General features: G+C 35.3%; 1 protein-coding gene across 1 annotated transcript; it reads left to right on the top strand.

Moving 5' to 3' along the window:
• Nucleotides 1–35,323: 35,323 nt before the first annotated feature.
• LOC131065995 (adenosylhomocysteinase) lies at nucleotides 35,324–40,338 on the top strand. The gene is made up of 4 exons (XM_058000653.2): nucleotides 35,324–35,671; nucleotides 38,442–38,876; nucleotides 39,239–39,775; nucleotides 39,887–40,338. The coding sequence occupies exons 1-4, from the start codon at nucleotides 35,360–35,362 to the stop codon at nucleotides 40,094–40,096; spliced, it is 1,494 nt and encodes a 497-aa protein (XP_057856636.2). The 5' UTR covers nucleotides 35,324–35,359; the 3' UTR covers nucleotides 40,097–40,338.
• Nucleotides 40,339–72,089: the final 31,751 nt, after the last annotated feature.

Raw genomic sequence — 72,089 nt, 5'->3', positions numbered from 1 at the left:
ATCTATCTAAGCATTGCATCATCATAGAATAAGCACAAGCATAAATCCATAACACATCACATGATCAAAGAAAATGGTGTCATATATATATCTCAACAAATGATCACTATACAATATCTGTCATGTCTATGCCCAGTACAACAAAAACAATGATAAAAAATACAATGGAGACAATGTCTCTCAAGAGTGACTATCTCCTGAAGGAGACGGTCTCGACGTAGATGTCCTAGCCCCTGGATCTCCAGGTGGATCTTGTCTATGAGGCCCCGTCACGCCTATGCTATTTGACCGCGAACCAGTCTCTCGAGATCGACTCGATCTCAACTGCGTGAAACTCTGTACTCGGCGCTCTCTAGGCACCGCATCCTCATAATGGCGCCGATAGTACTCCGCCTCCTTAGCTCTCAAAGCAAGCTCTCTCAAGGTGTCTCTCATCGGACCACTTGCTGCTGCTCTCTACAAGCTCGTTGCAAGCTCCTCTGCTCGACCCCGCCGCTCTATCTCAGTATTGCGCTCGGTGGTCAGCTGTGTAATCTGATGCTGCTGCGCCAGTAACTGTGCCTGTAGCTGCTGCACTGTCACCTGTAGGGTCCTAATCTGAGCATCCTCTCGATGCGTCGGAAACTAGATCTGAAGGGGTACCTGGGAAGACGCACTCCATGTCTTTCCCCCTGTCCTTGGTGCTGGTGGAGGTAGCACATCAGTCCTCCTCTGAGCTGGTCATCTCAACTCATTAGTCCCTCCCACCGCTGCTATCACCTCTCCTACTCTCCCCTCACCCCCTGCTGCAATCGCCAAACCTCCTCTCCCTCTATCACCACCATCTCTACCTCTGTCTCCTCTCCTCCCCCGATCTCCTCTCCCTCGTCGTCCTCCTCCACCTCCTCCATCATCTCCCTCATCCCCATCTCCACCTCCCTCATCCTCATCATCATCGAAAGTGGGCCGCATCTCCGCTGGATCTGATATCCTCACCACGACACGAGCTCCGAACAATCGGGCAAACTCATTTGTCATACCAGCATCTAGTATCTCAGGGGCATAGTCCCATATCTGGCTCGCTAACTGCACAAACTCCTCTACGGCCACCGCACTGTCAATATTCAGGCCCCAATCTGCTATATCCTGCCTCCGACCCGCATACAAATAGGTCCCCTGTGGTATCCTTTGTTGGTGACCATACTGTCGCAAAAATATAGTAACCAAGAATCTCTCAATCACAAACGGGGTCCGCCCTATCAAAAATCAAGTCATGAAGACGTATGGCATCTCTAGCCCATCCTCAGCCCAAACCGCACAACCTGTATATGGTCGCCAGACGACCGTATCAATATCATCTAAAATCCTCCTCCAATGCTCAAGTTTGCCTAGCTTCCGCTGGACAACTAACCCCTTGTATCCATATGCGTATGCACACCCAACAGGCCTATCTCTATCCACCAGTGGCCTAGCTGCGGGAATGTGCTCCTAACACCATACCTGTAGAAGTGTCACGCCAGCTGACGAACTGCCGTAACCCAGGTATACTACCTCATGCAAGTTCCTGTACAAGTGGGCTAGCATAGCCGATCCCCATGCGAACCTGCGACCCTGTGTCACCATCTCCTCCAACAGCAATCCCCATCCTACAGATAGTCCCTTCGACCTACGATCGGGACATAGGAAACCACCTATAAAGCTTATCAATACCACTAGAAGAGGCGCATAGTCCAAATCCAGAAACTCCTGCCACGGGATCTCATATCTGCAAACTGTGTCATCATGAAATATCCGGCGAAGTGCCTCTGTCCCACCCTCCTCTGCCTGCTCATAAGGTAGTAGTGCACCTACTACAGGTATACGCAGGATCCAGTAATAATCCTCTAGGGTCACTGTTATCTCACCTGTGGTAAAGTGGAAGGTATTCGTGTCACTGTGCCATCTCTCTGCCAGCACTGTAAGTAAACCCCGATTCAGAGTAAACCAAGGCACATCTAGAAGGGAAGACATGCCGCATCTATCAATAATCTCTAGATCAGTCTGTGGCAACCGTGGTATCAATGCCCATGGTCTAGGAAACCGCTCACGTGACTGAACCACTCCCAATCGCTCCTGTCAAAAAGAAAAACAAGTCTAATATCAGTTTCCTCATCAAAATAGAGATATCAAAATCACATCAAAAACTTGAAAAATTTGAAAATCTAATCAAGTTCTACATCATATCCATCCATATCAACTTGTAACACAATTCAAGTTTTCAAAAATCATATCAAACTTGTAACACAACTCAAGTTTCCACATCACATCAACTTGTAATACAACTCAAGTTTCCAACCCCTTTCAACTTCTCAAACAAATCAAGTTCCACAATCACACCAGCTTGTAACACAATTCAAGTTCTACATATATCAACTTGAAACAATGCAAATCAAATCAAGTTCATATCAATTCCACATTAATATCTATAAATAACTTGAAAAATCACAAATTAAACCAAGTTATATCAGCACTCATATTGGACAAACTATCAAAACCATGACAACGGACACAGAAATGAACAATTTACACCTATCCCAACAAAACTAACCATATCCTATAAATTTTCCTCATTCACAAATCATCCTATCTCGCAAAACCTACCACATGCGCTAACTAAATTTGGCTACGCACTGAAATCTTACTCATGCGCTAACCTGTTTTCTCCACACTCTATCCTATCTACCCCACACGCTAGATTGACTCTATGCACTAACCTGTTTTCTCCATGCGCCATCTAATCTACCCTAAGCGCTAAACCTATCCCATGCGCTAACCTATCCCATGTCTGTGCTACCTATCTAACCCTATGCGCTAGGTCAGACCTACACACTACTTACCCCTACCCATGCGACCCTCTGTGCACCCAATGCACTAGGTTTACCCGATGCGCTACCCGTTTAACCCTCTCGCTACCCTGTGTCCCTAATGCACTAATCTACGACTATGCGCTAACCTAGCAAATCTATGTGCTGCCCTAAGCTTTCAGACGCTACCCAAAATCTAAAACCCTATGCGCTACGCAATTTTTCGTATGCGCTAACCGACGACCCCTATGCGCATGCCAAAATTCAAAACATGACCAAAAATGACAAAATAAAAAATCAAAAAGGGGTCAAAAAGGTTGACTTACCGATGGTCCATACGCGGCAGGCCTCCGATACCTCTGAACGTGCTCGAATCGATGCGTAGAATATGGAATAGAGATTTTGTCTTCTCTCCAAAAGTCTCTCTCTCCAAGGTCAACAAGCACAAATGAGACAAAACAATGCACTTTTCCCCTTTTATAGGGTAAAATAAAATTAGGGTTAGGGGATTGAGCATGTAATTCGCTCGTGGTCTTCCTCGTACCCTCGCACACATCAATATCAGGAGATGAATCAATTTTAGCATTCTGCATAGCCAAAATTTTACAATGCAAACACAATTATCAAATCAAATCAAATTTTCCAAATCTAGATTCATCTCCCGAGGGGGCTTTATCAAATATCGTTTATCAAATCTGGGGCATCACACATCAAATCTGGGGCATGACATGAAAATCTAAAAACAACACTAATCGTAATCAAATTTTAGCAACACATCATTTTCTTTGAATTAACATGTGCACACACATCACTTCAAAGAGGGGCAAAATGTAGACGTATAAAAATGACTATATTCCTAAATGAATATTTTATGTTTATTTCTCTATTTAATTAAATCTAATTTAATTAAATTATCCACATTCCTCTATTTAATTAAGTAAATTACTCAATTTATTTAATTAAATTCAATTAACCCCTTTTAGGTCATTTAATTGAATAAATCATTTTATTTAATTAAATCTATTCCTCCAAATCTTTTTAATTAAATTTACATTTAATTAAATAGGGAATCCCAATTAAATAAATCTAATTTATTTAAAAACTTCCACTTGCAACCAAATTAAAATAAAACAATTTATTTTAATTAAACCTATTATCCCTCACCCACTTTCATTTTCCTACATCTCCCATTTGCATCCTAATCGCCTTTCCCTAAATTTAAGGTCACTTCTCAAATTTGGAGGAAAGTCTTCCAAATGCATTAAAGCCTTTATCTATTCAACAACTTGTTGAATGCCCCCAAACTTGGAAGGACTCTTACAAATTTGTCCCCAAAGTCTTCAAACCATTAATGGTTAACTCAACCCTCTTGCATGATTATAGACTTTCTCTAAACTCAACCTCCATGTAACCCAAGGGTCTCATCAAGCATTTATTGCTTTGACCATGGTTAATCCTTAATCCTTTGCACAAGAGTTTATCCTTTGGGTAAAACCTTTATCCATTGGATAACCCTAACCTAACCTTAACCTAACCTTAACCCTTACCCCCTAGGGTAACCATGAGGTCTTCTCAAGCATTTAATGCTTCCTACCTCTCTTCTCAACCCAACCTTATGTTGACAATTGTCACCATTTCATTGGTGAGAATTGCAAACATGGATTCCCAACTTTCAAACTCAACCCTTGATTAACTCTTTCAATCCTGGCCATCCATTGCCTTATTTTTGCTATAAATAGAGCTCTCCATCCTCCATTTTAGAGATCCAAGTCTTGAGCATCATACTTATACTCAAATCCATCCAAGCTTTATATATCATTTGTGCTCATCATTTAGCCTCTCTTTTAAATAGGAATTAATTTAAATATGCATGTTTATAGTATTTTCCTTATCATTTAGCTTAATCATAGACTAGGATAATCTTGCTACTAATCTTGTCATCTTATTATCTAGTTTATTGCATTTGTAGGATTATGCATAGCTTATGATGCATTTCATAATAAAATCAACCAAAGCATCCCTCGTTCTTGCATTTGCCATCCCTAAACCACTTTGCTCAGCGATCTGAGAGTAAAGACATTGGTTTGAGGGACCTTGTGAGATAGAGAACCATGGAACCAACCTTGGGAAGTTGAGTCATTCTTCATGACTCCATAACTTGCACCAAGAAGTCCTGTGGGTGTGTGAGCAAGCCTCTTTGAACTTCATTTTTCACATTTTAAGTTCTATTGACCCGCTTTTCCTACATACAAGAGGTATTTCATGTTACTGATTGATGATTATTCTAGAATGACTTGGGTTGCATTTCTCAAAGAAAAATCTGAAGCATTAGAAAAGTTCAAGATATTCAAGGCAAAAGTTGAGAATATGAAGTTGGTAGGAAAACTAAGTGTTTAAGGTCTGACAGAGGAGGAGAATTCATCTCGGATGAGTTCAATGACTTTTGTGAAAAGCATGACATCAAAAGACAACTATCAGTTCCTTGGACACCTCAGCAAAATAGTGTAGTAGAAAGAATGAACCGGACTATATAAGAAGTGGCTAGAACCATGATAAAAGGTGCAAAGTTACCTAAAGTCTATTGGAAAGAAACAATTCATACAACAACGTACACACTCAACATAATTCTGTATCGGAGGAAGTATGGTAAGACATCTTATGAACTTTGGTATGACATAACTCCCACAATGAAATATTTCAAAGTTTTTGGAAGCAAGTGCTATATGAAGAGAGATGAAGATAATCTTGGAAATTTTGACAGTAGAGCGGATGAAGGAATATTCTTGGGTTACTCAACAAAGAGCAAGGCATATCGATGTTTTAACAAAAGGTTGAATAAGATTGTTGAAAGTGCAAGTGTTAAAGTTGATGAGAATACTTCAAAGGAGTCAAAAATAGCAACAGGATAAGAGTTGGATGAGTTTGGAGAAAAGGAAAGGAATGAAGAAACCAGGATTGAAGAAAAGAACAATCAGGATGCTCCAACATCGTCATCCAAGACTCCAAGGTATGTCAAGAAGAATCACTCAGAAGATTAGATCATCAGAGACAAGAGCAAAGGAGTTATCACAAGAAGCAAAGCAACACAAGAACAAGTCTTGTTGTTTCTGCTATCTAAAACTAAGCCAAAGACAATAGAGGAAGCCTGCAAAGATTAGAACTGGATGAAGGCAATGAAAGAGGAACTAGATCATATTGAGAAAAATTAGACATGGGAATTAGTCAGCAGACCAGAAGATAAGAATGTAATCGGTACTAAATGGGTATTTCAGAACAAGCTGGATGAAGATGGAAAGGTTGTGAGGAATAAGGCAAGCTTGGTTTGCAAAGGATACACTCAGATTGAAGGCATTGACTTTGATGAAACTTATACCCTAGTTGCAAGAATGGAGGTAATCGAGATGTTCTTGACATTCGCAGCATTCAAAGACTTCAAGGTTTATCGAATGGATGTGAAATCAATATTTCTAAATGGATAATTAAAAGAAGAAGTTTACATTGAACAACTAGAAGGATTCAAGTTGAAGGATGATTCAAACATTGTTTGCAGAATAAAAAGGCTTGATATGGATTGAGACAAGCTCCTAGAGCTTGATATGGGAGATTAGACAAGTATCTAATTGATCGAGGATTTTAGAAGGGTTCAACGGACACTAACTTGTACTTCAAGACAAAATTAGGTAAAATTCTGATTGTGGTAGTATATGTTGATGATATAATGTTTGGAGGAAATGAAGGCATGTGCAAAAAAAATATTGTTGAGATGTAGAAAGAATTTGAGATGTCCATGATTGGTGAGTTGAACTTTTTCATTGGATTGCAAATTAATTAGAATGATAAAGGAATTTTCATTTTTCAATCTAAGTATGTCAAAGAATTGTTGAAAAACTTTGGGTTGGAGAGTTCTAAACCAATATGTACACCTATGACTACCAGATGCAAGTTAACTAAGGATGATAAATCACCTAAGGCAAATGCAAGTCAGTACATGTCAATGATTGGAGGTTTGTTATATTTGACTGCTACCAGACCAGATATTATGTATGCAATATGTTTGGTAGCAAGGTTTCAACAAGAACCGAAAGAGTCACATGTTGTGGCAGTAAAAATGAATTTCAGATATCTTAAAGGTACATAAGAGTTTGGATCGTGGTATCCCAAAAATTCAAATTTTAACCTCATAGCTTACATAGATGCAGATTGGGCTGGAAGTGTTGATGATATAAAAAGCACAAGTGGAGGAGCATTCTTTCTTGGCTCCTGGTTAGTCGCTTGGTCAAGCAAAAAGATTCTATATTCTTACCTACACCATAAGCATAATACATTGCAACATCTTCTTATTGGACTCAAATTTTATGGTTGAAGTAGACTTTGAAGGACACTAGTGTGAAGTTTGATGACCCCATTCCAATCATGTGTGATAATACTAGTGTAATAAAAATTTCCAAGAATCCGATACAACATTCCAAAATAAAGCATATATCTATCATGTATCACTTCTTGAGGGAGAAAGTTCTAGATAATGAGGTCATACTTGAGTATGTGCCCACAAAGGAGCAAATTGCAAATATTTTCACAAAGGCGTTATGCAAAGATACTTTTGAGTATCTTCGACATAAGTTAGGTGTATTACCCCTACCAGTTTCAACTAATGTGCATTTCAGGTGTGCATTGGTCCAACAAGCAGCATGTACATTCTTTTCTGGACTAATGTTGATGTGCTTCCTCTCAGGGGGGACACGAGTGAGTTTCTCAGGGGGAGTTTTGACCACTTTTGTCATTGTTGTCAAAGGGGGAGAAAGAGATGAGAGAAAGATGGTTGTACTCTCAATGATGATCTTTCGTTGATTATTGTCGATGGATGTTGCCATCAATGACAAAGGGGGAGATTATTAGCATTGCATTATGTGTTGTCATTGATGTCAACCTTTAGGTCCGGATTAAGTCTAGATGTGGTATGGTGAGGAGTGTTCAATTTAGGCATATTGTGTGTGTGAAGGTTTTCCGGTTTCACCGGATGTGATTTGTATCTCAGAGAATGTTTTTCTGTATTATCTTTGGGTTATGTGTGATCCGGAGCTCGAGGCTTTAGATCGGATATTGAGGATGTATAACATGCAGATGTGGTTTAGGTCCGACCTTGGAGATGCATGTAGCATGTTGATATGTTCGAGGAATAATGATGTGACATGGTTCACTTTTTATTCCTTGCCACCACCAGAATGTTTAGTGGAGACCTATTTTAGATCCCTGTCTCAGTCGACATTGAGAATTATGATTTTAGGAGATAGTATATATATAAGAGTTTGATTTGATGATTCCATATATGGCTTTTTGTGTTGAAGATATGCAAGATTGAAGAAATTCAGTGATTGCATGAGATATTTACTGGAAGGAGTTTTGATAGTATAGATTGTGTTTTTCTTGTGGTGGATTTTCTTGGTCTTTCTTCTTCGATAGTGAGCCTTTTAGGGTAGTGAGCCCATCTGTAATTAGCAGTGAGCCTTTCAAGGCAATGAGCCCATCGACAGCGAGCCAAACTGACAGTGAGCCACCTATTGTAAAAATCACCTTAACCAATGTTTATATATTGAGAATTAACATTTTTCATGGTTTTTCCCTTCTTGGGTTTTCCACGTAAATTCTGGTGTTTCTTGTGTCTAATCTGAATTTTGCATGCGTTTCCTAATTCTTTTATTTCTGCTCAATATTTCGGATTTGTGCATTAAAGTTAAAATAAAAAAAATATTGTCAATGGATTCATCCCCTCCCTCTCAGTTGCCTGGATATTCATATTCAACACATACCACCTAGTTAGTGGATAGTTACTGCTAGTTGCATGCATATGAGGGCTACCCTGCTTAGATCTAGGGTTTTGGACAGATTCCACCAGGAGCATGTAGGCTTGGGGGTTAGTTGCATGTTGGCGATGGATGTCCTTGTTTTTTAGCCGTTTGATGGACTGTAGGGAGGAGAATTCTAATGAAGAATAAGTAGTTAATAATTGGATGAATCTCATTGTATAATTTTGGGCATATCTTGATATTGAAATGGTATACTTGGCTTTGTCAAGACGAGGTTAGACATTCGATGTAGTATGGGATAAATTGAACCTTGTTTCTGCTTGCTCGTTGGTGCAAACGACTGGACAAAAGAATGTGTCCCATGGTGTAGTGCGCAATGCACTAACATTTCTTTTATATGGGATGCACTATGGGCAAGTGGTAGCTAGTTGTTATGGATATGTCAGTTCCTCACTGTGTAAATTCTAGCCACTAGGTATGAGATGCTTACTGAAGCTAGTCATTATCTATGAGAGATGTATTTTGAAGCCAATCCTTATGAATATGGGATGTATGCTAAAGCTAGTCACTTTGTATTTGTGACATTTAAGCTAGAGCTATTAATCATGTCTGTGATGTGTACGAGCTAGTCACCATGTGTTAATGGGAAATGTGCTCGAATCACTCTTTATGGATTTGGAATTGTGAAAGGATAAGACCCTTAAGTAATTGTGTATCTTTATACGCTACTTGATGGCAATTGGTTAGTACTATATTATGATTGGGCTAATATGATAAATAGTCTCGGTTTTAAAGAGAGATCAAATATCCTATACAAAAGGAGAGGATGAACTCCCTCTAACACTCTAGACAAACTGCAAAGCCCCTGACTTTCCTTGAAGGGATACGTGTTGGACATTGTTGCTGCTAGGATATGTTGTTGTCTTTGATGTCAATATATTCTTGCTCCAGTGATTGCAGATTGGTTTATTGTGATTATGGTTTGGTGTATGGAGTATTTATAGCATCTGATGTCTTCTTACAGGGTATGAAATGAGCCATCTTTGAGAATCTATCCACCACCACAAATATAGAATCATTCCCTTTTTGTGTCTTCAACAATCCAAGTATGAAATCCATGCTTGTGTCCTCCCAAGGTCTCTCCAGAACTGTCAAAGGCTTATACAATTCCTCATTCTGACTACTACCTTCTGCAACCTGACAAACTCTATAGCTCTGCACAAATTTCCTGAAATCCTCATGAATCTGAGGCCAAAAGTAATGTTCACTCACCAATGCTACTGTTTTGTCAACACCAAAGTGTCCGACTAACCCTCCACTATGCTTTTCATTTATCAAAATTTCCCTCATGGAACTCTTAGGCACACACAACTAAACTCCTCTAAATAACATCCCATCCTGAATGAAATAATCCAACCACTGGCTTCTATCCATCATAACTAGTTCTCTACATGCTTTCTAGAGTTCTACAAAATCCGGGTCATCATCATACAAGGCTTTCAACTCCTCAAATCCTAACATTGTTACTCTCATCTTTGTCAGCAAATTTCTCCTTCTACTTAATGCATCAACAACTTTGTTTGACTTTCCACTTCTATGCTTCAACACAAAGGTGTAATTGTGCAAGAATTCTACCCATCTCATGTGTCTCTGATTCAACTTACTCTGACTGTTCAAATAATGCAAGGCTTGATGATCAATATATAACACAAACTCTTTAGGCAAAAAGTAATGTCTTCACTTCTTCAAAGCTTGAACTATGACATAAAATTATTGATCATACACTGAGTATCTCCTTCTGGCATCATTCAACTTTTCATTGAAATAAGCTACTACTCTCCCTTCCCGACTTAACACTGCTCCAATTGCATTCCCACTTGCATCACAATCTACCTAAGATACTTTGTTAAAATACGGTAAAGCTAACACAAGTTGCTCAGTCACCTTCTGCTTCAACAATTCATAACTCCTATTTGCATTGGTTTTCCACTTGAATTCTTTCCCATCTCCTCTCATTGTCTCAGTCATAGGGCTACAAACATAACTAAAATTTCTGCTAAACTTTCGGTAGAAACTAGCCAATCCATGAAATGATCTTACCTCTCCAATGCTTTCCGATGTAGGCTATTCAACAATTGCTTTGACCTTCTCCGGGTCCATCTTCAATCCATCCATCCATAGATATTACAAATCCCAAATATACCAACTCTTCCTTCATGAAACTGCACTTCTTAATGTTTATCAACAATTGTTCTTCTCTCAATCTCTGCAAAACTTGTCTCAAATGCAACATATGTTCCTCCAACATATGTTCTTCCTTTGTCTTACTAAAAATCAGAATGTCATCCAAATATACAATAACAAACTTACCTAAGAATTTCTTCAATACCTCGTTCATCAATCTCATGAAAGTTCTTGGTGCATTAGTCAACCCAAAAGGCATCACCAACTATTCATACAATCCTTTATTTGTCTTGAACGTTGTCTTCCACTCATCTCCTTCTCTGATTCTGACCTGATGATATCCACTCTTCAAATCTATCTTTTTGTAGTATTTGGCTCCACTCAAACAATCCATTATGTCATCCATCTTGGGCAAAGGAAACTAGTACTTCAGTGTGATCTTGTTTATTGCTCTGGAATCGGTACACATCCTCCATTCCCCATTCTTCTTATGTGCTAACACGGGTGGTACTGCACAAGGACTCAAACTTTCTCTGATCAAACCTTTCTTCAACAACTCCTGCACTTGTTTGTTTAGCTCCTCATTATTTGCTGGTGTCATCCGGTGTGTTGCTTTATTAGGCAAACTAGCTTCTGGAACCAGGTTCATGCAATGACTGATACTTCTTACAGGTTGTCATCCATCTAGTACATTATCTGAAATGATATCTGCATACTCTGTCAGTAACTCTTTTATCTCCTCCAGTTGTTCTTCTTCAGGCTCCAAATTCTCAATCTTCCTAGGAACTAAGGAAAAACACACATTCTCATGTCTCATTCCATCCAGGAATCTCCTTCCATCAACCACACAAATTATAGCATTCGTATAGACTTCACTCTTCATGGGCTCCTCCAAGGGTAACAAGGTTTGCTTCATCCCATTTGCAACAATAGTGTATATGTTCTTTCTCCCATCATGTATTGCTTGTCTATCATACTTCCAAGGTCTTCTTAACAAAACGTGACAAATATCCATAGGCATAATATCACATAAAACTTCACCATGATAATTTCCAATTTTCAATTTCACCAAACATTGCTCACTTACTAACAACTTATGATAATCTTTAATCCATACTATCTGGTAAGGCTTAGGGTGTTTCAATCTTTCCAACTTCAACTTATTCACCATCTCTTTTGAAACAAGATTATTCGAACTACCACTATCAATAATGACTTTACAACACTTACCGAATACCTTACATCCAGTCTTGAACAAATTTCTCCTCTGCAACGGGTCCTCATCCTCTTTGGTATGACACAAAGCTATCCTCATTACCAATAGTTCTCCATCTTCTGGTTTGTTTTCTGATCCGCTAGGTTCTTCTTCTACCAATGTCATTCTCCCTATGTTCTTTGCCTTCCTACATTTGAATAAACGATGTCCTTCTCCTCCACACTTAAAGGAAGTTCCGTAAAACACTCTGTTTTCTCATCTTTTATCATATTTCCAAAACCCTCATTTTGATAACCATTATGTTCTACCATCCTTGCTTACTTCCTTGTCTTTGTTCTAATATGTACAGGTTCCTCTTCCTCCAGAATATCCTTTTCCTCCTTGAAATCTTCCTCCAGAAAACCTTCGACCTCTACCTCTCTGTGTCTACTCATGCCTTTTGTTCAACTTCTCTTTTGCTTTTAGGGCATACTAGTAAGCTTCTTCAACACTTTGCAACTTGATCAAACTGAGTTCGTCTTGTATAGACATCCGCAACCCATTCAAATATCTTGCAACGTGTTCAACCTCATCATCGACATGTCCAGACTTGATATTCAACTTGTAGAATGCTTCAGTATAGTGCTTCACACTTGATTCCTTCTGCTTCAGGTTCTGTAATTTCTTGAACAGGTTTGCTTGATAATCAGCTGGCATAAACTTCAATTTCAACTTGGCAACCATCCCCTCCCATGATTTGATCTTCTCTTTAAATCTTCTTTGTGTATGAACTTGCAAATGTTACAACCAAAGGGACACATGACCTTTCAACCTAGTAAAGGCATATTTCACCTTCCTTTCTTCCACGGTATTCTCAAAATCAAAATACTTCTCCATCTCCGAAATCCAATCCATCAATTCATCCGAATCCAACTTGTCATCATACTCTGGTGGGGTGAAATGTGGTTTGGTGTTCGCCCGACTCAAAAGCCTTAAAAATATCTCTTCATCTGGATAGATTGCCGATGGATTCACTGCTTGTTCCGCCGGTGCTTCTTCTTCATCTTCACTTACATCTTCAATATGTCGACCTCTTCTCTGGGCCGTTTCAACAACTTCCAACCAGGCTGCAATTCCTCTCAACATTTCCATCACAATAGGGTCTGCATTCCCATGCGCTCCACCATTCCTATTTCCTCTTCGTGCCAGTCCTTTGCAATAGCAGGTCGGATCCACAATCTGCCACCCTACGACAAAATCTTTAGGACAACACAATCTCCAAAACGAAATCTCGCTCTGATACTGTAGAACACAAGATATCACTGAGAGGGGGGGTGGTGAATCAATGATTATAAACAATTTCAAACAATGTGTGCAGCTGGTAGGATAATGAAAGCACTAACAAGAAACCACACACATGAGCACATCACATAACACCAGATATACGAGGAAAACCCAATGTGGTATAAACCTCGGTGAGAAAAGCTGCTGGAGATCTACTGCTCCAATCTAGCCTCACAATGAAATAACAAATTTACAATGTTTAGGGCACCAACCCAAGGAGCACCAACCCCTAGCAATTTATGGGCACCTACCCAAAGCAGCACCAACCCCTATTGTATTTTGAGTACCAACTCAAGCAGCACCAACCCCTGCACTGAGCACCCACTCAGTGAAATACAATGAGATATAAATCAATACAATGATAAACACCTGGTTACAAATGAGCTTTGTAACACCTAGAAACAATTCTCTATGCCGGTTAAACTCCTTTCTGTCACATTGCTTCTTCTCTATACCGATCCTCTATTCTTACTGTCTGAATCCTCTACAAGTTAGTTTTTGCCTTGCCGGATCTGCTCTGAAACTCACTCTACTCTCCTTCACTCTCTGCTGCTCTCTTACTGGTTCAAACACTGCCAATTTAACAGACTGTTAACATCTGTAATAGTTTACCGATTACCTTAACCCTTGCCGATAACACCTATCTTGTCGGTTCTTCTCCAACACTCAGTCGTTTCAATATTCTTCTATCACACTCAGACTGATCAACTCTCGCCTCGCAGAGATTCACTTTACCATAAATCTCTCATTAAGCATCACTTATCAACTTAAGTTTTTGATCTGCATATTTATATACATGCTTTCCCACAAAAACAAAAAATCAAGCTTCATGCGCTTAGGGTTTTCTTCACCGACCTCGATCCGTATCAAATCAGATCTCATCTTCTTGAATTGAAAACCTGCAATTGTTCAACAAAAAGCTTTGTCCTCTTTTTATTCTTCCTTTAAACATTTACTATATTTAGCAAACTGGACTCTGTTCATCAGCCTTGATTTTGTCGATCACAATAAATGATTTGATTGTTCCTTTCTCCAGATCAACAAGACGATCAAATATCCTGCTTCGATCATAATGTCAAAGAATAAAATCTCTGCCCTTCGATCTGCTTTGAGCTGAAATCCTCTGCAACTGATCCATGATTTTCACAGTCGACATTTAATACCAACTTAGTCAGCAACTACCTTGCCGACGCACCATTCACCTACCACTGCACGTTTGCCACTTGGAGTTCACGTACCATCTTTGTCAGCATCCAACTCACTTGATTGTGTCGATTCAAACTCAGTCACCGACCGGACATGCTATCGATATAGACTAATCGGTTAACCTGCATATCGTGCACTTTTCTATTCTACCAGTTAGGTCATGTTATATCGGACCACACTTACTTACCGGGTTTGCTTGCTTACCGGTTGATATACTTACTGATTAACATCCCATATCGATTGACATCAACATGCCAACAATATCCAATGTCGGTAACAACATCTTGCATACCGGTTGACATACTTACCGATTGACATCAATGACAACACACTGCCAACATACACCACTTGGTGTAGTCATGGTTAGGAGGAACCTCAATGAGATCTATCTGGACCGTGCAACAAGAGTAAAACACAATGGAAACAAGACAAGATGATGGAGGCAATGCAAAACTGATTGATTATATCATGAAAATGGTTTACAATATGCTGACAACATGCGGGCTATAAGATTTGACTCACTGGCTTGATACATATAGGCTCTATTACAGTCTTGGTGAACTTTGGACCACTTATTCTCTAGATAGATCTTCCTGGATCTGAAAACTAGTTACTACAAGCTTAATTACATTGATTTATATGATCTAGAGAGATCCACGTCGGCCCAAGAAGAATCAAACACCGATGAACATGATGAAACATGTAAAACCACCAAGTCGGCCTCCGCCAATGAGAATCCTCCAGAAAATCAAAAGGATGAAGTGCAGACCAAAGAAAAAGGTTGACCACACATCAAGGAACGTCGGAACAATGCATTGAGGCTCCGCAAGCAACATAAAGGATTCACAAGATTCACCAATAGCAAGATAGGTCCAAGCGGTTTCAGAGTTTTAAGCCAAAAAATTGTCTCGGACTTTGGAATCGATAATTTGCCAGAAAAAGATTCAAATGTCCTACAGACTGGGGGTAAGGAAGATGATCATGTCCTCAATCAAAATCCAGCTCTGCAAGATCCGGTGAGTAAATGCAAGAAAATACAGAAAGAAATGCTGAAACTGCAAAACAGAAAACAAACTGAAAAGAAATGCTTTTGGTTGATGCAAGATAGCCAAGAACCACATATGCTTTTGCATCAGTAACATAACTTTGTTCTTTTACCTAGCAATGGTAATCAAGCTAGACATGATAAAGCTTATGATATACTAAGTTAGGACTTTTTAATCAAGGTTTTAATTAGATTTGGCTTTAGTCACAAATGGTGTAAATGGATCTCAGTTTTTGTGAATTGTTCTCCATTAGGATTCTTCAATATCTTTCAGGTGGTTTGGCCGTGAGACCCAATTTCCCCCTTTCTTTTTATCCTAATGGTTGAAGATCTAAGAAGAAATATCTTGGTATCACAATTCCTTTAACACTAGAGAGGTATTTCAATCTAAAGCACAAATATATCAATGACTCATTCTTTATTTGTAGATGATACCCTCTTATTTGGCCAGCCAAAAATAAGAGAGGCAAATATCATCAAAAAGGTGCTCAATGACTACTATGAAACTTCATGATAGAAAATATTTATGCGTCAAAATAAAAAAATTCTCCGTCAATGTTTCCCCATCTAGATCTAATAAAATCCTTGATATTCTAAACTTCAAAGTGGTTACTTTACCATTTCAGTATCTCAAAGTGCCTTTCTTTTCAGGATTGCAAAAATATTATTTTTGGACTAAAATTTTATCTTTCATTCAAAATAGAATATCTAAATGGAAAAGTAGGTGGCTCACTCTATTAGGAAAATTAACCATGATTAGATTGGTCTTATTAGCCATTCCAAACTACATTATGTTAGTCTTAAAACCCCCCAAGTTAGCTCGGGCAAACATAGAAAAAAATATCAGAAAGTTTCTCTAGCTAGGAAATATTGATACCTTAAATAGAAAGAAGTTTCATCTCATCTCTTAGAACAAATTGTGTGTGGACAAAGAACAAGGTGGGGTAGGTCTCTATGATCTGGAAGCCAAAAAATTGGCCTTAGGGGCAAAGATATCTTGGCATTTGTTTGAAAAGCCAAACTCAAAATGGGCAAGGATTATTCAAGGGAAATATTTGGACTCAACAACTCTAGAAAGGATTTTCACTATCTCAAACCCTTCCCATGCATCTAAAATGTGGAATTTTGTAACAAATAGTTGGGATGTCATTTCTCATCTCACTTGGATCATAAATAATGGGGAAAAAACATTATTTTGGGATGACTCATGGAATTGTCATGCCCCTCTAGGGAAAACAACACATTTGGCCCAAGGTAAGGTGTACCTCTAGAGATTACTTCCTTATTACAAATGACTCTTTTTCTCTTTGTTCAAATGTGTCATGGAAAGATTTTTCCAATTGCCAATTCCCACAAGAACAAAAGGTCTTCTTTAATAAATTTTGCAAAAAAGAAAGATATTGTGGCTGGCATCAGAAGATTCTCTTATATGGGATCCATCTAAATTTGGTAAGCATACAATTAAATTGGGATACAAATCCTTGATTAATTAAGCAAATGATCAACAAGGGAGATGGCAAATTAAACTATTTGGAACTCCCAAGGTCTTCCCAAAGCAGGAGCATTCACTTGGTTAGCACTTAACAATAAGATCCTAACCAGTGTTAAGTTATAAAAACTTAGCATTTTTGAATCTTTAATTGTGTTTGTGGAGAATTAGAGGAAACTACAAATAATTTATTGTTCAATTGTTCTTTTGCTCAAAATTGTTGGTATTAGTTGCAAAATAAATTGAATTGGTCAAGCCCTTTTGCAATTTATTAACCCAATAGTTTCCTTCATTGCCTATTCTTCACCAACAATCATGTATTTCCTCTCTATGGGTGTTTGCGCCAACTATTCTAATCTGGAATATTTGGTGAGAACAAAATTGAAGGATTTTTTAAAAGAAAAATCGATTTCTAGAACAAGTCTTAAACAAGATAGAAATGACAATCCTAGAAACAATCTACTAACTTTTTTTTTCAAATATGACAAACAATCAAAAGTCTTCTCATTTTGGGGATACCCTATCATGAACCATGCCTAATCTATGCATAATAATAATCAAATATAATAAAAAACCATAAATTATAAATACAATGGTTCGAATTCTAATCTATAACTTTTTTGTACAGGAATGGTTTTGATAGCTTGGGAAAAGATTTGTATACCCAAATCTTTGGGGGGTGTCGGGCTGAGGAATCAATTATGAAAAAATAAAGCTTTAGAAGCAAAATTAGTTTGGTAAATCTACAAGGATTCCAACTGGAAATGGGTTAAAATTCTTAAAGGAAAATATTTGGATGATATGAGTTTGGAATGTATTTTTAGTCCAAAATCCTCCAAAAGGTTCTAGGGTTTGGAATTTTATTCTAAATTATATGAATCTTATAACAGATCAAATTTCATGGAATGTTAAGAATGATGATAAAGCTCTCTTTTGGTTAGATTCATGGGGTGGATACTTGGCTTTGGACAAATCGATGGGGCAAAACAATCTCAAGGACATAATAGAAAGTAGTTGGGTTATATTTGTGAAAGAATACATTAAACTGGAAGATGGGAATTATCTGTTGGGTTGGAAATGGAAAAGATTTGAGGACTTACCAATGGATAGAACATAAATTAAAACTCCGATGGACAAATTGCAACAAATATCTTTAGTATTAAACGTAGGATCAAACACTATCATTTGGATTGGGGCGAATTCAGGATGTTATAATTCAAAAGATGGTTATAAATCTATAGTTAAATTTTTTCTTTTTGAGAGAACTGAAGTTCCCGTTTCTCTTTGTTGGTATAAACGATGCCTCCCTAAAGAAGGTTATTTTGCTTGGGCTTCTTTACGGGGTAGAATATTAATAGCAAAATGGTTTAAGAAGCTAGGCTATGCGGGTCCATCTATTTGTGTTGTATGTGAGAATGATGAAGAATCAAGAAATCATATACTGTTGTCTTGTCCCTTTGCTTCTAAATGTTGGCAATGGCTCTACACTAAATTAGGTTGGATGTTAGCTCAGCCGAATGATATTTTGAGTTTATTTAAAAGTTGGTCTAATCCTTATTCATTTAGTCTTTTCAATTCATTATGGATTTCTTCTCCCTCGGTTTTAATTTGGGAGCTTTGGAAGGAAATGAACATGAGAATTTTCCAAGGGGAAAAATAGTCATGGGAGACTTTCATCAATAAATTTGAAGAGGCCATAGTGGAAGTAGTTAACAATAGACTTTAATCTCAAAAGTAAAAAAAGTGTCAATTCTCTAGTTTGGATAGAAAAATTAAGGGTAATTGGTTTGGTCTAAAAACTCCTTCCTTTGTTGGGAATGAGGGTGAGGAATCATTAAAAGAATGAGCATTGACTGTTTGGACGCTTCCAAAAGAAGGATAGTTTAAATTGAATTTTTATGGGGTCTCTCGTGGAAATCCTAGAGCCTCAGGAGCAGGATGCATTATCCACTTTTTTGAAGGAGTGTTTGAAGCCAAACAAGCCAAATTATTAGCAGAGGATACTAATAATGTTGCAAAAAATCAAGAATCTATTGAAGGAATAGCACTCTATAGGGAGCTTGGTCTTAAGAAAGTGGAAATTGAAGGAGATTTGGTTATAATTATCAATGCTTTAAGGACTGGTAATACCCTAAATTGGAGACTTAACTCTTTTTTAGATAGGACTATTGAATTGCTAAAATATTTTGATGCTTACACCATTAATTGTGTTTTTAGAGAAGCTAATGGTATGGCAAATCAATATATAAACAGTGGAGCAAATGGCTTCAATGATAAATATATCAGAGCTCCGTGACCCTAGGAGATAAGAGACACAGTAGTAGAGTGATCAAATCCCTTTTCTGCCAATTTTTTAAGCAGAAATATTTGGTGGGTTTAGAGTCCTCTCCTAGGAATGCATAATTAAAAATGGGGGAGAAATAATTTTCTTGTCATTTTTCTTGATTTCCTCAATAGTTTCAATTGATCTGAAATATAGCATTAACGCTTTCAATGGAAGGATTTTGTCTGGTGTAAAGGATAGTTGCTTTGATAAGTGGTGGTTTGATTTTCAAAATGAGGTTGCCATCCTTGTGGGATGAACCATTAAATGAAAAATTTGTTAGAGGATGAATTCATAAGATCTAGCATCAAATTTGATAAAGATATTTGACAGTTGCTTGGACAAGTGGAGCATTGTTTTTCAAAATATGGTTGCTGTCTTTTTGGATGGGGCTTTAAATTCAAATTTGTCAAAAAATGGATTCATAAGATCTTTCATCAAACTTGACATAGATAGTATCGAGTGGTTGAGCTAAAAGATAGCATTTCAAGATGGGTCCTGCCACTAAATTTGCCATCAAAGTTGCATTTATTAGTAAAGAGAAGCATTTATTAGAAAGGACTTGACAAATTAATTTGCCTCCAGTTTAGCTTTTCAATGGGTCTTTTTCCAATATCAAATGTCTTTTAACTTCGTCAACAAGCTTTCTATAGTATGCATTCTTCTTCTTCTATCTACCAAAATTAAAGCTTGAATATTTGTCTCTTGAGGTTTGTGTTTTTGCAGGTTTGGGAAAGATTTGCAGAGCTCATAGATTCTCCCATTAGGATTATTTCCTCCAAAAGATAGATGACATTCTTAAGACAAATCAAAGACAGACGATTGAAGGAGGTGATGAATGTGCCTCATTTTGTCATAGTAAGGGCTATTAAACACATCCTAGGAGATGAATTCCTCAAAACCAAACACAAATACAGGGTGAATATGGAGATACTAGCAGTGTTTGTAGCCACCCTTCTTCATTTTGGTCTGTCTAAAAACAAGACCAAAGCATTATGTGGGAAGGTTTTTAAGGAAGGTTTGTTAGAGATTTGAGTATTTTTTTGATAAATATAGATGAAAATCTCACTATTCCACTACCCAAGGATTATATGGTCATGATTAGAAATGGTAAACCTCCCCCAAGATTTCCCATTTTGTATATAGAGGATGAGAAGCCCTTTAAAGTAAGGAAATTTGGTATCAGGGATAATGCAAATTTCCTTTGGTCTCCCTTTCAATTATAAAAAAAAGTAGATATGAATTGGATTAAGAAGTATTTTGACAAGATCTTCCTTTCTTCCATTGCCTTTGAAGAAAGATTGGTGGAATGGGAAACTGATCCGAAAGAACTCATGGCTCATCTTGGTCTAAAGTCCTTGGAAGTGACAAAGTGATTTCCTCCTCCAAAACTAGCATGGGTCGTTCCATAGATACCAATGATTGTTCATCTGGTGGATACTTTGGTTGCTCTGGGCCCTTCTTCTCTTGCTTGATGACCTTCATGACTTTGCATGGAGTCAAATGCGTGCTTCATGGTCTGGTTTGGACAAATTGCTCTCAAAATGCTCTGCTAAGATTATCTTAGTTTTAATCCTCTCTTAGATTTTTTGGTTTTATGAAAAGAATGTAAATTTTGAAGGTTGTCGTTTTATGCCTTAGATGGTTTTGGCAAAATTGGATATGACTTAGGTTTTGGTTTTCTTTTTTAGACCGGATTAAACTTTATTATTATGTATTTTATTAAATATAATCAGCATCGACCCTTGGATGATAGAAAAAAGAATTGTGCTCAGTCGATGATAAACAAACAAAATTGAGTAGATAAAGAGGTTGTGAGAGGCCATGTCTATAAATTTTAATTTGCCAAGTTTGATGTGGATAAGAGTATATTTTATTGTTGCAATCTTAGTGTTGATTTGAAAAATAGAAAATCTGTTTTATGTTTAGTGTTGTGTTTTGGTATTGAAGGTAGAGGGAGTTTCTTTTGTGTCACCTATTATGGTCAATACAATTAATTAATTGAAAATAGTCCAATCAAATCATATTACTTTTATTATTCTTAAATTTCAATAATACAAAAAACATTTTCTAATATTCATATAATAATTTAAATATCATTTGAGATCTTATTATAGCCTACATTATTCTAATATTAGTTCAATTTTCAAATTTAAACTCTAGTAATGATCTATGTCTGGTTTTTCTTTCCTTTACATCAATCATAATCACTTTAAAAATAAAATAGTATCATCAATTTTTGTTTGTATGAATGATTGAAATCACTAATCAATAAATAGTAGTTTCAAAAACAAAAATTCTAATATGGGTTCTTGTTGGTTGTACATGAATACAAGTCATTAAATATATAAGGCAATTTGGAATCTTTTTAACTTCACATAGATTTGTGACCATAACAACGTAATAATTGGTATGGAATCATATAGGTCATGCACCAACCAATTGGTATATAGGCAACTTATTTTTCTAACTTAACATAGATTTGTCACCATGGTGATAAAAAATCTAAAATAGAATAGTGTTTACTAAGCATGAATACAAACTAATCAATATATAGGGACATATGAGGTTTCTTTATTTAATTTATTTACATATATTTATGATCATAACAACATAACAACAAAAGAATCTAGTGTGTGAATACAAGCCAATCAATATATAAGATAGATATTTTTTATATTTTTTTCACATAAATTTATCAATATAAAAAAAAAAAAATTTAATATATAATCATGCAATTAGACATAATACAAGCCAATCAATCTATAAAACAATTTTAGATTTTTTAAATGTAACCTTTTTAACATGATTTTTACCATTTTAAAAAAAATGTTTGATATTTATTACAATGTTCATGAGTCATCCAATGAAAGGAAAAAATGAAAAATAAAAACCATTTTAGCTATTAAAGTAGGCAAACAAAACTTGTTTATCTAGTACTACTCATAGTCCTAGTTCTAGTTCTAGTAGGTATCTATAATGATCAATACAATTAGTTGATTAAAAATAGATCAATCAAATAATTTTTTCATTTTTAAAGTTTAAATAACGTACAAAAATATCTTGTATTATTTATATGATAAAAATAAAATTTCTTTCAAATGTATTAATTAAATCTATTAAGATATTATTACAACTTACATGATTCTATATAAGCATCTTATTCAACTATTATTTCAATGCTCAAATTTCAACTCTATGAATGAGACATTTCTAGATTGTCTTAACATAAATCATATAACCACATTAAAAAAAAATTAGAAAATCATCAAATTTTGTGTGTAAATGATTAAAATCAGTAAATAATAAATAGTAGCTTTGAAATAAAAAATTCTAATATGGAATCATGTTAGATGTATGTGAATACAAGCCATTTAATATATAAGAAAATTTGAAGTTTTTGTAACATCTTCACATAGATTTATCACCATTACAACAAAATAATTATTTTGGAATCTTATGGGTTGTTCATGTATACTAATCAATTGATATATAATGAAATGCATTTTTATATCTAACTTCTTCACATAGATTGATGGCCATGTTCACTAAGATTTAATACAAACCAATCAATACATAAGAAAATTTGTGATTTCTTTATATAATTTCTTTACATAGCTTTATGGTCATAAAAAAAAAAAATCTAATTTGTGTGAATACAAGCCAATCAATATATAAGACAAATTATTTCTCTATCTAATTTTTTGACATAAATTTATCACCATACAAAAAAATTAAATAATCTTTTATGAAATAATATAAATATATATGAATACAAGACAATTTCCATATAATATATTTGATATTTATATGTGAAATCACATGATTTATTACCATGTCTAAAAAAATATCTATTATTCATTAGAACACCATTGACTTGTGCAAGAAAATAAAAAGAAAATATTTAGTCATTAAAGTAGGCAAAGAAAACCTAGTCCTAGTCTTAGTCCTAATAGGATACCTATAGTAATCAATAAAATCAATTAACTTAAGTCAAATAATCAATTAAATCATATATTTTTTGTTTCTAAATTTTTTAATAATTTACAAAAGTTTTTTCTAATATTTATATGATAAAAATATTACTTCTCTCAAATTCTATCGATTTAATCTATTGAGATCTTACTAGTTCTTGCCAATGTAGGAATAGTTATGAATTAATTGCATTCATTTTTTTTAACAATTTAACCAATCATTACATAGAATAAAAACTTTGATCAAAATTCTTATAGTTATATGAAATCCTCTATTTTAAATGATTGTAAAAATGTCATTTATTTGTCTTTCTATTGGTCTATATTAAAAATAGTAAGGGCAAAAAGCAAAATTTTCTCTTTTTTTAAATGATATGTTTGAAGACATTTAATTTAACCAATAAAATGTCAATAGTATCGATGACTTGAATGACATGATCACTATTGTATTAATGACTTGAAATGACATGATCACTATTGTATATGTCATATCTTGACTTTATTGTATATTTTTTATTGATTGATTTTAGTTGCAAAATTAATGTCATTTAGTTTTTTTTTTTATGAAATTGTAATGCCTTAAATTTTGTGGTTAAATTGTGAACCTTGTTGTTTTTTTGAATGATGGTGTATAGTGTTATATATATGACATTGTGGCAAAAATATTTTAATTTGAAAGTTTTTCCACCTACAATTTAACAATTTGCAATTATTTTGTTGCTTTAAATTTGAATCTACATACCTATGAATTTTTCCATTAGATTTTTTAATATATTAAATTATTTTGGTTATATTTGTACTCTATTTTTTCATATTTTTATACTTTTTGTTGATCTATCATCTTTTGAGATTTTGAACTTCAAAAGTTAAATACTTAAAAAAAATCCTAATCTTTAGACTATTTGAAAAAAGTAGTGATTTTTAACAAATTAATAAGAAAATCCTTCTTTGCATTCTTAACCTGTTTCTTTTGAAGATTTATTTAGAAGTCCTTGAGTCTTTGATATCTTGGTCCACTTTACAAAACATTGTAAATTAGGTTTGTTCTTTAGCAACACTAATTAAATCTTTAGACTAACATAAAGAATCACACTATTGGTAGGAACTTAATGCAATGCTTCTCTTGTTACAACCTATGTTATTTTGTGCAAGCATCTTACTCAAATATTAATTTTTGATGCTCAAATTTCAACTACATTACTAATCATGTCTAGTTTTTCTTTACAACAATCATAATCATTTTAAAAAGGAATTGGAATCATCAACTTTTGTGTACAAATGATTGAAACCACTAAACAATAAATAGTAGCTTCAAAATAAAAAAAACCGATATATAATCATGTGGGTGTTAGGAAATAATGCTTTAAACCCACATTCTAATAATTCATTTCCTACATAACCCATGAGAGAAAAGCATGCATACAAGCTTACAAAATCACCATAATGCAAAGATCAAAATAGACAAGCCACAAGATAACACAAGATATATCCTGGGAAAACTCTTATGAGGGAAAAAAACCTAGCCTCCAAAAGCATCCATATTCCATTGTATTAATCTGCCGTAAAACAACATAGAGTTACAATGAATACCTTCGAGCCATCAAACCCTCCAATGCATTCCAATGTGTCCATGCATGAATCCACACATCCCATGTCATGCTTCACAAATGCAACCCTCGAAAGGACTCAATACAATGACAACCCAAAAATACCAACCAACCCTAACCACTAAACATGTGTTTACTTATATAGACAAAAGATCTAACAAAAACAACTAGTGGTAAAGTAAAACCATGTACCACAAAACCATGTGACAAAATCATGTGCTAACCACCCTTGCCCCACATTTAAAATTGGGTACTAAGTTTTTCTCCTTTTTAAATATCTTTCCCCAATATTAAATAAATACAATATAATAATCCCAATGCTATAGTACAACTCATCAAGTGGCCCCAAAAATATTCCCAAGGAATCTTTACATGTTACACGTCCATGTGCAACATCAAATGAATAAATATTATATTACATTTCCATGGGAAACATAATAAATAAATATTACAATCACAACATTATCATGCAAGGTTTACAACACCTATTTTCCCAACAGTGGGTTGTGCATGAACACAAACCATTTAGTGTTAAGATGATTTGATATTTCTTTAACTTCCTCATATAGATCTGTCACCATAACAACAAAATAATAATATATAATTATGTGAATTGAACATAATACAAACTAATCAGTATGTAAGATGATTTAAAAGATTTTATATAATTTCTCTGCATAAATTTGTCACCAGAAATATAAATAAATAATAAAAATCTGATACACATGAATAAGACAATTTTTTTCTCTATCTAACTTCTTCACATAAATTTATGACCATTTAAAAAATCTGATACACATGAATAAGCCAATTTATTTCTCTATCTACACTTTTCACATAAATTTATGACCTAAAAAAAATTGATATCAAATTATGAGGCTACCCATGAATAGAAAGGTCGATATGTTGGGCAAATCATATGTTTATAATGATGAAATTTGCACATCTATGTCAAGTTGATATAGTTATTAATCTAATTCAATAAAGTTAAAAAAAATAAATCCTAATCTTTATACTATTTGAAAAAAGTAGTGGTTTTTAGCTAATTAATAAGCAAATATTTCTTTGTGAATTCTTTTGAAGATTTATTTAGAAGTCCTTGTGTCTTTGATATCTGTTGGTTGGAAATTTTGTACACTTGGGGAAATATACAAAAATTATGGTTTCAACCACAATGTGTGAGTAAAACTCTCCTCATTAAGGGAAGGCTCCCCCTATCTAACTACAACTTTGAAAATAAAATAGGATGGGACAACAATCTTTCTTCTTCTTTCAAGAAAAACAATATCCTTTTCTCTTCATAGAAAAATGATAGCGATTTGATATAAAACAATTGTAACAACTTTCAAAATGAAACGAGAGAAAGGAAATGAAGTTTCTAGAAAGCTCAAAGACTTCCGTCACTTCCTCCGGGATGGGACAACACTATCAAACTCAAAGTCTTGATTATGTGAAGTCCTATCTACCCTTTTCTATACTAATTTTATTAGGAACAAATTATAACAACACAAAGACTGAAATATCTTATTCTTTCTACGCAAGACAACAAGAAGAAGTGTGAGCTCAAAGACTCATAACTATTTATCATAAAATCTACTTACTTCTAAACTCTGATAAGAACAAGTGTAAGCACAAAGTCTTACAACTTTTTCCCAATAGAACTTCTACTTTAACTAAATTAATCTACAATACTTGCAGCTCAAAGACTGCAAATCAGATTCTATTAAGTTCTCAAAGAAACACTTGCACTAAAGGTAATATGAAACACAAACTCAAGAATGTAGCACAAAGAATCAAAGCTTGAGCAATTTTCTTCTATTCCTTTCAATTCTTCAATTTACACATAAAAGTTCAAAGACTTCTTTGCTGCAAATTTGGCAGAGTTTTTGCTTGCTTTCAAAAAGCTAAAGATTACAATAGACCCCTCAAGTATTTATAGAAGAGGAGCCTTGAGAAAAAGGTGGGAGGATCCTAACTAACTTAGAGATTCTCTCAACCACCAAGACTTATTCAATAACTAACTAAGACTTATTCCAACTACAGTCCTAACTGAACTCAAACTGTAGTTGCCTTACATGTAATTACAAAAGTGCAAGTAATGACTTATCTTGCAATTTACAAAAAGGCTTTTACATGTAACTTGTCAAAAGAAAAACTACAACTAAAAGATTACAAATCTGAAAAAATACAACTAAGTGTTGAAAAACACTTAAGCTGCAGAGTGTGAAGACATGAATCCTTCGAACTTCTGGATGATCATTTGTAGCTCATCAGGATCCGGTTCATGGGTGTTCTTGGCCACGATCATAGTTTTCACGATAACATCGCTGCAATGAAGGATTGTGCCATTATTTCTCTCAAAGGAAGACTAAATTTCCCACAAGTAACCTTGACAAGTCACTAAGGCTTGAACGGATGCTGCTGAAAATGGTTCAATTTTCCACTCTTGACAGATCGTCAACTATAGATCAAAAAGAACCTTTTCTTCTATCAACAATTCTCCATCCTGACCCATAATGGTGCAAGAAGCTTTCTGACAATGAGAGACCATATCTTGAAAAACTTCCATTCGCAGCCTCATAGCATCATCAATGTCTTCAATAAGTGACTTAAGAACAAGGGCTTTGTTCTGCAAGAGCTCCTGATATTCCAAGTACACAACTCTTGAAGGAATTACCTAATGTTCTAGAAGAACGCTTAACTTTTGCTGAGGAATTTTAAGCCAAATAGTCAAGTTGTCTTCTACATTTTCCAAGTTCTATTTGAAAGTATCATAAACTTGGTAGAATTGTTCTTCAATGGTTTTCAATTTATCATTTGGAAAACCTCCTTCAAGACTCGTGCACATAGATTATGAAGCTGATCAACCCAAGATTCTAGTGCTTGTACCTTTTGAAAAACTCTCTCAACTCCTTGGATTGATTCTCGTGCATCAGAAGAACTTGTAGGATTACTCACTTCACCAGTCAGTTTTGTGATTTGACGAACAATTGCAACAAGTTGCCGGTTGTCCTCTTCTAGCATATCTTTCTTCGCTAGAAGTTCATCATATCATTGCACTAGTGAGGCTACAGAATACTGGGCATCATGTTTAACCACTTCATGCATTTGCTTGCCCAATTCTACCGTTGTGACTTTGTAATTAGCAACTGACATATCTTCAAGTGACTTATCTGCTAGAGGTTCAACAATTTCAGCCACCTTCATCTTGTTGCTATCAATAGTTACTCTTGAGATAGTCTTGGCCTTTTTAGCAACCTTGAGTCTAGATTGTTTAAGTTGCTGATAATCAAAGACATCAAGTGAGATTTCTTGCTTCTTCCTCTTTGGGGTAAAAGAACTAAGCCATGGAGGTAAAGCCATCAACTCTCCTTCAGTAGCAGCTGCGAGCAAAGGAGAAGCAATTTCTGTTCGAACAACCGTGGTCACCTTGGGAGGAGTATCTGTTTGGATGGAGACCATGGTTTTCTCAGTAACCAATGGGCATGAATATTGCCTCATAAATTCTTCAAAGATAGAAGTGGAGGTAGAAATCTCTGACAATTGGATACATGCAAGGGTATCCTCAAGAATTTCCAGCACACCCTCTTGTTGATGATCAGGAGGCGACTCAAATGGTGAAATAGGAACGACATTCTGAGGAGACTCTTCCACTATTATGTCAGGAGGAGAAAGAGGCGTCTCAATGGAAACTGAGGAAGGAAAGTCAAGAGGTGAGTCTGAAGCTAGAGACTTAGGAGCATCATCAGATTGTTGTCCTTCTTTTGGATTATCAGGATCGATCACCTAAACATGAAACCATGAATTTTCCTTTCCACAAACTATCACCTCCTCAGGAGGAAGCACTATTGCCCGACTAACTCGCAATTTGATCCCGGTGCCAGAAGCTGATGCACCTTCCATATTGTCGATCTGAATCTCATACTTACGTCCAAGAGGCGTCGTAGAGTCATCTTCTTTCCCAACCTTGATCTTGATGATTCTAACACCAATACCTTTGAGCCAAGTGCTGGTGTTAGCCAAGATAGGCTGAAATATTTCAAGAATGGACGTGCATTCTTTATGCGACCATTGGATTAAAGGAAGTGGAGCTTCCTCAACCGTTCGTGAAATATATTCAAGATCAAGTACATACCCATCATCAATCATCCCTTGTGGAATATCCACCAAGTTCAAATCAATAACCCTACAGTAATCTATCTTGAGAACCTCCACTTTTGTACGGAGATCAACCCATATATTCTCAATACGATGCATGTACATGAAGGACTTTTTGATCTTTTCCTTCATACCCCAGTAATCAAAATCAGCTCCGGGCTTAAACATTTTGAGTTTAATTTCCTAGATCTCAGTCTCCATAGCCTTGACTTTGACGGAAGTGACAAGAGAATACTAGCCAATTTTCAATGGGCTTTTTGTAGTAATCCCCATTCTGACCTTATGTCTGATAGACTGATTAGCATGCACAACCTTGATCTGTCTTCCCAACTCCATATGTATGATCTTATCAGTCGGGTATCTAGGGAGCATGTATGGCTGCCCACTATAGCATTCGACTCTAATATAGGTAAAGGTCAGGAATTGAAGAAACAAGCACCCATACTCATTCATGCTTTCCCATGCCTCATCTGAAACCCTTCTGTTCTTTAGAGTTTTGTCAAACTGGCACATGAAGTAACCGAAGAATGCATCTTGAACTCTTCTGAAATGAGATCTGCTAGATCTCAAAGACAGCTGATCATAATATTCCCATACAGGTATAAGCGAGCGGTCACCCTTGGTAGAAAGACCAAGGAAATGTCTGAGTTACGCAGCCAAATACACTAAGTATGAATTCATGTAGAAAGTCATGGTGGAAGGGACTACTTCAAGTTGTTTGCATAAAGCATCGCTGATAATCTCTCCCCATGATATATGATGGGATTGCCTTACGAACATGGTAAACTGATACATCTAGGGTTCAAAAACATTGGAGTGTTCAAGACCCATCATCCTGCTGAGGAGAGTTATGATGTCTCCAATTTCCCACTTAAAGTCATGGCGATACAACTTAGACCACCTTGAGAAGGTGGCTCGTGGCTCATGGATCCATCTATTAATATGACATTTGCAGTCCTTTTCCCTCTTGACATAGTAGTCGACTGCACTATCCTTGAAATTTCCATATAAACAGGTGCTAGTGGTATTCTGAAGACTTTCTCAATTGTATCTGCGTCAAGGCGAATTATTTCTTCACCATCATCATTTTTAATGGTTCTAGTCTCCTTGTCAAAGCGATGGGCACAAGTGAGAACAAATTCAGGTTCTAGGACAACCACTGGGAAAGAAGATGCGTGATGGATATGGCTGTCCAACAGTCGCTGCATATTGCTATCCTGTGAATCCTCCACTCTCTTGAGAAATTCTGACATGTCCACATGCCCTATCTCTATATCTTTTATGCGATCCAAAGGAAGGGAAATTTGAGAAGGTGAAACTTTACTTTGGTAATTGTCATATTTATACTTCATCTTCTTTGGAATTGGAGATGACGACAAATCTGACATTGAAAGACAACTTGGTATATTGCGATGAAGACTTAAAAGTGTTAAGGCAACATCATAATCAATTGCAACTAACATTTTTCCTTCTTCAAATGGGAAGAACTCCAACCCTTGCACTTCACGATTTTGTGAGAGAAAGATGAGAAATAAATGGGAAATGCTAGGAATCTTGACTTTGACCAATTTCGGATCTTGGGGAAAAATTTACAATTATACAAGTTGGGAAAAATGCACATGCAATCGGTTCTAAAAACCCGATTTTGGAAGGATGGGTGTTTTTCATCTTTGCAACTTGAAATTTCAGCAAAAGATGGTTAAATATTTTTTTAACCGTAAGGGAAGAACAATTATTTTCATCCAACTTGTAATCGGGATTTAAAATCTCGAATACAAGTAAAGAGGGAAAATGGGGAAGAACAATGCAATTCAAAAATTGGTTTTCAAAGGGGAAAATCTCTCTCACAAAACCGATTTTTGGGGAAAAATAAATATATACACAAATTTACAACTAGAAAGGAAAAACAAGAAGACAAGAAAACAAGAAAAGAAAAGAAATCATACCTTGTTTTAAACTGAAATGCCTCTTCAAAAGATGATCAATCTTTGAAAGAAGGGAAGAAAACTCTTAAATAGAGACTAATCGCATTCCAAAACCCTAGCCACGTTTTTACTAAAACGCCATAGGCAACAAAACGTGGCACCAAATGCAAGTTTGTAGAGCCAAAATGCCAAAGAGGAATCAAGCCTAAGAGTCCCAAAGCAAAACGCCTAAGGGAGAGATGAAAACATGGCATCAAAACCCCCCAAAACATAGCCTTTGAAGGATCACGTGGAAACGGTTTTTGCCGAAAACAAGGGTTAAGCCATTTTCCAAAACAAATGCAACGTGTTCTTCAACTCACATAAATCGCCTTGCAAGAATATCGCATACTTGCTCCATGAATCTCTCCACAAAAATCAGGAATAATATGTGGCAAAATTGTCTTAGGAGAGGAAAATCAGGTTCTTGGGAAAGAAATACAAGTTACATTTTACATGCAAGAGAGAAAATCAGGTTTTTATTCTCATATTACAAGTTTAAAATGTTACTTTTCTTTCAAGAAGGCAAAATCAGGTTTTAGAAATGAAATTACAAGTTTAATATTCCCCGATTTGCACTTTATGGAGAAAATCGGGCTTTTTGGGCAAAATAGCAAGTTTAAAATGTCACTTTATTTCATTTATAGGCAAAATCGGGTTTTGGAGAGAGATGTGCAAGTTACAAATTACTTGTAAAGGGAAAATAAAATCCCTACAACAAGTTTTAATAACTTAACACATGTAATAGGGGTTTAAAATCCCTATTACAAGCAAAAGACATTAAAATAGGGGTTTTAGAATAGAATTACAAGTTATTTATAAATATGCAATTTAAAATTAACTTGTAACTTATCCAAAAAAAACTCTATCATAACTTAAAAAGCCAAAAGGCATTAAGGGGGAAATAAAAGGTAAGTTACAAGTTCTTTTTTCAATAAAGTGCACTTGTAATTAGCCAAAAATTTCCCTACAAAGACCACAACAAAAGAAATCATTAAAACTTGCAATTCAAAGAAAATTTCCCACCTGCAGTCAGGGAGAAAAAACCTGAAATTGAAGGAAGGACATAGCAAACGAACTTTGAATGCGATGAAATTCAAAACGTGGTTCGAAGATGGACTGAGGATTAAGCTAGTCCAAGAATTAGGTGAAATTCTGCCTCGGGAAGCATTCCATAGAGTAAAATTTTCATTTTTTTGACAAAAAAATCATGTAATGGTCCTTCATTTTTTAAAACAAAAATGAGGACAACAATATCTTGGTCCACTTTGCAAAAAAATGTAAATTAGGTTTGTTCTTTAAAAGCACTTATGAAATCCTCAAATTAACACAAACAGTCACACTATTGTTAGGAACTTGATGCAATGTATCTCTTGTTACAGCCTATGCTATTTTTTGCAAGCCTCTTACTCAAATAATAATTTGATGCTCAAATTTAAACTCTATTGATGATCATGCCTAGTTTTTCTTTACATCAATCATAATCGCTTTAAAAAGGAATTGGAATCATCAACTTTTGTGTACAAACAATTGAAACCACTAAACAATAAACAATTGCTTCAAAACAAAAAGATTGATGTATAATCATGTGGGTTGTCCATGAACACAAACCATTCATTGTTAAGGCAATTTGAGATGTCTTGAACTTCTTCATATAGTTTTGTCACCATAACAACAAAAAAAATTAATATATAATTATGTTAACTAAACATAATACAAACTAATCAGTACATGAGATGATTTAAAAGATTTTATATAATTTCTCCACATAACTTTGTCACCACAAATAAATAAAATAATAAAAATCTAATACACATGAATAAGCCAATTTATCTCTTTATCTAACTTTCTCTTATAAATTTATGACCATTAAAAAAATTGATACACATGAATAAGCCAATTTATTTCTCTATCTATACTTTTCACATAAATTTATTTCCTAAAATTTGTTGATATGTAATTACGAGGCTGCCCATAAATAGAAAGGTTGATATGTTTGTCATATCACATGTTTGTAATGATGAAATTTGCACGTCTATGTCAAGTCGGTACACTTACTAATTTGATTCAGTATAGTTAAAAGAAAACCTAGTCTTTAGACTATTTGAAAAAAATAGTACTTTTTAACAAATTAGTAAGCAACTCTTTCTCTGCAGATTCTTTTGAAGATTTATTTAGAAGTCCTCAAGTCTTTGATATTGTGGTCCACTTTGCAAAACAATGTAAATTATGTTCGTTCTTTAACAACACTAATTAAATCCCGAGACAAACATAAACAATCACACTATTGATAGGAACTTGATGCAATGCGTCTCATGTTATAGCCTTTGTTATTTTGCGCAAGCATCTTACCCAAATATTAATTTGACGCTCAAATTTAAACTCTATTAATGCTCATGTGTAGTTTTTCTTTACATCAATCATAATCACTTTGAAAGTAAATTGGAATCATCAACTTTTGTGTACAAATGACTGAAACCACTAAATAATAAATAGTAGCTTCCAAACAACAAAATCTGATATATAATCATGTGGGTTGTGCATGAACACAAACCATTTAGTGTTAAGATGATTTGAGATTTCATTAAAAACTTCATATAGAATTGTCACCACAACAACAAAAAAATTAATATATAATTATGTTAACTGAACATGAATATAAACCAATCATATGTAAGATAATTTAAAATATTTTATTTAATTTCTTAACATAATCATTAAAAAAATATTAAATCTCAGATACACATGAATAAGCCAATTTATTTCTCTATCTAACTTTTTCACATAAATTTATGACCATTAAAAAATCTGATACACGTGAATAAGACAATTTATTTCTCTATCTAAACTTTTCACACAAATTTATGACCTAAAAAATCTGATATGAAATTACAAGGCTGCCCATGAATAGAAAGGTCGATATGTTGGGCAGATCACATGTTTATAATGGTGAAATTTGCACGTCTATGTCAAATTGGTATGCTTATCAATCTGATTGGGTAAAGTTAAAATAAAAAATACTAACCTTTAGACTATTCGAAAAAAGTAGTGTTTTTTAACAAAATAGTAAGCAAATCTTTCTTAGCGGATTCTTTTGAAGATTTATTTAGAAGTCCTCGAGTCATTGATATCTTGGTCCACTTTGCAAAACAATGTAAATTAGGTTTGTTATTTAACAACACTAATTAAATTCTCAGACTAACACAAACAGTCACACTATTGGTAGGAACTTGATGTAGTGTGTCTCTTGTTACAACCTATGTTATTTTGTGCAAGCCTCTTACTCAAAAATTAATTTGATGCTCAAGTTTCAACTGTATTAATGATCATGTCTATTTTTCCTTTACATCAATCATAATCACTTTAAAAAGGATTTGGAATCATCAACTTTTGTGTACAAATAATTGAAACTACTAAACAATGAATAGTAGCTCGGAATCAAAAAATATCTGATACAAAATCATGTGACTTGTGCATGAACATAAACCATTCAATATTAAGACAATTTGAGATTTCTTTCATTTTTTCATTTTTTCATTTTTTCATATAGATTTGTCACCATAACAAAACAATATATATAAATTATTTTATTTAATTTCTCTACATAAATTTGTTACCATATGAAAGAAAGAATTTGATACACATGAATAAGCCAATCCCTATCTAACTTTTTCACAGATTTATGACCATAAAAAAAAATCTGATACGAAATAATGAGCGCCCCATGAAGAGAAAGGCCGTTATGTTCGCCAGATCACGTTTAGCATAGTTAAATGTTTGTTTCATTTAGGGAAGATTGTCGGCAACGATCTATATCAGTAAACACATTCCATGCTCGGCCTGTTTTGTATGGCTGAAAGTAAACATTCGTTTTGTTACTGCTTTTCAACTTCATCTTCCTTCTTTGCTCTGTTAAATTTATTAAAGATCATATTAACAATATATGTACTCAACTATAAGGAAATTAACTAAATCAGCCAAATTATGGTTCTGAAAGTATTTTGAATTGTGTCAAAACATTGAAAGCTCCACATATCTGATATTTGAAATATGTCTTCCTCATCATCACTCAAGCTGGCCATCCAAACAAAAGATCAAGTTAACGTTTATTAAGTATGTCCTATCACCATAAATGATTCAACGTCCTCTGCACTGTCCAATGTATATACGGACCAGATTTCACCTCAAATCCTATTCTATATTCACCATCCAATGTGTATATATTCATCATCTGGGTTCTTTCTATGGAGGGTATCTGTGATTCTTCTTCCACTGCAGCCATGGCAGTCCTTGTGGAGAAGACAGTGTTGGGGAGGGAGTACAAGGTGAAAGACTTGTCACAGGCTGACTTCGGTCGTATGGAGCTTCAACTTTCGGAAGTTGAAATGCCTGGACTCATGGCGTGCAGGGCTGAGTATGGTCCTGTGCAACCATTCAAGGGAGCCCGAATTACAGGCTGCCTTCATATGACCATCCAGACTGCAGTTCTAATCGAGACCCTCACTGCCCTTGGAGCTGAGGTCAGATGGTGCTCCTCCAATATCTTCTCTACTCAGGTATGCTTTGCCCATTCTAGTTAAGATGATACAATTGTGTATGCTAGATAGGAATCTAGTATATGTTATCTCACCCAGCTTGCATATAGCTTGCCTCATCTTAGATGATGGGTATCTCTTATGTTATTTTCACTTTGGTTTGCCTTTGGTTAGCTTTACTTTATTATGGATGGGTATTTCTTTATGTTAGGGTGATAAGATTTTTGGATTTGATTATGTAAATTTTTGTTTCATTGATGTTTCAAGTCGTATTTCATGATTCATTATTAAGATGGGATAACCAAAGAAGATAAATGACCATTCACTTATTCATCTTAGGTGATGCTATTATAGATTAGTATCTCTAATTTAATTTCTTCATGTCTTCAGCTTAGACTTACATTTGGTGACCTCAATTCATCTTAGATGATGTCACCAAAGATGGGTGTCTCTTATGTCATTTTCACTTTGGTTTGCATTTGGTGATTTTTATTTTAAGTAATCTTTCTATGGATGGGTATCTTCATATATCAAGTTGGCAAGATTTATAGATTTGATTATGTGATTTTTTTATCATTGACATTTAAATCATACTCCATGATACATCATTAAGATGAGATAGCTAAAGAAGAGAAATGACTAGCTATTAATTTACCTTAGGTGATGTTGTTATAGATTAGTATCTCTAATGTCATTTCCTTGTGTCTTCAACTTAGAATTGCATTTGGTGACCCTTGTTTCATCCTAAATAATATCACCAAAGATGGGTATCTCTCATGACATTTTCACTTTGGTTTGCATTTGGTGAGTTTCATTTTAATTAATCTTGTTCTGGATGGGTATCTTCATGTTAGGTTGGCAAGATCTCTAGATTTGATTATATAATATTTTTATCATTGACATTTTAGATCATACTCCATGGTCCATCATTTAGATGAGATAGCCAAAGACGAGAAATGACTAGCTAATAATTCATCTTAGGGAATAAACCATCCACAACCAAGGCGGAAGCACCAACGAAAGCCACTTGGCACCCATGCGAGGGAGAAGGGGACCCGATCCACCCAACACAAAGGGCGTGGATGCAAGGGGAACGACAATTGGGGTATGTGAAGCAGGAGCAGTGTTTGAATCTAAACAGACAAGACCATGAGAGCTTAATTTAGCAAATTAGATATCTCAAATGTTATTTTCACCCTAGACTTGCATATGGTGACCTACACCTTGAATTATACCTCCGTATTATAGATATTTATTATGTTGTTTTCACTCAAATGTACATTCAATGACCTTCAATTCAGATAAGCCACTATAATGATCAGCATTGATGTTATGAACTTGCATTTAACCTTGTCTACATGAGATATTTTGCTTTATTTCCACTACTTTATTAACACCACTCAAAATCTACATTTTAATAATATTTTTTAAACTAAAGCTTTGATAAGGTATGTTCACTTACAATTTGAACTTAGGGCTTTCAATTTGAATAGTTTAGGACAATCATTTTAATATTATTTTTTCAGCTAAAGCTTTGATAAGCTAAGTCTAATTCTCATTGCCTTTTAATATCGTGAAAGCAATTATATTCATTCTCACTACCTTCTAACATCTACATCGAAGTTCTCTTATTACAGTAAGAAATTTTGTATAATTTTTCAACTTGAATTTTATTTTTAAAGATAAATCTAGGTGAGGTCATGACTACTTTTGAAAGACATTCTAGTGTGGGGTAAGTTTCAATTGCATTTTAAAATGTGTAAATTATGTAAAAAAATAACATCCAATTTTTTTTTTGGATGGTGTTGTCTATTGAATTCAAAAGTGACATTTTATTCAACTTAAGTTACATGGAAATTAAAAGCGTTTATATTCACAACACGAAGAAAAACAAAGTTTAGATAAATTTAAGAACATTTAAAGGTTGTGAAATAAAAGAGCACATCAACAACACTTAATATTTTAGTGGTAAGGTTGTGATATAACAAATATAGATACACTCTAGAGATTATGTAAAACATTTAAAACTTAAGATTGCAAACATTAAGAACATTAAGAACATTTTTTTAGCATTTAAAAAAAAATCAAGACCTGACTTCACCCCCTTCTCCAATTGTAACCAAATGGAAATTAAGAACATTTTTTTAGCATTTAAAAAAAAAATCAAGATAAATATTTAGATAAACATAAAGTTCAATTCTAAGCCAAAAAGATATTACAAATATGGTATTAAAACTTTGTAAAATATCTTAGATGGGTGTTTGAAAGTTTCAACTTTTTCTTTTCACATTTAGTTTTGGATTTTGGGTAGTTACGACGAATGTTGTGGAATTCGTTATTTACACAAGGGTCAAAAAGTGTGGAATTCGTTATTTACACAAGTGTCAAAAAGTGGTTAGTTTGAGTTGGACATTCCATACATATTCTCTATTGCTCTGTAAACCATTTGTTTTGACCATCACAATTGATCCAATCACAATTGATCCAATATTTATGCACAAATGTCTCAATAATAATAAACTGTTAGTACCAATAAACAGCTATTGTGAACCGTCAGTAAATCCCTTCCCCTATAGACCCACTTTGCCTTCTGTATTATTTTGGATCTATTTCTACTAAAAAAAAGGCAATTTATCTTATTAGTATGACTTTCAAAGTATCCAATGCTAATCATTCAAAATTCAGAATGTTAGATATTTTTTGAAAGTTGGGTAAACCTTCTATGATTTGATAGTTCTGTTCAATTATTTTGGCATTTTTTTGTTATATGTTTTGAAAATTCATCTTACAGGACCATGCTGCAGCAGCTATTGCCCGCGATAGTGCATCTGTGTTTGCCTGGAAGGAAGAAACACTCCAGGAATATTGGTGGTGTGTGCAGAGGGCTTTGGATTGGGGTCCTGGTGATGGCCCAGATTTGGTTGTTGATGATGGAGCAGATGTCACCTTACTAATCCATGAGGGTTTCAAGGCTGAGGACGAGTTTGCCAAGACTGGGAAGATTCCAGACCTTTCTTCAACTACCAATCCCGAGTTTCAAATCCTTTTGGCATTGATCAAGGATAGTCTTCAGGAAGACCCCTTGAAGTATCACAAGATTAAGGATAGGTTGGTGGGTGTATCTGAGGAAACCACTACAGGGGTTCACAGACTGTATCAGATACAGGCTAGTGGTTCTCTGTTGTTCCCTGCTATTGGTGTTAATGATTCTGTTACTAAGAGTAAGGTATAGATTTTGTTCCATGAGCTTTTTTGTTTACATTTAGTTTTTGGAGCATTGTAGGTTCATCCATGGCACTGGCATTTATGAGTGATAATTTATGATTTTTGAATTTGATTGTCTGAGAGTTTTTTATCAATGTTTCGGATTGCATTTTATGATTCATCATCTGGATGAAAGAGTGCATAAAGAGAAGAAGAAATTGCAAATTTTCATCATAATGAATTGTGAAAATCTAATGTTGTTAATTTATTAGTTTAGATTTAATTATTAAGAAATGGCATTTTGTTCTACTATATTTTCATTAGATTATATTTGATTTGTGTTGTTGGTTTCTTTGAATCTAATTGTACCTTTTTCTTTTGCAGTTTGATAACTTGTATGGATGTAGACACTCTCTTGTAGATGGTTTGATGAGGGCCACGGATGTGATGATTGCTGGAAAGGTTGCTGTTGTGTGTGGATATGGAGATGTTGGTAAGGGTTGTGCTACAGCATTAAAGGGTGCTGGAGCTAGAGTCATTGTAACAGAGGTTGACCCAATTTGTGCTCTCCAAGCCCTAATGGAAGGCATCCCTGTTCTTACACTAGAGGATGTGGTGAGCACTGCTGATATCTTTGTTACAACTACAGGGAATAGGGATATTATCATGGTGGAGGACATGAAGAGGATGAAAATCAACGCAATAGTTTGCAACATTGGTCATTTTAACAATGAGATTGATATGCAAGGGCTTGAAAACTACCCTAACATTAAGAAGATAACTATCAAGCCTCAAACAGACAGATGGGTGTTCCCTGAAACCAATAGTGGTATCATTGTCCTTGCAGAGGGGCGTCTCATGAACTTGGGTTGTGCCACTGGACACCCAAGTTTTGTCATGTCTTGCTCATTCACAAACCAAGTATGGCTTTTACAGTGCTAGAATTCCAAATGCATTGAAATGTCTTATATCATTTTTATGTGCAGTTAAGGTATTGCATGAATGAGTGAATGCTTGTATTGTGTGTTGTAGGTTATTGCACAGTTGGAGCTTTGGAATGAGAGGAAAACAGAAAAGTATGAGAAGAAGGTATATGTGTTGCCCAAGCATCTAGATGAGAAGGTGGCTGCTCTACATTTGCCCAAGTTGGGTGCCAAACTTACAAAGCTTTCTCCAAAGCAGGCTGCATACATTAATGTTCCTATTGAGGGTCCTTACAAACCCCTACACTACAGATACTGAGCTAGGCATGATTTTTATATTATTTGTTTGGTAAGAGAGTAGTTGTGTTTCTTTTGTGTAATTAAAAGCAAGACCTATTACACTTTAGGTACATTTGCTATAGTAGCATTAGTTTCACTTTTCACTTTTCACTTTAGTTTTATGGGAGAAGAAATTATTATTTTCTGAAGTAAGAATTTTAATTATTGAATTATGGTTACTATTCTATGAAACAAGTAGAGTTGAATTTGTTATTATCATTATGATTGTGATCATGTAAATTTTAATGTTTTTTAATGATCCATAAATTATGTTGGTTAATTCATACAATAGTCATAGTATACAAATTCAAATGAAAAAAATTTCATTTTTTTATGATCCATAAACTATGTTGGTTAATTCATACAATAGTCATAGCATACAAATTCAAATGAAAGAAATTTCATTTTTTTGAAACATTGAAGAAAATTTGAGATCAATATCCAGCACAGTTGAATACACAACAAATTTATCTCAAGCCTATAGTCCAGTTTATTTTTTGGCTACTTCATTTTGTTGAGGATTCCTTGAAGTAGAGTATTGTCTTCCGATTCCATGCATATCGTTGAATTCTTCATATCTACAGGAGTAAAAATAATTCCTCTGTATGATCTTAAGAATTTAATTGTCCTAATAATCTCATTCTCTTCCATTGCTTTAAAATCTTAAAAATTTACATAAACATTCCAATAATAAATCTTTGCACATAATATCACGAAGAGGAGGAATGGCGTTGCGTTTCCCTTCTAGGGTTTTTCATTGAAAGTCTGGTCGCAAGACAGGAGGTGGCGGCGTCTCCTTCTTCTCAGGTCGCATGGGGGGAAATGGACGTTACCCATGGACTATCATTTGCGAAGGTTCTTACTAATGGTTATCTCGTAAGTGATGGGCTTGACTGCAACGCCATCAGAAAGGGATTTCATCGGAATGTGACTCAAGGAGTGGAGGGTAGGGTGAAGAAGACTTGTCTGATGCAAAATTTGGAGGAGGGGGCTTAGTGGGTAACAAGAGAAATGAGAAGAATAGGGATAACTCTTAGGGTATCACGGTGGTAGAAAGGTGGACGGTGCATCTAGGGCCTGAGATTTCTAATGAAGTCAAAGTAAATGAGAAATATTTCTTTGAGTTAGGTCGAGAGATTCGAGGGGTTTTGGCCGAGTTTGAGTGAACTCCACAGATGGATCACAACATTTTGGAAACCCATACTTGAGGGGGAAGTCCAAATTTTCTTAGGGGTGAGAGGGCACTTTGTGATTGTTTTTGACAATGAATTGGATCGGAAGAAGGTCCTCTATGAGTACCAATGGAGTTGGGAGGACAAGTTTATGCTTCTTCTAAAACCATGGCGTCCATCCTTCAATCCCATCACGAAATATTTTGACAAAGTTCTTATGTGGGTAAGACTTCCTTACTTTCCTTTGTAATTCTGGTTTGAGGAGTGTTTTGAGGCTATTGGTGACTCATTGGTGACTTGTTGGGCAAATTTATGGGAGTAGATGAAGGGTTCATAGGGTTTCAGCACACAACCTTTGTCTGTATCCTGGTTGAGATGGATTTAAAAAAGGGCCTTCTTGCGGATTTACTTTTGATATCTAGTGAAGTAAATTGGCTACAACTAGTGGATTATGTGGGCATACCCTTTAGATGTCATCAATGCTTCCAAGTGGGTCACATAACTACAAGTTGTGAACAAAAAAAATAAAAAAAACAAGGTACGTGGTGGAAAGATGTTTCTGATTCCCACTGTGTGGTGGAAAATGACAGTCAAAATGATTCCCCTCATGCCTCAAAGGAGATGGGCGGTTGCTCATTTAACACATCCCAGAGTGAAGAAACTCCTTTCGAACTTGATGGAGGTTCCGAGATTTTGGATAATGCGAGTGTTGATACCGGTTCTAGAGATGTCAAATTTGGGGAGGGTAGTAATCATGGATTGAAGGTTGTTACTCATCCAAAGGCAAGGGGTTGTGTGGGAGTGGAGAATAATGGAAATCAAGATTGTGCAAGAAGCCTGAAGGTTAGGAGGATTTCTGGTGAATAATCCAAGACAGAGATGCAGGAAGCTAGGGATCAAGAGGAAAGGTGGATAGAGGTGAAGAGGAAGAGAGACAAGAGGTTTAAGGAGGAGACTCCTTTCAATATGCTTCTTCGTTCTCATGATAAGGGTGGGGCCAACACCAATAAGTAATGTTTTGACCCGTTAAAAGGTCTTGCACTATGGTGCATGGTTAGTCTGGGGAAAGGGCTCCCTTGTTGTAGCCTCCCCTGGTTTGAGCCATGCTTAAATCTTGATATTTTAATAGAAATAAGCAACAATTACCGATTAAATTTTTTTTTATCTCAACCTTGAGAACCCAATTTATTAGAGAAAATTCTAGTAAAAGGTAGATAAGTTATCTCCTTGCTATCTAAAATGCCAAATACAATCTTAGGCGTCTAAATAGTCTAAAGAAACTTCATTTTGTCCATAAGATCATAAATAACTCCTTTATGTTGGCAGTTGATTTGAGATCATCCTATAATGGCTTTATGTTGTGCTCATACCGACCCTCTTTCATACCTCTATGCAATTTATTCCCTACCTTGTGGTTTTATCCTTGTGTTTATTGCCTCGGCCAAGTTAATTTTTTCCAAGAATGATTCAACTAGGTTTAGTGTGTTCATTAGAAGGAGATGTGGCAACAAAAATATCATGCTTAGATGTATTTTCATATTATGTTGTATTGGTTGATTTTATTGTTGTACATTCATGATGAATTGGTCTATTTATAGCAACAACAAAAAAGAGTTTTCCTATGTCCATGGCATTTTGTTATGTTTGTTTATAGACTACAAGTATCATTGGCTGTCTTTTTTTTTTTTTTTCCTTCTATCAAATTATTGTCTACATGTTCTTTGTGGATATATGGATTGATATAGACGTTGAAATGGTCATTTCCTAATCCACCACAAAAAATATGTTATTATCTTGAATAATCCAAGGTGGAATCTTTTATGAACATATGTTAAAGTATAGAGTACTATTACAATGAAAACACCAAAACAAGTGTATAAATTTTTAACATGTTTATGTATTAACCAATGATATAGAAATGGATAAAGCTTATAATATTGACAAATCATAATTATTAAATAGATAACACTAGATGCACATGTGGAGAAACTCTTTTGGGGAGAAACACCATCAAAGGAAGTAGAAATCTATATTGGTATTTAATGTAAGAGTACATATATAAAAAAATGTATTTCATCTAAATGTCAATAGCACCTATGTACTTGTCATAACCCATAAATAGTATATCTAGTTTATACAATTACATATAAGAGTTGAGGGGAAACCACACGTAGATTTTTGAATCCATAACATTCCAAAACCATGGTATTGAGAAAACACAACAACCCATGTGAATAATTCACATATCCATGAATAGAAATGTAACTCTTCAAGATTCTTTTGCCCATTTCAAGACAACACAAATCCATGAAAGTAGCACACCATTATGCTTTCTATTGTCCTTGAAAATCTCACTTGACATGTAAATAATCTTCAATCTCTCAACTAGTGCCTAGGATTGTGAAAATGGTATAAATGTAGTGCCTAGGATTGTGAAAATGGTATAAATGAAGTCAAGTCAAATTATAATTACCACCATTATGCTCCACTTCCCTCTTCAATTTCATTGCAACCAATATTTGTAAGCTACAAGGAGAAAAATTGAATGATGATATCTTAAAATTACTTGCATGGGCATTCAAGTACCCATTCTAAAATGTTGGGAGATTTAGCGTAAGATATTATGATTGAAACTAATTATTACACCAAGGCCCATGCCTTTCCTACACTAAAAGAAATTTTCTATATTCATGAACTTCATGGGCGAATTTGCAAAATTATCTTTATTCTCAACCTTTTGTAGCATGATCTTACTATTCTCTACCTTCTCATGAAAATATGATAGTGTATGCCAGCATTCTTAGTAAGAGCGAGGCAAATATGATTTTGAGATAGAAAATAACACTTTGACTATTATATTTAATTTTAAGCACTGTATAATTAAAACCAATACTACATGCAGTCTCTATAATTATATTGTCTCTTTAGAGGAATATTTAGAAATCATATCCTCTACTTAGTGGTGGATAAAGCAACTTTGAGATGCCTATTACCCATCCAACTAGTAACATCACTAAACAAAACTTCTAGAACACATAGCCACTAGTAGATCTTTGACTATCAAAGTCTCTTCACTACTCAACACCAACAAATCCATATATGTCTAATGTCTTCTCCATGTCATTAGTAACATGATAACATAAGCAATAATCAAAATATCCTTAGTTTTTAATAAATAGATGACTATTTATCTTTCAAAAAAAAAATTGGCCAACCTAAATTAGTCAAAAAATATGAAATTCATTTTTTTTCTTTTAAACCTAATACCTAATGAAGCTTAAAGTGCGATACATATTTTGGATTTGAAAAGGGATACATATTTAGAAAGTTATGAATGTGTTTCAGTATGTACATCTATAAAGAAGTCACACATAGTGTATATGAAAAAAATTATCTATTAAAATTATATGAGACATATATTACATTTTTAGAATCCTAATAGTTCTCTCTACAAACCCTTTTGATTTTATTAATTTTGGTTACAAGAAAGTCTACAATCCTCAAGGTCTAAGTATGAAGTTATGGAAAAATACAAGATAACACTAAATGAGTGGTTACATAAGTTTCTTCAACATTTTTAGAATCTCACTTGCCTAAATCTAAGGTAATCCTAAATTATTTCTAGATTATTTACACCTTATCCATCCAAATATAAATTCAATTATGGAACATTTTGTCATCCAACACAAGTTTTTTCCATTGTCACTATCATGCATACCACAACAAAATGATTTATGTGGAGAAAACCCTCTAGGAAGAAAACCCCACACTTCAAAAGCCACCCAATATATTATTAAGAAATCAACGACAGATAACAATATACTTGTAGAGAAAGCTCCTAACAAGGGTATCACCTACGAAGATCCAAAGGCAACTCAATAGCCATTAGACTCTCTTAATACACCACAATACACAACTGCAATACAATACCCTCATAAAATAGGGTTGTCTTCTAGGGAAACCAAAGCACACAAAATATCCACCGTTAAATCTATGACATAATGATAAACGATAAATATTAACAATGATAAATTATAAATAAAATGAGCCTACAAGGGGTGCACCCGTCCCTTGCAACCCCCCATGCTCACATAACAACAATAACATTTTATCAATGGTACCTTTTATTATTGCAAGTTTGAGAAACCATTTTCCTAACAAATCTCCTACTTGTCAAACATCTTGCAAGAGGAACAAAAGGGGTACCAACATCATTGTTTAATCACTAGGAGTCGAGAGGCCCATAGACTCCAAACACATTTAACTTATATGTGCTCACAACCTTAGTTAAATAATTTACAACATTCATCAAAATCTCTACCTTAAACAACGTCACCCTGCCATCATCAACCATATCTTTGACAAAATGATATTGAACATCAATGTGCTTGGTTCGAGCATGAAATGCTAGGTTCTTATCTAGGCAGATTGCACTCTAACTATCACTATATATGAATACAAGACAATCTGCATATAAAAGATTTGATATTTATTTATGTGAGTTCATCACATGATTTATCATAATGTCCAAAAAAATCTGATATTCATTATAACACCATTGACTTTCCCAAGAAAAAGAAAAAGAAAATAAAATTTTGCCATCAAAGTAGACAAACAATTTTTTTATTTGTCCTAATCCTAGTAGGATACCTGTAGTAATCAATACAATCAATAAAGTAAAATAACCAATCAAATCATATATTTTTTATTTCTTAAAATTTTAATAATATACAAAAATTTCTTCTCATATTTATATGATAAAAATATCATTTATCTCAAAGCTATTGATTTAATCTATTGAGATCTTCTCAATTTTTGTCAAGGAAATACTTATACAATAATTGCATTCAATTTTTTTAACAATTTAAGCAATCATTGCATACAATTAAATATTTTGAACAAAATTCTTATAGTTATATGAAATTCTCTATTTTAAATGATTGTAAAAATGCCATTTGTTTGTCTTTCTATTGACCTATATTAGAAATAGTGATGGTAAAAATCAAAATTTTCTCTTTTTTAATAATGATATATCTCAAGGCAGAGATTTAACCAATCAAATGTCAATTGTATTGATGGCTTGAATGGCATGATCACTATTGTATTAATGGCTTGAATGACATGATCATTATTGTATATATCATATCTTGACTTTATTGGTTGATTTTAGTAGCAAAAATAATGTCATTCAAAAAAATTTAGAAGTTATAATGCTTTAAATTTTTGTGGTTAAATTGTCAACCTTAATAATTTTTTGAATGACAGTGTATGATGTTATAGATATGTCATTGTGGCAAAATAATTTATTTTGAAAGTTATTTCACGTACAATTTAACAATTTGCATTTATTTTGTTGATTTCAATTCATCCACATACATATGAATTTTTCTATTAGATTTTTTAATATATTAAATTATTTTGGTCATAATTGTACTCTATTTTTTCATATTTTTATACTTTTTGTTGATGTATCATCTTTTGGGATTTTGGTCCTCAAAAAAATAAATCCCAATCTTTAGACTAGTTGAAAAAAGTATTGTTTTTAGCAAATTAGTTAGAAAATCCTTCTTCGCAGTCTTAACCCAATTCTTTTGAAGATTTATTTAGAAGTCCTCGAGTCATTGATATCTTGGTCCACTTTGCAAAACAATGTAAAATAGGTTTGTTCTTTAGCAACACTAATTACATCTTTAGTCTAACACAAACAATCACACTATTGGTAGGAACTTGATGCAATGCATCTCTTGTTACACCCTATGTAATTTTCTGCAAGCATCTTACTCAAATACTAATTTAATGCTCAAATTTCAACTCTACTAGTGATCATGTCTATTTTTTCTTTACATCAATCATAATCACTTTAAAAGGGATTTGGAATCATCAAGTTTTGTGTACAAATGATTGAAACCACTAAATGATAAATAGTACCTTTGAAACAAAAAATGTGATATATAATAATGTGGGTTGTGCATGAACACAAATCATTCAATGTTAAGACGATTTGAGATTTATTTAACTTCATATAGATTTGTCGCCATAACAACTATATATATATATATATATATATATATATATATATATATATAACATGAATACAAAACTCATCAATATGTAAGATAATTTAAAAGAAAAAAAATTATTTAATTTCTTCATATAAATTTGTCACCATAACTCGAAAAATCTGATATACATGAATAAGCCAATTTATTTCTCTATCTAACTTTTTCACATAAATTTATGACCATTAAAAATCGAATATACATGAATAAATCAATTTATTTCTCTATCTAGCTTTTCCACATAAATTTATGACCTAAAAAATCTGATACAAAATGAATAAACCAATTTATGTCTCTATCCAACTTTTCACATAAATTTATGACCCTTAAAAAATCTGATATGAAATCACGGGGCTGATATGTTGGGCTGATCACATGTTTATAATGGTGAAATTTGCACGTCCATTTCAAGTCAGTATACTTTTAATCTGATTAAGAAAAGTTGAATGTTTGTTTCATTTTGGAAATATGGTAAATACATATTATATCAGTAACGATCCATATCAATAACTTACTCATTCCATGCTTGGCCTATATTTTGTATGGCTGAAAGTAAACATTCGTTTTCTAACTGCTTTTCAACTTCATCTTCCATCTCTGCCATCTTAAATTTATATAAAGATCATTTTATATATAATTTGTATAAGATTATTTTAATAGATATATCTAGTTTATAGTTAGTAATCAATTCTTATGAATACAAATATAGTCAAATATAAAAGAGTTGAGAAAATTAGACAATTTATGGTTTTAACATAGTTAATTTTTTTTAGCTGTTTGAATATGAATTGAATTCTATTACTTTATAATTTGAGTAAAATATCTCAACAATGGATATTGAAGAAGAGTAGTTAAACACTTCTAGTAGTGCAATTGCAACTCATTTTTTATCATCTACTCTACAAGATAGCTCATCCCGAAAGCTGTTAGCAAAGAAAGACATGTCTAAGCTCGTTTGACTTTTAGTTTCATTACTCTAATGATGACAAAGCATTGAAAACTCCATATATTTAATAATATGGGTCCCATTATTGCTAGATACATACACTCTATCTACACCCATCACAAATGTTCCCTATAATTGGATTATGACTTTCTATTACTTATGCACACTCCATTGTCAACTCTTATTCACTATCTATGTTTTTCTATAGGCTATCTTCATATGACCATCCAGATAGGAGTTCTATCAAGAGCCTCACTGCCCTTGGCGCTAATGTCAGATGGTGCTCCTCTAATATTTTCTCAACTCAAGTATACTTTTGAATCATTCTAGTTAAACATCATTTAGTCTAATAGTCAAATAATCTAATAAATTTATCTCTCATCTACATTATTTTATGATAGATATTTAATTTATTTATATTTGACTAAAATTGAATTTAGATTGAACTGAATGATGGTTAAGATTAGTCCTTTCTCTCACTTTTTGTTCTTATTTCCATTTTGTACTTACAAATTTAATTAACTGGTTTCACTCAACCTTCTATGCTCCACAGTCTCACTTATTCCTATTTGTGGCTCAACCAACTGATTAATTGTATAAATTGGGAATGAAATAATAATACTTACACTTTTTTTTGGGTCACTTGAAAGAACACTTTTTTTTTTGGTGCTTATTGATTGATAAATTCTCCTTGCAATATAACACTCACATTCAATAATGTCACCAAATATGGGTATCTCTTATATCATTTTCTTTTGTTTGTAATAGGTGAGCTTTACTTTAGGTGATCTTAATATGGATGGGTATCTTTACATGTCATTTTTATTTTGATTTTGTTCACCTTAGGTATAGATTAATATCTCTAATGTCATTTCCTTGTGTTTTCGATTTGGTCTTGCATTTTAAGACCCTCACCTAAAACCGTGTCATTGTAGATGGGCATTTCTTATGTTGTTTTCATTCGAGACTTGCATTTGGTGACCTCCACCAAGTAGACCATGCCATTATAGATGAGTCACACCTCTTCAAGATTCTACCATTGAATATCCAGAATTTTGAGAGAGGAGGGGTGAATCAATATTCCCTTGAACTTATTAAAACTTCAAACTAACCAACCACATAACATAATTTAAATGCAGTAAGTGAAATTAACACAAAAACACATAACACCAGATTTGTGCATGGAAAACCCAATATGGGAAAAACCACAGAGAGAGTGTTCTCTTAGGAATGATGCAATATGTAACCGATTATACAGTACAAGAGTTGGTTCACTGCTAGTTTGGGCTCACTGTCCGGTTTGGGTTCACTACTTAAATACAAAAGGCTCACTACTAGATAATGGAGTATACAAAATTTGAACTATTAGAGTTGCATCTGACATATGCATAGGTTATAGTTCCTTTGAAGTGCACAAATTGTCTTATGCATTCATTGTACATATACTGCATAATAATATTTGCATCCACAATCTTTTCACATATATATTATACACAAAATAGTTTTCTTTCAACAACCATGCCTCTAACAAGCAACACCGGTCGTAATATATATCCGCATCAATTATTCTGATGAGTCAACTCAACCAAAAAGGGTGAGACTAGACTATCCACACGCTACAACAACCAAAATATCTCCACACGGTGTCAGCTTCCAATTCAAATCGTAAAATGCCTTGTAGAATATGCTTCCAACACATTCACATAGGACTAGATCGAAAGACATCGTGATGAATCTTCTCTCATCGCATCCGGATGGGACCATAACCAAGACATCTTCTGGTAAGAGTAAATATTGAACCTCAATAGTGCATAAAGTAAGCTCATACATACATTTCATAATAAAGAGAAAATCATAGAAGAAAACTTCTGGACTGAGTCAGATACATACATGCCAGACCAAATCACATCCATGACATCAATGACAATAGGCCAACAATCTCCCCCTTTTCCATTGATGGAAACAACAGATAATACATTATAAGAGTGCCATATATCAACTGTCTGAGAGTTTGCATGATTAAAAAAAATACTACTAACTCTAGCACTACTCCCCCTTTGACAACAATGAGAAAGGGCCAAAAGATAGAAATAGTGCAAAAAAATAAATTGAAACTCCCCCTAAGGGAGACAATTGTTGTCATTCAGAGAACTTCTTAAAATTTTGGACATGTGTGGTCCAAACGTCCTTGTGCTTGTCCTGGTGAGAGATGGCCTCTGACAGAAACTCAATGTGAACTTGCATGGATACAAGCAATTTCTCTGCCTCTTGTATGGAGTCGGGTACAAAATATTGGAATTGAGTGGCTTGGGAGAGGGACATCTTCACGATGGCTTGGAAGAATAATGTATCCCTTTTATATTGTAGTCCAAAATATTTTTCTTGAAGCTCTTCCATCGGGAATCTACTGGAACTAGGTAAGTCTTTAGACAACTTGTAATTTGCATGAGATTGTTGAATCTTTTCTTGAATAATATTCATTTCATCTTTGATGCCCTTTGTGGCACGACCACCAAAGTCTGTAAGAGAATAATATGCCACCATTTTCCAAATATGATTGTCCTTGAGAAATAAGCTGCATGAGTTGACTCACACTTAACCTTGAATTCATGAAATAGTTTTTCTTGGTCATCTGCTCTATATTTCTCATACTTTTCTTTTAGTTTCTCAGTGTGACTACTCAATAAACTAATCAATATTTTGCATTTATCCACATTAGGGGTGTCCAGATCTAGCTAACATTCTGGCATTGCAGCATGGAGTGCTGCCAATAGATCCTCAACAATATTATCCTTTTTTCAAAAATCTTGTCTTGCAGATTAAAGAAATGCTTCTCCAATTTCAAGCTTCCGAACTCGATCAACATTAGAAAAATAAAAATATTGCATGAATGAAGTGGTAGGTTGAATAATTAGGGGTGCAGAAAATAGTTTCTTCTAGGTATCTTCAATAGTATCGAAACTGGTACTAACTACTCTCACTAATCCAGGTACATGTACGCTAGACTCTTTAATTGGATTATCTGCCTTATCTTCTAATAGAGCCTTGGGTCTGGGTTCATTATTTTTAGGCTCAGCAGACACATGTTCATCTTGACCTTTATCAATAGAACCTTCAATTTCCTTGCCTTTACCAGACTCAGAATTAATCAGAGGAACATCAAAAGTTCTGGGGATATCCATAACATTTTCCATAACAAATGTATCGACAATTGGATTATTATCAGGATTGTCAATAGGGGCATCAACAAGATTATCAAACACAATTTTAGGCACACTAGTAGAAGTACCAGAATCAATAGAAGGTAACAAACCAAGCTTCTTAGCAATAGTCATTATAGTCTCCATGATTTCACCTTTAAATTTTTCTTTGGCATTAGCTTCTCTTAACATGAGACTACCTAGAATCTTCTTGGTTCTCAACTTAGTTTTGCAAGCTTCAATAAGGGTAGCCTTATTATCTTGGGAAAGTGCAAAACCAACTAATTCAAAGACTTGATATTTAATGGATTGTTCCTCTTCCCTATCAATTTGTCTGATCCCAATCAATTCATGATATCTCTTTTGGAATATCATTCCTAAACTGATTAGCTATAGCTTCAAACTTAACACAGTATAACAAAAAGGCTTTAATTAAGCTATTTTGATCCTCAATATTTACCTCAGAATAAAGACCACCTACCTCTCTTAGGCTTTTACCCTGAGCAAGATATTTGCATAGACTCTCCGCATCAAGTGGCTTCTCGAATTTCTTTCCTTTAGACTTACGAACATGTATCTAGTATTCCTCTGCATCTTCCTCTTCTTCAAATTCAAGAACTATTGTCTTCCTCTTAGCTTCTTCTGGCTTCTTTGAGGAATTGGATGAGGGAAGCTCTTTTTGACCAACTTTAGATGCTTCGGATACACCAGATTGCCTTCCAAAACGTCTAATTTCAGTAGTGTCCTCCTTAGTCAATTTTTCCTTATCCAAATATTCTTGAATTACCTTCTTCACTACCTTTTCACGATCCTTCTTGGTGAGTTCCATGCAGACCTGCAAAGAATTTTCATATGTTGTCTCAAAACGTTCTTAAGACTCATCGACCGAGCTCTCCAATGGGACTTTAGTTGCACCTTCAATCATCTCCTAGGTAGCTTTATATCCAAATGAAGGTACCCAAACTTTCCTTGGCACAACTGCCTCCATATAACATTTATCAGTTGTAAGTACAAATGCAATGTCATTCTTGTACTTTACAACTACTTCCTTTGGGATCCTATCTCTACTCTGTATGTTCATCTGAAAAATGGCGAAGACGAATGCAAATGCTTCTTCTCTTTCCTTATCATTGATGAACCTGTTTAACTTGTTTGCAATCTGATGGGCTATGGGGATATCTAGAGACCAAAAAATCCTATCTCGACCGAGTAACTCTTGTAAGAAATAAAATAGAATGCACATGGCTAGTGTTCCAAATTTGAAAGAATATTTCTTTTTCTTGCATTGTGCAAAATTTTCTAGGAATTATTGTTGCAAGATCTCACAAAGGTCAAAGTCTTAGTTCAGCTCCGCCATTTGATGCACCATAAGTATTGTCGTGGCTGAAATGGATTTTTCCCTATTTGTTAAATAGATCTTGTTTCTAACCATCATTGACAAATATTTAATCATCAAATTCCAGACATTGTCAATCGCCAAATAACTCTTGTCAAATGTTGCATCGGTTAAATCCATAACAATCTTGTTATTGACAAATTTTGAAGTGAGAATCTCTCTGGAGTCACTCAGACCTGTAATGGCTTTCATTACATCTTTAGTGATAAGACGAGTTTTATCTAACCAAATAAATTCATCATGAAACCTACTCATGGCTGGCTTAACCTACTTTTCATCATAAAAAAGTTGGGAAAATCATTCCATGTATCTAATTTTTTCTCAAATAGGTTAACAAATTTAGGCCTTACTAGACCATGCTCATTAATCATTTTCTTAGTCCAAAATTCTAGCATCTTTTCGTGATGACTAAATTCTTCCAGCTTGACATGAACATAGTGATAGTTCTGATACTTAATATAAGTATAGATCCAATAGCCAACAAGATGAGAGGGGGGGGGGGATCATACAAACTTAATCATCCATAAAAACATCAGATTCAACCTCGGTAACATATATATCAGTCATATAACCAAAACTGTCAAACATGCAAACTCAAAAGCATATGAACAATATAAACCTCATAACACTAGATTTAACGTGGAAACCCAAATAGGGAAAAACCACTGTGGGATTTTGGACCCACTAAGAAATATACTCTTCTAGAGTATGCTCCGTTAAAAGCAAATCCTGTTAAAGATTACAAACACATTGCTAGATGTGACCCGGTTAAGGGATTTCCCTTAGATATGTTAGGATCTTCACTTTGTTAGAAGTGACCTTGTCAAAGGATTTCAAACACTCAATCAGAATGTCACCTTGTTAGAGGATTTACATATAAGACTGTTAAGTCCACTCGGTTAAGAGATTTCCTGTCATTTTCACAAAATAACAGTAATACAATCTATTTGCAACTTCACATCTAAAATGCTAAAGCAGAATCCTATTTGTTCAATACAATCTAGACATAGAACTAATCTTGTCTATCTGCTGGGCATCAATACTTTGTTATTCTAACAGGTCTTCAAGCTTTTGTGCTCGGTAATCACTATGTAGCATCCCTGTGCATACACTTGCCCGCATACATTGTTTATCAACAGTTTCCTATTTATAAACAATCTTCTAACCGCTTAATCTCCTTGATCACATTTCCCATGATCAATCATAGCCATCAAATCTTCAATCTTGTCCAAGTTCATTGTATCTTTCGATCTGAAAACATTTTACCCCGCCTTGGAACTTGCACATTCACCTTGGAACTTGTGTTAGGGTAATGTGGTTCAATCTGAGCTGTAGATCTTCTTGCCGACTTTCCATTGCCTTAGATTCATTTAACAAACTTCTTCCACGACTTGCCAATCATTGATCCGCTCCATCTCATCAGCTTCTTTCATTAAATATCACATGTAAACATTTAATGCATTTTGTTATCGCTCGGTTACAACTCGGTGAATACTAAACTTCACTCAGTAGACATTATGTCTTCATTAACCGACTGCAATAACCTTAGGGTTTACCGACTAGGTTCTTTGTTTGATAACATAGTATAGTATTAACCTTTACATTTTACAACATATGTATGATGTTAAAACAATCTAAAACATCAAGATCTCATCATTGTCTGACTCGGTAGAGTTTCCCATTGAATAACTTATCCCCTTATTCATCATATTCTTTCCTGTGTCTTTACCGACTCCTTTATAATCTTCATATCATATTTCTTAAGATATGGCAACATCATACTAAATTAGAAAATCAATTTCTTGACATCAATGACAAAATAATAATATCAAGATAGTAAAACATCTTTAATCAGTTATGTCCATAATCATCAACAACCTTCTCAATATCCTTATAATGTAATATTGCCAACACATAGAACCGAACATCCTCAACCAAGACAATTCTGATGTGTATGTTCGAAAAATCTCCAACCGGGTCAGTCTCTATTGCCTTGTATGGAGTCTTCTCGAATACAAGGCGATCCTTGGATGCCATATCAACTATGGTAGGAGTATCCATGATCTCTAATTCAACAAATTGTTAACCCTGATCAATTTCACTAGAGAAACCCTAATCACTTTGATCGCCTTGAATACCTTTAATGAACTTAATCACTTCTTTAATTTGAGGGGAAGTGAATTTCATCGAAGTATTTTTTTATATTCCTTCACGTAACTCTTTGCATTAAATGCATGTTAGTTTTCTTCCACTTTTTCAAGTTTTGTAATAACTTGCCAGATCTTGTGGTGAGTTATGACTTTGATGAACGGACTTCTTCATACTCTTCTCTACTAGTATTATGGCCTTATACTCTTTGGCAGGGGACAAGGATATGATTTTCTTGATTTCACCCCTTGGGCCAAAAACACAGACTCTTTAGTTTCCGGATAAAGTGCCAGCACCAGAGCTAGGTGTCAATGCATCTACTGTCTCTTTCTTTCTCTAGATCTTCTTCTTCTCAGCTTTCTCATCCTCCACATTGATCTTCTTTGTCTGTTTGACTTGACTTTGAAGCTTTATTTCCTCTACACTCTTTTGCTAAGTGTCCGGATTTGTTGCAGTTGTAACACCTAATGTTTGCCAAATTTTGTTTTTACCTGCACTAGTTATCTTTGTGTCCAAACATATTGCATGTATAACATCTTCCTCTAAAATGATAAAATCTATTTTGATTCATAATTGGAATTCTACATTGATTAGCTTTATGACCATATTTATTGCATTTGTAACATTTACCGGAGAATGGGTTAGAAGATTGATTTATGCTCCTTCTACATTATACTACCCTATGTCCTATTTTATTGCACTTATAACAAGAACCATTAAAGAGGGTGGTTTTCTTACTTACCTATGGCTCAAACATAGACTTACCTTTTTCTTCTTTGGTAGTTGTTGCTTTTACCAGAGGTGAATCTTCTTTGTGATTTTCTTTGGATTATGAACACTCACCAGATTCATTATTTGCTTCCTTCACGATTTCCAAAAAATTATTTGCATCTGTCACCTTGTCAAACTTACCGAATTCAAATGTATTCTCTTGTTTCTTTTCGTTTTCTAGATCTATCTTTGGAGATGTTACTTATTGCTTTAACTTATCGCATTCTTATGATTTACATTTCATTATTTTGTTCAAATACTCCTTGGTGTTCTCATTGTTTTCATTTTTGGCTTTCAAATTTGCAATAGTGTTGCTTGCTTGCTTGAGCTCCTCATTGACTTCTTTATGCCTTATTTTAAACTTTTAGATCTGCTCTCTTAGCTTTTCGATGCATTCATTAGCTATCTTGAAATTTTATTTCAGATCTTTGTTTTCAATTTCTACCGCCTCAAGATCCTCAAGAGAATTTCTAAGATCTTCACTTAACTATGTAAGTTCAACTTTTTGGATCTCCTTCGAGTGGTTAAACTCTTCCAAAGGACTAGGCACTGATGCCAATTGTTGAATACCCAAAATACTAAGAGGGGAGGGGTGAATTAGTATTCCCTTGAACTTATTAAAACTTATAACTAACCAATCACATAACATAATTTAAATGTAGTAAGTGAAATTAAAAGAAAAAAACATAACATCAGATTTGTACATGGAAAACCCAATATGGGAAAAACCACAAAGAGTGTTCTCTCAGAAATGATACAATATGTAACCGATTACACAATACAAGGGGTGGCTCACTGCCATTTTGGGCTCACTACCTGAATACAAAAAGGCTCATTGCCAGATAATGGAGTATACAAAATTTGAACTATTAAAGTTGCATCTAACATATGCACAGGTTACAATTCCTTTGAAGTGGCAAACTATCTTACACATTCACTGTACATATACCACATAATAATATTTACATCCACCGTCTTTTCACATATATATACTATACACAAAATAGTTGTTTTCAACACCCATGCCTCTAAGAAGCAACATGAGTGGCAATATATATCCGTATCAATTATTCTAATGAGTCGACTCAATTGAAAAGGGTGAGATTGCACTATTGACACACTACAACAACCAAAATATCTCCACACAGTGTCGGCTTCCAATTTGAATCATAAAACACCTTATAGAATATGCTTCCAACACATCTAGATAGGACTGGATCAAAAGATATCATGAAGAATCTACTCTCATCACGTCTGTATGGGACCAAACCTAAGACATCTTCCGGTAAGATTAAATATTGGACTTCAACGTTGCATAAAGTAAGCTCATACATACATTGCATAATAAAGAGAACATCATAGAAGAAAACTTTCAGACTGAATCAAATACATACATGTCAGACCAAATCACATCCATGCCATCAATGACAATAGGCCAACATCTACATGGCCCATATTTCTTCATCTTCAACTTATTAGATGGCTCTAATACCACTTGATGAAGGGTACTCCCATTACAAATAAAAACTCACAACACTAATAGAGAAATAAATAGAAAATACGAGAGAAGAAACACTTGATTTCTATGATCTCAATTAAATGAAATTACAACATTTAGAAAGTAACATGCTACATCCACATGGGCGTTCTCATTACAATAATTTGCATGTTAGAGGCACAATCTGCACTATTGGAACTATCTTAAGTCACCCTCATTCACCTTCTTTATTGGAATGCAAAACCTCCATAGGGTAAGTGCACAAAGATGATGGTCATAAAGGGGGGTATAAGTGGACACTTTTTTTCTGAAATTAGGTGAACCTGAACTTGGAGGCAAAATTTGAAAGTCATCCACTCAAGATATGAAGAAAATCAAAGAAAAAATATTTTATTACTCTGAATCTAGTTTCCAAACTACTAAACTTTTTAAAAATTGGATAAGATTAAGGGGGTCAAATCCTTCACACACGAAAAATAGACCCTGATTTTTTCTGAAAAACATAACATAGTGTCTGACGTGCGCATCAAAAGAGTCATAGTTAGATTTAGTATTTTGACAAATACTTTGGCAGAAAGATAGTTAAGAGTGAGAATTAGAAGATGTGTATTTTTTTGTAATTTTTTGTTTAGTATTTTTTTTTTTATGATTTTCCAATCGAGCACATCCTGAAAATTAGGTACCCGTTCGTGCACGAAGCATAAGTTGCACTAAACAAATCGAAAATACAATTTATTTTTTTAAAATTGTAAAGAATCAAGTGCCCTACAATAATATATAAAGTTTTTAAACTTTGGATAAGTATATCAAAAGTTTATAAAACAATGGTGCACCTATGTCTGTGAGAACTATGGAGACAATGGTAAAAGAAATTCAATAATAATATATTATTGTTGTTCAAATTGAAAAAAAATTATATGGTTAGAAAGCTCAAAAGATGGGTGAAAATATGGTGGCAATTTTAGAAATACCCACTTGATGAAGTGTAAACTTGATGATGACAAAGTCGATAAACCAAGTTGATAAAATAAAACACGTCAAAAATGAGAGAAATTGAGGGAAATCAAACTTCCAAACCGTAGCTTTGTCATCTAGGCCTATTTCCAAGCCTAAATAGTCAAAAGTGTGTATGAGATACTTATGGTATAAAAAACACGTACAGGGTACTTATGGTGTAAGAAGTCCGTACGCACTCTTTTTACAATAAACAGCGCGTACACACTATTGTATAATATGATATTGTATATATAATATGTGTATATACATATAATATATAATATTTATATATATGTATATAATAATATATAATATATTAAGTATATATATACACATATAAGTGTATTGTCTCACCCTCTCAAACGCATACAAGGTCTCTCTCTCTCTCTCTCTCTCCCTCCCTTCCTCCATACCCCATCTGACTCTCTCTCTGTTCCTCTCTCCCCTTCTCCCTTCCTCCATACCCTATCCCTCTCTCTCTCGCTCTCTCCCCTTCTCCCTCCCTCAATACCCCATCCCTCTTTCTTTTCTTCTCTCCCTCCCTCCATCCATACCCCACTGCAACTGTGTCTGCACTTCTATAGAAGTAAGTGAATTTATTTCTTGTCTACAACTTCCTCTTTGATTTTTATCATGTATGCTCTCCTAAGAAAATTGACTGATCTATTTGTGTGTGTATATTGAATAGGAGGAATAGGGTTTGAAATTGAACCATGGGTGCATTACCATGACAAACAAGGAAACATACAACAATATTCTTCTAGAATGTGTTTTTAATGAGCTGAGCAGATGTGGAAAATAATGTCAACAAAGCAACATTATGGGTTAGAGTACCTACAATATGTTTTTCAGAAGGAAACAACTAGTAGGAAGACAAAGAGGGAGAGTAACACAGATGATGTCTTGGAGAATGATAGTAGTGGGTATGCGAGAGTTCCCATGTTGTTACACAACTCCTGTCACCTAAAGAGATTCTTGAAGACACTTGAGGAAGGTGAAGGTATAGGGTTTGCCTTAGTAATGAAGCCTAAAGAGGAAGACAAGAAAGAGCAGCCAGATTTTCCAATAGAGGTTCAAGAGCTATTGAAGAAGTTCAAAGGAATAGTGAGCGATGGACAACCAGCCACTTTACCTCCTAAAAGAACCATCAACCATCAAATAGACTTTATTCCCAGAGAATCCTTACCTAACAAGGCAGCTTACAAAATGACTCCCCAACAAAATGTTGAGATTGCCAAGGAAATCCAAGAGCTTTTAGACCAAGGCCTAATTAGGAAAAGCATTAGCCCTTGTGTTGTCCCTACCGTGTTAGCTCCAAAGAAAGGTGGTACTTGGAGATTGTGTACTGACGCTAGAGCTATAAATAGGATCACCATCAGATATAGGTTTCCAATTCCTAGAATAGAAGACCTAATGGATTATTTAGGGGAAGCCAAGTACTTTACCAAGATTGACCTTAAAAGTGGATACCACCAAAATAGGATTAAGGAGGGTGATGAATGGAAAACTGCATTCAAAACAATAGAGGGTCTTTATGAATGTCTTGTAATTCCTTTTGGCTTATCCAATGCTCCAAGCACCTTCATGAGACTCATGAATGAGGTGATCAAGGACTTCATAGGTAAATTTGTGGTGGTATATCTAGATGATATTCTCATTTTTAGTAAGGATAGGGTAGATCATATTAATCATTTGCAAAATGTGTTTAAAAGATTGTATGAAGAGAAGCTAACCATGAACTTGGACAAGTGTGAATTTGTAAAGCAGGAGTTGATTTACCTTGGGTTTGTGTTGTCTCAAGGAAACCTCAAGATGGATCACAACAAGGTTGAAGGCATAGTGAATTGGCCTACTCCTAAATCAACAATAGAGGTGAGAAGCTTCCATGGACTAGCTCAGTACTACAAGAAGTTCATTAGACAATTCAGTGCTATATGTGCACCAATGTTGGACACCATTAGAGGTGGAATGAAGAAAAAGTTTCAATAGAATGAACAAGCAAATAGAGGCTTTGAAACCTTGAAGGAGAAGATAGCTACTCAACCAGTGTTAGTGTTGCCTAGTTTTGAGAAACTCTTCACAGTGGAATGCGATGCAAGCAATGTTGCAGTAGGTGTTGTCATAAGCCAAGAAGAAAGACCAGTAGCTTTCCATAGTGAGAAGCTAAGTGATGCAAAGAGGAAGTACTCTTCTTATGACTTGGAATTATATGCTTTAGTGCAAGCTTTGAGGAAGTGGAGACACTATCTCCTTTCTAAGGAATTTGTAGTCTATACAGACAATCAAGCTCTAAGCTTTCTAAACTCACAAGACAAACTCAGTCATAAACACATGAAATGGGTGGAGTACATGCAAGCCTACACATTCACAATCAAGCACAAAAAAGGATAGTTAAACCGGGTTGTTGATGCATTGAGCAGAAGACTCCTGACAGTCCAAGAAATTCAATTAACAAGCATAGGTGTTGACAGATTTAGAGACCTATACCCAGAGGATGAAGACTTCTCAAATGCCTATAAGGTGTGCAAAGAATACCAAAATTATTTTCATAGTGAGTATTCTAATTTTACCTTGTAAGATGGACTATTGTTTAGAGGTGGACAACTTTGTGTTCCTAGAGAGTCAACGAGAGAAAATCTTATACAAGAGAAGCATAATGGCAGCCTTAGTGGTCATTTTGGAGTCAATAAGACTCAAGAGTTGGTTCAGAGGTATTATTATTGGCCTAGGATGAATCAAGATGTGAAAAAGTATGTGGAGACATGTATTGTTTACCAAAAGGCCAAGGGCACTTCTTCAAATGTTGGTTTATACCAACCTCTTCCCATACCAAATAGACCTTAGGAGTGCATTAGTATGGACTTTGTAGTAGGTTTACCAAGGAGAAAGCAGGGATTTGACAACATTTATGTCATTGTGGATAGATTTAGTAAGATGGCCCAATTTGTACCTTGCAAGACTACTCATGATGCATGCCAAATAGCTCATTTGTTCTTCAAGGAAGTGATAAGGATACATGGTTTACCCATGACCATTGTTTCAGATAGGGACTCAAAGTTAATGAGTCATTTTTGGAAAACACTTTGGCAAAAGCTTGGAACCAACCTATCTTTTGGATCAGCCTACCATCCACAAACAGATAGGTAGACCGAAGTGGTTAATAGGAGCTTGGGAAACTTATTGAGGTGCCTTACCAAAGAATATGGTGAGACATGGGATCAAGTGCTATCACAAGTTGAATATACTTACAATGACATAATAAATACGGCCACCATTAAGAGCCCTTTTCAAGTGGTCTATGGTGTTCACCCAAGGGGTATATTGGAGTTAAGAGACTTAGGTAATGCACCAACGAGAAGTGGATATGCAGAAGACTTTTCTTAGTCAATGAAGGAGGTACATGAATCATTCAAGCAAGCATTGCAGGAGAATACAAAGTAAGATCAAGCAAAAAGTTGATGAGAGAAGGAAGAACCTACAATTACAAGTGGGAGATCTTGTTATGGTGCATCTAAACAAAGCATGGCTACAACAAGGAGTACCTAACAAGTTGCAAATGAGAAGGTTGGGTCCATGTGCCATTCTAGCCAAGTATAGAGAAAATGCATACAAGGTGGACCTACCTAGTGACATAGGATTGTCATCGGTTTTCAACATAGAAGACTTAGTTTCTTACAAAGGACCAATCCAAGGTTTAGATTGCAGTCACTTAGAGGTATCAGATGATGCAAATAACCTTCAATTACCAACAAAACCAAATCCAAAGGCTGAAGAGGTATTGAGTTCAAGGATCGCTAAGAAGACAAGGCATCAAATCTATTGGGAGCACCTAATCAAATGGCATGGTATGGATGATGCTGAAGCTACATGGGTGCTTGAGACATAGTTTAATAAGTTAGGCATTGATCAAAATTTGATCCGCAAGGAGGTGACTTAGTTTTCTTTTGTTTGGGAGAATGGTGCAGGAGCACCTAGGACTTAGGCTAATAGTCTTTTTACAATTTTGTCTTGTATTGACCTTAGCCAAGTTAGGTTCCTAATAAGGACTCTAGGAGGGTCCAAAGTGTGAGTGTGATGTTTGTTTTGAGTCAAGTGTAGGCCTAGTTGAGTTAGTTTTCTTCCTAGGTTTGCATTTTGTGCTTAGGTAGCAGTTTGAGTAGGAAATTGACCTTCTTGATGGTCAAAAGTGGTATAAATTGGTATAAGAATTAGAGAGGTTTAGTATGGTCTTAGGAATGCTTAAAAATTCATGAGTAATGACTTAAAATAGGGTTTATAGGTTGGCAAAGCAAAAAGTGAAAAGTTGTAAAAGTTGTCGTGACAACTTTTGAAAGTTGTCATCACAACTTTTGTCCTAAAATGCTTAGCGATGGAGTTAGGGATAGCACAATGCCCTATAATGCCTCCAAACATGGGGAAGACTATAAGAAGCTCCTCTTTCATGATTACCAAGGTTGGAAGTTTTTTTTTGTATGATCAACAATCTAAAACTACTCATTTTCAAACTGTTATCACTATTTTTGGCTCATTTTGCTTACAATGTGAATACAAATGGATTGAATCCATTGATCCAGTTATGGATTGAGATTATTTGGTGTGTTTCAGAGTCATTTGTTTCATTTCAATATTTTTAGTTAGTGTGTGTTGGTGTTTTCATAGTTTTGTTTTCAATCAGCCAGCTTTGGCTTGTAAATAGCAATTTTATGTAAAATGGTTGCCCCATAGAATCCCTCTGTGCTACCATCATGGCCTGTTAGGAAATGGAAGGAAACCACTTTTTCAATGTACATATGCAGGGATAATTTCAGTAAGTGGTGTTTGATATGGCTACCACCTTGTTCTAGGTGAGTCCAAGAGCAACCCGGCTAGAGAAGATAGGGTGAAATTTGAGTGCTTAGTGCAAAGGTGAACACAAAACCACAACCAAATTTGGAAAGGTACATGAAGTCCATACAGAGTTTCCATTGCAAGGAGAGGCATTAAAAATACTTATAGATGACCATTTCACTAATTTGACCAATCACTGCCAGTTAGGAGGCCTAAAAACCCTTCAAAACCCTCATTTTTGGGGTAGGGCATTGTACGACGAGTTGGGAAACCAAAACCACCAAAATCACTTGGGGATAGGTGAGTGTTTGAAGAAAAACCAACCTTGTTGTAGGGTCTTTTGGACTATTTTCTTTTAAACCTTCAAAAAACGGACTTTGGAGACCTAATAGGGGCTCATTTCTTGTAGCTCTTTTCTAAGCAAAATGGTGATATCGGTAGGAAGAATAATGGATGCAAACCACAAATGGACCCAAATGGAATTAGTTTCATGTTGAAAGCCACCTCCACACCTTTGCAACAACTCACAATAGCAGGAGGTGAAATTGACAAGTTGAAGACAAGACAACAAGAATGAGCATATGGGAAACACTTTGAATTGATAGGGTTCCTAGTTAAACACTTGTTGCAAACACCTTGAGATTAGAAAGAAGCAAGGCCTAGAAGAGATTTTGAAGGACTTGGAGGTCTTGGAGCATAGCTAGACTTGGAGAGGTTGGTGGAATTGAGCAACACCAACTAGGTGAAGTGTGAGCAAGCTGGGTAAACCCCATCAAATTGGTATCAGAGCCTATAAGATTTAAGCTAGGTGAGTAGATGTCCTCAATGGAATCTGTAGGAGACAAAAACATGGTGACCAATGCAGATTTGGCAAAGAAAGTGGATGATCAGGAGGAAGAAAATAGACTCCTGAATGAGAAGTTGATTGAATTGGAAAGTAAGCTTGGTGAGATTGAAACCAAGGTAGATGAAGTGTTGGTAAAGGTTGAAGTCGCAGAAGGGAAGGGTAAAGAGGTGTTAGAGATAGACAAAGTACCTGAACCTGATCCTGTCTTAGAACAAGAACCTTTCCTAAAGGCATTGAATGCCTTAAGTGGTAAATCACTACAAGGATTGCCATTGTTTACTGGAAAGATGGAAGCAGAAGTGGTTCTGGAATGGATAGAAGGCATGGAGAACCATTTTGAATGTGAAGGCATAACTAAAGGCCAAAGAGTTAAAGTGGCCAAGTCTAGGATGAGAGGAGCTGCTCTCACATGGTTGAAATTTGTGCAAGATGAGAGAAAGAAAATGGGAAAAGCACCCATCTCTTCTTATGAAGGGATGTTAGTCAAAATCAAAGAAGTCTATCTCCCTGATGACTATGAAGTGCAAATTCATAGGAAAAGACAAAACTTAAGACAAAAGGACCTAGATGTAAGTAGTTATACAGAGGAGTTTCACAAACTTAGCCTTAGATCTCATATGGTGGAAGAAGAGAGTCTTAAAGTTGCTAGGCACCTAAATGGACTATGATGGAACATCCAAGAGGAAATCAGTCTAATGAGACCATAGACAGTTCATGAAAGCTATCAACTTGCCCTTAAGGTGGAAGAAAAACTAAAAAGAAAACATGATTCAAGTAGTAATGGGGGCAAGAGTAGAGGAAAAGAGAATAGAGGTCATAGGGGAGGCTTTGGAGGAAGAAGTTCAGAACAAAGAACACAAGGTGAGTCTAAACTCATTGAGCAGCAAGAAAGTGGTACTAGTAAAGGAGGATTCAATAGAGGAAGGGGGTAAAACAGTGGTTTTAGAGGAAGATCTAGTGGACAAGGTAGAGGTTCCTCATATTTTGCTACAATGAAGTACTACCATTGCAACCAACTTGGCCATCCAGCATATAGGTGTCCAGAGAAGGGATCATCATCACAAAGTAGTGAAAGGAGAGTGAACTATCTTCAAGAAGAGACTACAAGTAGCAATAATTCAGAGGTTGCCTTAGAATGAAAGGTAGGTGACAACTTGATGATAAGAAGAACTTTGATAAAAGAACGTGCCAGAGAAGAGCCTAGTCAAAGGAGGTCATTATTTAGGATCAAATGCAAGATAATGGACAAAGATTACAAAGTGTTCATTGATTCAAGGTCAATAGAAAATATTGTGTCAAAAGAGGCAGTGATTAAGCTTAAGTTACAAAGGATACCTCACAACAACCCATATAGAGTCACTTGGTTGAACAAAGGCCAACATGTCCTAGTCAATGAGCAAGCATGGGTGGATTTTACAATTGGGAGGTATAAGGACAAAGTGTTATGTGATGTCCTACCGATGGATGCATGCCATCTTCTATTAGGAAGACCATGGAAATTTGATAGACAAGCTAGTCATGATGGAGCCAAGAATGCGTAATCATTCAAGAAATATGGAGTCACGTTCAGGATCCAGTCTATCCTTGAGGAAGGTGAAAAGAGGGCAGCAGGTCCTAATGTTCTTTTGGTGAGTGAAAAATAGTTCTTGAAGACACTTGAGGAAGGTGAAGGTATAGGGTTTTCCTTAGTAATGAAGCTTAAAGAGGAAGACAAGACAAAGAAGCCAAATTTTCCAATAGAGGTTCAAGAGCTATTGAAGAAGTTCAAAGGAATAGTGAGTGATGGACAACCAACCACTTTACCTCCTAAAAGAACCATCAGTCATCAAATAGACTTTATTCTTAGAGCATCCTTACCTAACAAGGCAGCTTACAAAATGACTCCCCAACAAAATGTTGAGATTGCCAAGGAAATCCAAGAGCTTTTAGACCAAGGCCTAATTAGGAAAAGCATTAGCCCTTGTGCTGTCCCTACTATGTTAGCTCCAAAGAAAGTTGGTACTTGGAGATTGTGTACTAACTCTAGAGCTATAAATATGATCACCATTATATATAGGTTTCCAATTCCTAGAATAGAAGACCTAATGCACTATTTAGGGGAAGCCAAGTACTCTACCAAGATTGACCTTAAAAGTGGATACCACCAAAATAGGATTAAGGAGGGTGATGAATGGAAAACTGCATTCAAAACAATAGAGGGTCTTTATGAATGGCTTGTAATGCCATTTGGCTTATCCAATGCTCCAAGCACCTTCATGAGACTCATGAATGAGGTGATCAAGGACTTCATAGGTAAATTTGTGGTGGTATATCTAGATGATATTCTCATTTTCAGCAAGCATAGGGCAGATCATATTAATCATTTGCAAAATGTGTTACAAAGATTGTATGAAGAGAAGCTAACCATGAACTTGGACAAGTGTGAATTTGTTAAGCAGAAGTTGGTTTACCTTGGGTTTGTGTTGTCTCAAGGAAACTTCAAGATGGATCCCAGCAAGGTTGAAGCCATAGTAAATTGGCCTAATCCTAAGTTAGCAACAAAGGTGAGAAGCTTCAATGGACTAGCTCAGTACTACAGGAAGTTCATTAGGCAATTTAGTGCTATATGTGCACCAATGATGGACATCATTAGAGGTGGAATGAAGGAAAATTTTCAGTGGAATGAACAAGAAAATAGAGGTTCTGAAACCTTGAAGGAGAAGATAGCTACTCAATCGGTGTTAGTGTTGCCTAGTTTTGAGAAACTCTTCACAGTGGAATGTGATGCAAGAAATGTTATAGTAGGTGTTGTCATAAGCCAAGAAGAAAGACCAGTAGATTTAAATAGTGAGAAGCTAAGTGATGCAAAGAGGAAGTACTCCTCTTATGACTTGGAATTATATGCTTTAGTGCAGGCTTTGAGGAAGTGGAGACACCGTCTCCTTCCTAAGGAATTTGTAGTCTATACGGATAATCAAGCTCTAGGCTTTCTAAACTCACAAGACAAACTCAATCATAAACACATGAAATGGGTGGAGTACATGCAAGCCTACATATTCATAATCAAGAACAAAAAAGGACAGTTAAATCGGGTTGTTGATGCATTGAGCAAAAGACTCCTGATAGTCCAAGAAATTTAGTTAAGGAGCATAGGTGTTGACATATTTAGAGACCTATAACTAGAGGATGAAGACTTCTCAAATGCCTATAAGGTGTGCAAAGAATACCAAAATCATTTTCATAGTGAGTATTTTGATTTTACCTTGTAAGATGGACTATTGTTTAGAGGTGGACAACTTTGTGTGCCTAGAGGGTCAATGAGAGAAAATCTCATACAAGAGAAGCATAATGGCAGCCTTAGTGGTCATTTTGGAGTCAATAAGACTCAAGAGTTGGTTTAGAGGTATTATTATTGGCCTAGGATGAATCAAGATGTGAAAAAGTATGTGGAGACATGTATTGTTTGCCAAAAGGCCAAGGGCACTTCTTCAAATGCCAGTTTATACCAACCTCTTCCCATACCAAATAGACCTTGGGATTGCATTAGTATGGACTTTGTAGTAGGTTTACCAAGGAGAAAGCAGGAATTTGACAACATTTATGTCATTGTGGATAGATTTAGTAAGATGGCCCACTTTGTACCTTGCAAGACTACTCATGATGCATACCAAATAGCTCATTTGTTCTTCAAGGAAGTGATAAGGATACATGGTTTACCCATGACCATTGTTTCAGATAGGGACTCAAAGTTAATGAGTCATTTTTGGAAAACACTTTGGCAAAAGCTTGGCACCAACCTATCTTTTGGATCAACCTACCATTGACAAATATATGGGCAGACCGAAGTGGTTAATAGGAGCTTGGGAAACTTATTGAGGTGCCTTACCAAAGAATATGGTTAGACATGGGATCAAGTGCTATCACAAGCTGAATATGCTTACAATGACACAATAAAGACGACCACCGGCAAGAGCCCTTTTGAAGTGGTCTATGGTGTTCACCCAAGGGGTATATTGGAGTTAAGAGACTTAGGTAATGCACCAAAAAGAAGTGGATATGCAGAAGACTTTTCTCAGTCAATGAAGGGGGTACATGAATCAGTCAAGCAAGCATTGAAGGAGAATACAAGTAAGATCAAGAAAAAAGTTGATGAGAGAAGGAATAACCTACAATTACAAGTGGGAGATCTTGTTATGGTGCATCTAAACAAAGCAAGTCTACAACAAGGAGTACCTAACAAGTTGCAAATGAGAAGGTTGGGTTCATGTGCCATTCTAGCTAAGTATGGAGAAAATGCATATAAGGTGGACCTACCTTGTGACATAGGATTGTCACTGGTTTTCAACATAGCAGAATTAGTTTCTTACAAAGGACCAATCCAAGGTTTAGATTGCAGTCACTTAGAGGTAATAGATGATGCAAGCTACCTTCAATTACCAGGAAAACCAAATCCAAAGGCTGAAAAGGTATTGACTTCAAGGATCGCTAAGAAGACAAGGCATCAAATCTATTGGGAGCACCTAATCAAATGGAATGGTATGGATGATGTTGAAGCTACATGGGTGCTTGAGACAGAGTTTAAGAAGTTATGTATTGATCAGAATCTGATCACCAAGGAGGTGACTTAGTTTTCTTTTGTTTGGGAGAATGGTGCAGGAGCACCTAGGACTTAGGCTTATAGTCTTTTCACAATTTTGTCTTGTACTGACCTTAGCCAAGTCAGGTTCCTAATAAGGACTCCAAGAGGGTCCAAAGAGTGAGTGTGATGTTTGTTTTGAGTCAAGTGTAGGCCTATTTGAGTTAGTTTTCTTCCTAGGTTTGCATTTTGTGCAAATGTAGCAGTTTGAGTAGGGAATTGACCTTCTTGATGGTGAAAAGTGGCATACTTGGTATAAGAATTAGAGAGGTTTAGTATGGTCTTATGAATGCTTAAAAATTCATGAGTAATGACTTAAAATAGGTTTTATAGGTTGGCAAAGCAAAAAACAAAAAGTTGTAAAAGTTGTCATGACAACTTTTGAAAGTTGTCATGACAACTTTTGTCCTAAAATGCTTAGCGATGGAGTTAGGGATAGCACAATGCCCTAGAATGCCTCCACATATGGGGAAGACTATAATAACATCCTCTTTCATGGTTACCAAGGTTGGAAGTTTTTTTTTGTATGATCAACAATATGAAACTACTGATTTTTTAGACTGTTATCATTGTTTTTGGCTCATTTTGCTTACAATGTGAATACAAATGGATTGAATCCATTGATCCAATTATGGATTGAGATTATTTGGTGTGTTTTAGATTCATTTGTTTCATTTAAAGCTTTGTATTTAGTGTGTGTTGGTGTTTTCATAGTTTTGTTTTCACTCAGCCAGTTTTGGCTTGTAAATAGCAATTTTATGTAAAATGGTTGCCCCATAGAATCCCTTTGCACTACCATTACGGCCTATTGGGAAATGGAAGGAAACCACTTGTATATTGTACATATATATAGGGAGAAGTTTAGGAAGTGGTGTTTTATATGGCCACCCCCTTGTTCTAGGCGAGTCCATGAGCAAACCGGCTAGAGAAGATAGGGTGAAATTTGAGTGCTTAGTGCAGAGGTGAACACAAAACCATAACCAAATCATTTGGACAGGTCCATGAAGTCCATACAGAGTTTCCATTGCAAGGAGAGTCCTTAAAAAGACTTATAGATTCCCATTTCACTAATTTGACCAGTCACTGCTGGTTAGGTCTAGAAACCCTTCAAAACCCTCATTTTTTGGTTAGGGCATTGTACGGCGAGTTGGGAAACCAAAACCACCAAAATGACTTGGGGATAGGTGGGTTTTTGAAGAAAAACCAACCTTGTTGTATGGTCTTTTGGACCATTTTCTTCTAAACCCTAAAAAATGAATTTCGGAGACCTAATAGGGGCTCATTCCTTGTAGCTCTTTTCTAGGCAAAATGGTGAAATCGGTAGGAAGAATAATGGATGCAAACCAAAAATGGACCCAAATGGAATTAGTTTCATGTTGAAAGCCACCTCCACACCTCTACAACAACTCACAATAGCAGGAGGTGAAATTGACAAGTTGAAGACAAGACAACAAGAATGAGCATATGGGAAACACTTTGAATTGATAGGGTTCCTAGTTAAACACTTGTTGCAAACACCTTGAGATTAGAAAGAAGCAAGGCCTAGAAGAGATTTTGAAGGACTTGGAGGTCTTGGAGCATAGCTAGACTTGGAGAGGTTGGTGGAATTGAGCAACACCAACTAGGTCTCTCTCTCTCTCTCTCTCTCTCTCTCTCTCTCTCTCTCTCTCTCTCTCTCTCTCTCTACCTCTCCCTCTCTCCCCCTCTCTCTCCCTCTCTCCCTCTCCCTCCTTCTCTCTTCTCTCACTCCCCCCTACTCCTCTCTCTCTCTCTCTCTCTCTCTCTCTCTCTCTCTGTCACTCTCTCCCTCTCCCTCTCCCTCTCTCCCTCTCTCCCTCTCTCCCTCTCTCTCTCCTTCCCCCTACTCTCCCTCTCCCTTCCTCCATACCCCTTCTTCTCTCCAACCCTCCCCCCTCTTCTCTCCCTCTCTCTCTCCCTCTACCTCTCTCCCTCTCTCTACCTTCCCTCCCCCCTCTCTCTCTCCCTCTCTCCTCTCCCTCCTTACCTCTCTCTCTCTCTCTCTCTCTCTCTCTCCCTCTCTCTCTCCCTCCTCCCCTCCTTTCTCTCTCCCTCTCCCTCCTTTTGTCTCTCTCTCTCTCTTCCTCTCCCTCCCTCCCCCTCTCCTCTCTCTCCCCTCCTCCTTCTCTCCCTCTCTCCGTCTCTCCCTCCTTCCCTTCCACCCCCCTCCTCTCTCCCTGTCCCCTACTCTCCCCCCTCTCCCTCTCTCTCTCTCTCTCTCTCTCTCTCTCTCTCTCTCTCTCTCTCTCTCTCTCCCTCCTTCCCTTTTTATTCACATTTTTTCTACTACCAATAGTGCATACAGGGTACTGAACCTATTAGGTCACTGCCCTGCCATAACTTTTTTAAGGCATAGGAGCGCATACGCGGTACTTATTACTTGTAAGCACGTACGGGGAACTGAGCCTATTATTCGCTACCCCGCGATACCATTTTTTAGGCTTAGGAGCACGTACGCGCTACTTATTAGTACAGAATGGGGGAAAAAAAAAACCGTTGGGCTTGCCAACATTTTATGGACTAACAACACGTAAGTAGTACATAGACATATTTTTAGTTTCCCAAGAGCCTCAATGACCTCAAAAGAAGTTTTTGAGGTCGTTGAAGGCCCCACTGGAATGATGTCTGCACTTCTATCACTGTTTTATACATAGAAGTAAGTGAATTTTTTGTTTTTGCATGATTTCAAATAATTGAATTATTATTCTTATTAGTTTTGTCAATAGTATTGTGATTGTTTAATAGTTTGATTCCAAAAAATAGTGATAAGATGCATATTTATGGTTATTTGATTGTTTATGAACTTTTGTTTACATATATATGTAATATGATTCTATTTAGAACAACCGATATCAACCATGAGAAAGAACAAGTGAGGAACGATGGAACAACGAGAGGTTGAAAAGGAAAGACAAAGGCAACGTATGAAGAAATTACGTGACATAAGAACAATGGGAGAAGAAGGTATGTCATCCTTAATATCTCAATTCAATTTACCAAACGAACATAATGCACCTAATGCAATTGAAGAAGAGACATTTGATTTACCATATGAACCTAATATAATTGAAGAAGATACCACATTGAATAATCAATTAAATGATGAACATACACCTTCTCTATTTTTATGAATTGAATGTACATAATGCACTGATGTTAACACATCCTAGAATCATTCATAGGAAACCAAACTATCTAATTGACATTGATGATAATATATTGAAGCCAATGCCCAATAAAATGAATAAATGAACTTGTAGGAGAATGGTTAAAAGAATATGGAAAAACTATTTTGAAAACCTAAATCAAACCATAAGATGTCAATTAATTGTTCAAATGATTAAAAATTTGAATTTTAGAGAGACTGTTGGTCTCAAAAATGAGCAAACCAAGTTTACTTACAAACTATCTATGAAATAGCCAATCTCAATCAATGAAATGCTTCAGGGCTTGGACAACATAACATAGGATCCTAATGAT

The sequence above is a fragment of the Cryptomeria japonica genome, chromosome 3, assembly GCF_030272615.1.
Source record: "Cryptomeria japonica chromosome 3, Sugi_1.0, whole genome shotgun sequence".
NCBI lineage: Eukaryota > Viridiplantae > Streptophyta > Pinopsida > Cupressales > Cupressaceae > Cryptomeria > Cryptomeria japonica.
This window is presented reverse-complemented; position numbering and strand designations above follow the sequence as displayed.

Coding starts and splice junctions, on each gene's coding strand:
- LOC131065995 (XM_058000653.2), top strand. CDS start 35,360: ATGGAGGGTATCTGTGATTCTTCTTCCACTGCAGCCATGGCAGTCCTT. Junction 35,672..38,441: donor CCAATATCTTCTCTACTCAG/GTATGCTTTGCC, acceptor TTCATCTTACAG/GACCATGCTGCAGCAGCTAT. Junction 38,877..39,238: donor ATTCTGTTACTAAGAGTAAG/GTATAGATTTTG, acceptor TTTCTTTTGCAG/TTTGATAACTTGTATGGATG.